The sequence below is a fragment of the Scyliorhinus torazame genome, chromosome 2 (assembly GCF_047496885.1).
Source record: "Scyliorhinus torazame isolate Kashiwa2021f chromosome 2, sScyTor2.1, whole genome shotgun sequence".
Lineage (NCBI taxonomy): Eukaryota > Metazoa > Chordata > Chondrichthyes > Carcharhiniformes > Scyliorhinidae > Scyliorhinus > Scyliorhinus torazame.
Window position 1 is genome coordinate 50,752,747 of NC_092708.1, and position 72,089 is coordinate 50,824,835.

Below are 72,089 nucleotides of genomic sequence, written 5' to 3' on the forward strand. Positions count from 1 at the left end.
TGAAACTGACTCACCAGCTGTTCTCACGCCGAAATCGACTGGCCTGCCCCTGCAAAGACAAGTGCTTTTAAAGGTTGACTTACCTCCCAGCAGCCACTTCCGCAATGCTCCCGCTTAAACTGACTCACCAGCTGTTCTCCCGCCGAAATCGATAGGTTTGGAAGATACTGCCTAAGGAACTTTGGTGAGTTACTGCATCTTGTTGATGGTGCATACGGCTGTCCCAGTTCGTAGGTGGTGAAGGGATTGAATGTTTGTGGAAGCAGGAGCAATCAAGCGGGTTGCTTTGTCCTGCATGGTGTTGAATTTCATGACTGTGTTTGGAATTGCACACCTCCAGGCACGTGGAGAGTATTCCATCACACTCTGGCTAGTGCACTGTAGATGGTGGACACGTTTTAGGGATTCAGGGGGTGAGTTACTCACCGCAGGATTTCTCGCCATTGACCTGCTCTGGTAGCCACAGTATTTATATGACCAGTCCAGTTCAGTTTCTGGTAAATGGAAACCCCCAGGATGTTGATGGTGGGGGATTCAGCGATGGTAGTTAAATGTCAAGGAGCGATGGCTAGATCATCTCTTGTAAGAGATGGTCATTGCCTGGCACTTGTGTGGTGTGAATATTACATGCCACTAATCAGCCTAAGCCTGGATATTGTCCAGGCTTGGCTGCATTTGGACATGAACATCTTTAGAATCTGAGGAGTTGTGAATGGTACTGAACATTGTCCAGTCATCTGCAAACATCTACACTCTGACCTTATGATGGAAGGAATGTCATGAATGAAGCAGCTGAAGATGGTTGGACCTAGGACACGACCCTGAGGAACCCCAGCAGTGATATCCTGGATTTTTCTCCGGATGCTCAAGTTTCTTTCCATGGTCTAAAGGTGTGCAGGTTAAGTGGATTGGCCATCCTATGTTTCCCCTTAGTATCCAGGGATGTACAGGTTAGGTTTCAGGGATAAGGCAGGAAAGTGGACCCAGGTAGGGTACTCTTTCAGTGGGTTAAGCAGACTTGATGGGTAGAATGGCCTCCTTCTACACTGGAGGAATTCTATGGTTCTATTCCATTGTTCCAGGAAAGCCATGCAGACACAGGGAGAATGTGCAAACGGAGTCATCCAAGGTCCAAATTGAACATGCGTCCCTGGTGTTGAGAGGCAGCAATGCTAAATAGTGTGCCATCATGTTCCCAATGTTAAATATGTTTTGCCTTGTTTACTTCAATTATCTTATTCATTTATAATTATCTCATAATTAAATGTCATGTTCTGATGTTTCATGAAGACATTTGTAGAAGTTTGTAAAGTTTAATGCAAAACATTTATCGACAAATCTAATTTTCTAAATACAAAACTTTGAAACCAGTTAACATTTAACTTAACTTTTAACTTTATCAGCTGAACAATGACATAAAATACCTCAACTTTTACAAATTTTGTGCAGTAAAATATATTTTCTCACTTGAACACAATGGTTCCGTCTATTTTTACATGGGGAGGGAAGAGGAAGGAAGGGGAGGGAGGGAAGAGGGGAGGGAGGGAAGGTGGGGAAGAAGGGAGGGAAGAGGGGGGAAGGGGAGGGAGAGAAGAGGGGAGGGAGGGATGGGGGAAGGGGAGGGTTTTGACATATCAATTGTTAATTGGCAAGCACAGCATCCAAAAGCAGCAGCTGCTGAAGCACAGTGACCTGGCACACATCTCTTCTGACATCATTTTGGGATGTCCTTTGGCAGTACACTCTTGGGAGTGAGTGATTGATTCGCTGCAATACCTGTCAGACAGATAGTTCACATGAGCTTACAGGAGGCTTGCATAAATCAACTAAAGCGTTAAACTTTGTTAAATCATTTGAAGTAATCACTGAGGCACATAAGGATGAACATTACATCAGGGAGACTTGTAAACAACTCAGCTTAAAATATTTTGCAAAATCCAAACGTACTTTAGCTCTGAATCAACTGGGAGGATAGGCGTCCTAACATTAGTGTCCTTGAAGGAGTCAATAGCATCAGTATCCAAAACCAACTCTTCTGAGCCACCCATACACTTAGGGTGTCAGAGTCCCGACTGCCAAAGCAAATCTTCTTCACCCAGCTCAAGGGAGGATCCTGAATAAGAGCAGGACAAAGGAAACTCTTCAAAGACACCTTGTAGGCTTACCTCAAAAAATGGAACATAGACGGCGATGCCTGGGAGACCTTTGCTCAGAAGAGACCTACTTGGAGGAACCTCGTGATTGAAGGGTCACAATTCTTCGAAGACACCCAACGGCAAGAGGAGGCCTGGAAAAGGAGCCTGAGAAAGGAATACCCACCACTTAGTGTCCAAAGACCAATCCCATCTTTTGGAAACTCCTGCCAAGTGACTGATTGATGATGCGGATCTAGGATCGGGCTCATCAGCCATGCAAGGACCCACAGAACCATGGCCAGTAACACTGAGTATTTTAGGTGGACAAGAATTCCCATTAGCGAGTGATAACTGCATTTTGTCCATTGTTAATCGTTTAATGGGATTAACATGCTTAGGTCAAACCAAAGTTTTAAGAAAATAATTATTTCACCTTCTGTGACTTCAAACTCACTCAGTACAGTAAAGTAACCTCATGACAAATCAAAGTTAAAAAAAAGTATATCTTCCTTTTATTTTATTTGCATTTTAAACATATTTATAAATGCTAGGCACTAATAATATAAAACATTAGCCTCCAAAATATGGTTCCCGATGTCTCCTGCCTCTGCTAGAATGAAAATTCTGTGTGTAAATAAAAACTCACCAAAACTCCAGGTAAGTCGGCCAGGTTAGCGTTGTAGCTGGATTTTTTATTCATCTGCTCCAGCACAGCGCAGGGCTTCAAGCTGTCCAAAAAAAACGGCTGTGAGTTTAAACAACGCGCGCTTCTGTCGAGAATGCCTGTACGCCCGCACTTCTGGATCATCATGACGTGCATGTGCAGTGCACCAGCGACTTAAGTCATGAATCATGCAGGAGGTTACGGGCCTATGCCTCATTCTTTGGTAGTGCCTTGCACCTAGAAAAGGGTGAAAACTGCCATTACCCGGGAGGCGGCAGAGACGGTAATGATCCTCACTGATTTCCTGACGGGAGAGGGACTGGGTGCAGACCTCAAGACCTACTTCTTCTGTGTCTCCTTGGATACAGGGGGGAAAGAAAATGAGGTGGGAGGGCCAGTCAGACTCATAGATAATAGAACTTACAGTGCATAAGGAGGCCATTCGGCCCATCATGTCTGCACCGGCCCTTGGAAAGAGCACCCTACTTAAGCCCACGCCTCCACCCTATCCCCATAACCCAGTAACCTCACCTCACCTTTTTGGACACTAAGGACAATTTAGCATGGCCAATCCACTTAACCTGCACATCTTTGGACTGTAGGAAGAAACCGGAGCACCCGGAGGAAACCCACGCAGACACGGGGAGAACATGCAGACTCCGCACAGACAGTGACCCAAGCTGGGAATCGAACCTGGGACCCTGGAGTGGTGAAGCAACTGTGCTAACCACTGTGCTACCGTGCCACCATACCGTGACTCCTTCCTTCTCATTAGCTTGATTCAAGCAACCACATGGCTCCTACCCACCTACCTCCCACCACCCTCCCTCTCCACCTGTCCTCCCCCATCCCATCATGGGAGATCATGGAAATAAGTGTGTAACATTAAGATCCGAGGCCTGGATGTTGAGGGCAGAGTTATGTCTAAAACAAAACATAGCTTTTATGGTGTGTTCTGGCAAAGATACGAAGACATATGAAGATACTGACTGAAAAAGATAATAAAATTATTTGTCCTGCTGAATATCGCACCTATGGCGTTCTTTCTGCGTCCCTGAGCAGCAGGGTTTTGACACTGCAGTTGTTTCCAACCATTAATGAACCTGATGGATCAAAAACTAAGCATCACACTTATGTTTGTAGCTGCTGGCAGTGCGGCAAGATTACATGGTTTCCAGAGATTTTGATGATGGTGCAGATTTACGACAGACACCATGTCAAACTCCTTAGATATTTTTCTTACTGTCATTATCTGTGCCTAGAGGTGACTTTCACCTTGGCCACGGGTGGAAATTTGATGGATGTGGACTGCCTGCCCTTTGTACGTCTGTAGTATTTTTCTTTTCCTTTGAAGTCTTTGCCCTATAATGAAAATTACTCCCATTCTTTAAAAAAACATTTTTCGAGAACCCAATTATTTTTTTCCAATTAAGGGGCAATTTAGCATGGCCAATCCACCTAACCAGCACATCTGTGGGTTGTGGGGGTGAAACCCACGCAGACACGGGGAGAATGTGCAAACTCCACACGGACAGTGACCCAGGGCCGGGATTCGAACCCGGGTCCTCAGCGCCGTGAGGCAGCAGTGCTAACCATTGTGCCACGTGCTGCCCCAATTACTCCCATTCTTGAGTGGAGCAGAGGGTCATGTTGTGATCCTTCTCTGCCAATGATTCGGGGAGCACTAACTCCATTCCCCAAGTGATCAAAACACAAGAATCCAGGATGGCACAATGGCACAGTGGTTAGCACTGCTGCGTCATGGCACCAAGGACCTGTGTTCGATCCCGGACCCGGGTTCAATACCAGCCCTGGGTCACTGTCCCTGAGGAATCTGCACATTCTCCCAGTGTCTCTCTGGGTCTCTCCCCCAGACCCAAAGATGTGCAGGGTAGGTGGATTGGTCATGCTAATTTGCCCCTTAGTTGGAATAATTTTTTTAAAGCCATAAGAATCTACAAGGAAAATTCAGGAAAAAGAAGTACTTAAGTTGAAGTTGGATAAGTACATGAGAGAGAAATGAATGGAAGGATATGTTGATAGGATTATAATAAGTAGATGTTGGAAGAGTTTTGTGGGAGTAGACACAGTTGGGGCAAATGATATTTTCTCTGTTTAATTTTCCACTTAATTTCATAGAATCATAGAGTTTACAGTGCAGGAGGCCATTTGGCCCATCGAGTCTGCACCGGCCCTTGGAAAGAGCACCCTACCCAAGTCCACAGCTCTACCCTATCCCTGTAACCCAGTAACCCCACCTCACCTTTTTGGACACTAAGGGCAATTTAGCATGGTCAATCCACCCAACCTACACATCTTTGGATTGTGGGGCCAAACCGGAGAAAACCCACGCAGACACGGGGAGAACGTACAGACTCCACACAGACAGTGACCCAAGCCGGGAATCGAACCTGCGATCCTGAAGCTGTGAAGCAACTGTGCTAACCACCGTGCCCCCCTAGGGCGAGAGCAGCATGGAGAGATTTAAATATCAGAATGAGAATATCAGATTTCATGTAATCTGCTGTGGTAGTCTGGCCCCTTTAAGGGGATGGGCTCCACAGACCATGTGACTGGATCTGGGCCAATCGTGTGGAACTATGAGAACCCTGGCAAATAGGGTGCACAGGGTTCTGCGATCAGGACCCTGGGCAATGTGGATCCCATAGCTGTAGTGTATGGATCTTTTATATTGTGTCTGTGCCTGTTACTTTACTGCCCTTCATCAATAAACCACTTTGATAATTACTGGAAGCCTTCAGTGGATGTCTCGAGCCACTACATCTACTTACCTCAGCCTCTAACATAATGTCTATTTTACAAGGGTGAGGACATGCGGTTACTGCAGCAAGATTGCGAAAACTTGGTACCATGTAGCTTTTGTTCACATTCTGAAGAACAGGGAATGACTGTAGGACTAGAAACTGTTCAGAAATAGGGAGAGAGCAGCAAGGAGAGATTTAAACATCGGAATGAGAATATTAGATTTGTGTCATTGTGGGGTCAGGAGCCATCACATGCTTGGCAGGAGAGATGTGGAACAAGATAAGACAGGCGGAGTTTTGTTGAACAGAAGTTTAAGAGGTTTAATGGTCAAAGGTTAATCATGAGTCAATGTAATAAAGCTATTTCTGACATTCTCCAAGAGAAATAAAAATCATCTTCAATATGGCTCATGGAATGAACGTGATGGGTCCTAATGGTGTTGCATTCCCTAATGGGGATGAGAAAATATCAGCCATGATTGAATGGCGGAGCAGACTCGATGGGCTGAGTGGCCTAATTCCGCTCCTATGTCATATGCTGCATTTTATAAATTATCCTGGTGCAGTTTGATGAATAATTGCACATTTTATTCACAATTTACAGTCGGAAAACACCTTTGAGTCTGTGAAAATTAGTACTCAAAGTTCACTGAAATTTTCATAGATCTGATATACCCAGGGTAATTAACAAAACAATTTTTTGTTTTCAGTCCTGATCATGCAACAAAACCTACCTAAAATTCAGGGCCAAGTGAAGCTACTCTCAAGATCATAGCAAGCCGAGACTAACTTGAAAGTTCAGTCGGTGAAGTATCTGGATTTTTCAGAAATGGGGCTGTGTCCCCACGCCAGCGTTTTTACGCTGGTGTTTCACTCTTGACTTTCCTTAAAAAAGTCAAGAGCGATTCTCTTACCTGCAGGGGGCTGGCAAGGCCCTGGAGTATTTCTCACAGCTCTGGCTGCGGATGCGGGTCGCCGCACTTCCAGTCGGGAGTCCGCGCATGCAGCGGCCGCGCCGTACACGATGGCGGACTCCGACCGCGGACCGACATCAAGAATGTAGGCTCCCACGAGATGGCACGCGCCCGTGGATCCGAGCCACCCAATCGCTGCCCTGGCCGCTCAGGAGGCCCCCCACCCCGGTGCTCGATCCACCCGCACCCCACCTGGCCGGCTGCGGTCTATCATTTTCTGGAACTGTCCTTTATTTTAAAAAAGGGACACTGACAAGACTGTTAAGATCGCTGCTGAGGGTTAGGTGACTTTTCCAATTTCTGCACAGACAAAGGATTAATTTATGCCTGAAAATGCCTCTGGAAATTGTCACATGCAAATGAGTTTGAAATGTGCAAAGGGGCTGCCATTGTCAGCTCCATGGAAGGGATCTAATAGACAATAATTGGCAATGTATCAGGCGTGAGAATGGAATATCAAAGAAAGAATTTCAGTGAGAATCGGGGCTGGTATGTTGATGGATTATATATCAGTCACCCTGGCTTCAACCCATTATGTGGTCAATGGAAGGCAGTGGAACTTGCCATCATGTGATCAAAACTAGCTTCTGATGTAAAATATCTTGTAATTCCATGAACCTGAGAGACCATAAGACCATAAGATGGAAGAGCAGAAGTAAGCCATTCTGCCCATCGAGTCTGCTTTACCATTGAATAAGATCATGACTGATCGGATATGATGATACTCAACTCCACTTTCCAGCCCACAATCCTTGATCCCTTTACTGATTAAAAATATATCTATCACGGCCTTGTTCTTACTTAATGGCCCATTTTCTACAGCTCTCTGTGGTAAAGAACTTTGCAGATTCACTACCCTCTGAGAGAAGAAATTCCTCCTCATTTCTATCTTCAATGGGTGACTCTGAGATTATATGTTTTCTGTTCCTAGACTCTCCCACAAGGTGAAACAATCTCTCAGCATCTAATAACAGAGGCAGGTGTTATTAACTGAATTTAAATTCCAACAGCTGCCAATGTGGAGCCATGTCTTCAGAACATTAGCCTGGCCTGCTGGATTACTAGTCCATTAACATTACCCCTTTGCCACCGTCTATCCCTAGAGAAACTAATCAGTCAGTCAACACAGTCCGCCACTGTGAGGTATCAGCAGCAGAAAAGGCAGTGGACCCATCCTTTTGCAACCTGGAGACAGACTGTTACATCTACAATGCTTCCCAGGTTGATTCTTATTCCAAGCCCACCTATAAAGAAACTTGGGGCAGGTTTCTCTTGTTCCCCAGCCGTGTGTTTCTCGGTGGCACGACGCTCGGTGGTGGCGGGATTCTATCTTCCTGCACTTATCAATGAGATTTCCCATTGACGCCACCGTGAAACCTGCGGGCGGGGCTGCCCTGCCGGAGGAAAAAGTGAATCGCAACTGCCGGAGGATCCCGGCTTTGATCTCCTGGTAAGAAGAAACTACAAGTAACTACCGTCATGACTTGCTGAACGTCCATACATTTGAGGGAATCCTACAATAATCCCTCTTATTTGACTAAAGTTATTCAAACCACCTAAACTTCCGTTTTGAAATGGAAATGCTGCCCTTCCCAGGCTTGCAATGACTGTTTTTCCTACAATGAGCCAAACACATGGGGCTGGATTCTCCATTCTGGAGAGTAAGTACTGACGCCAGCGTTGAATGTGTCGACTTTCACAACAGGAAATTCAACGCTGATCCCTCACCGATTCTGGTTCCAGTGAGGTGCTAGTACTGGCGCCAACTGAAACACCCGGCGCCCATGCCGTAAATGGCCGGATAATGGCTGGATCCCGGGCGGCACATGCGCCAGCTGACGACCTGCACCGGTCACGGCCCACAACATGGCACCGGCAGTTCAACATGGTAGTACAACATAACATGGCACCCCACAGTTCACGCCTTGGACACTCCATGGCCACCCATCACCAGTCCCCCAGTGCTGACAGATGCTCCCCCAGCTAGCGGCACGGATCCTGGGCGAATGTGGTGGCGCTGGACACCGTCCGCCGCCAGCACGCCAGACCAGACCACACGTGTCCCACGCCGTTGGGAACCCGACCCATCAGGGCAGAGCATTGCAAGTGGGCTGGCCGATGAGGCGCCAATGGCATTGCAACTGTGCATGGCGCGCGCCATGCTGGTTTGGAGGGGGCGGAGAAACGGAAACCAGCGTCAAACCTGCGCCAGCCCCGATTCCGGCATTGGCATCGATTCTCTTCCCGATTGCTGATTACAACTTCGGCGTTGGACAAAGGAGAATCACGCCCATGAACTATGAACTTTTTTTGTTTACAACTTACTAAAGTGCATTACTATCTTTAAAGGTATCTTTCTCATGGATGCGGGTGGATGGGTGAGTGATGTAGCATTTTGCCTTTCAGGATTAATGTGTGAATAAATAATCTTTTTTATGTTTAACCCATGATGCTGTTATTTACACTCATGGGGCTAGGAAACACACAAACCTCCTTTCACAAACCCACACTGAGTGCACACAGCAAGGGAGAGAGCACAAGGGTTTCATTTCCCTTTGAACCCTGTCCGTTACAGAATGAAAAACATCATCTGCCCTGGTACAGTTAAATGATTTGCAAATAATCATTTTAACTTTACCTGCCTTCTCCATCCACCTTAAAATTCTCAAACCTCAAAGCTTGAGGCCAGAGAGTCTCAAAATAATTATAGGAAGAGGTAATTGATTGCTCCCTACTCTTTCTCCTCCTGAGGTCATCTGAAGGCCTATTCAGTGTCAAACATGATTGACAGTTATGCTTCAGGCACTTGGCTGTGCTTCAGCTGAAATCAGCAATCAATATTAAAAATGTTCAAAATGATCTGCATAAACCAATCATTAGATTAAGGTTGGGCAACTGGGAATTCCTGCTACAATTGATTTACATGGTTGAAAATAATATATTTTGTACAGTGCACCCTTAAGTGTTGAATAATTCATGAGTGCGCCATTTTGCGATGATTTTGGTCTCTGAATGCAAATAGGTACCGACATAATGGATAAATTATTCTTAATGAGTGTGGTTCCAAAGGTGCTTTGGCTGGGGCGACATTGGAGCAGCCACCGGACAGTGCTGACGTTTTCACATTCAAAATGGCAGAGGTTAACTCTATGAGGTTAAGAACTTCATTATTTTGTTGATATTTTATTTCACATCGAACTGTGATGCCCCAGAATTACACTTGATATTTGCTCCCAAATTGCTTTAATATCCATTCTTGTGCCCAGGAAACATTGTGAGTTGGAATTCTCTTCTAATAATGGAATTGATGCTTTAGGCTGTGAAGTGTGAATGACTCAGAAATGTTGAATTTGTTTAAGCTGACTGCAGCGACCTTAGGTTAAAGGAGCGAAGACAAGTGATTTATTTTCGGACTGTCATTTGTAATGCATCAGTTCAATACAGGCAGATTATGTCATTTATAATAAATGCTGAATGCCAGGCCCGGGTTAAATGGTTTGAGGAAACCATATATTTACTGTGGAATAAGATGGCTTGTCAATAGAAGCGATTTCCGTGATTTCTTTTTCCTTCCCCGTCACTCAGTTCTTTAGAAGACAGCAGCTGGTGCAGGTAAATTGTTTCACAGCTGGCAATACTCATTTGGCACCCTGCTCAAATATCCAGTGTGACCCCGGAAAGAGGTGGTGAAGTGTTCACTCAGTGGGGCAACACCGGCCAATCTCGATCGTTCAGAATCTCTTGTACATTCATGGATAGCCATTATAGCCAAGGATTCATTCCCCGAAATGCTTTGAAAGAGTTACACTGACATCAAACAAAGAACAAAGAACAAAGAAATGTACAGCACAGGAACAGGCCCTTCGGCCCTCCAAGCCCGCGCCGACCATACTGCCCGACTAAACTACAATCTTCTACACTTCCTGGGTCCGTATCCTTCTATTCCCATCCTATTCATATATTTGTCAAGATGCCCCTTAAATGTCCCTATCGTCCCTGCTTCCACTACCTCCTCCGGTAGCGAGTTCCAGGCACCCACTACCCTCTGCGTAAAAAACTTGCCTCGTACATCTACTCTAAACCTTGCCCCTCTCACCTTAAACCTATGCCCCCTAGTAATTGACCCCTCTACCCTGGGGAAAAGCCTCTGACTATCCACTCTGTCTATGCCCCTCATAATTTTGTAGACCTCTATCAGGTCGCCCCTCAACCTCCTTCGTTCCAGTGAGAACAAACCGAGTTTATTCAATCGCTCCTCATAGCTTATGCCCTCCATACCAGGCAACATTCTGGTAAATCTCTTCTGCACCCTCTCTAAAGCCTCCACATCCTTCTGGTAGTGTGGCGACCAGAATTGAACACTATACTCCAAGTGTGGCCTAACTAAGGTTCTATACAGCTGCAACATGACTTGCCAATTCTTATACTCAATGCCCCGGCCAATGAAGGCAAGCATGCCGTATGCCTTCTTGACTACCTTCTCCACCTGTGTTGCCCCTTTCAATGACCTGTGGACCTGTACTCCTAGATCTCTTTGACTTTCAATACTCTTGAGGGTTCTACCATTCACTGTATATTCCCTACCTGCATTAGCCCTTCCAAAATGCATTACCTCACATTTGTCCGGATTAAACTCCATCTGCCATCTCTCCGCCCAAGTCTCCAGACAATCTAAATCCTGCTGTATCCTCAGACAGTCCTCATCGCTATCCGCAATTCCACCAACCTTTGTGTCGTCTGCAAACTTACTAATCAGACCAGTTACATTTTCCTCCAAATCATTTATATATACTACAAACAGCAAAGGTCCCAGCACTGATCCCTGTGGAACACCACTGGTCACAGCCCTCCAATTAGAAAAGCATCCCTCCATTGCTACCCTCTGCCTTCTATGGCCTAGCCAGTTCTGTATCCACCTTGCCAGTTCACCCCTGATCCCGTGTGACTTCACCTTTTGTACTAGTCTACCATGAGGGACCTTGTCAAAGGCCTTACTGAAGTCCATGTAGACAACATCCACTGCCCTACCTGCATCAATCATCTTAGTGACCTCCTCGAAAAACTCTATCAAGTTAGTGAGACACGACCTCCCCTTCACAAAACCGTGCTGCCTCTCACTAATACGTCCATTTGCTTCCAAATGGGAGTAGATCCTGTCTCGAAGAATTCTCTCCAGTAATTTCCCTACCACTGAAGTAAGGCTCACCGGCCTGTAGTTCCCGGGATTATCCTTGCTACCCTTCTTAAACAGAGGAACAACATTGGCTATTCTCCAGTCCTCCGGGACATCCCCTGAAGACAGCGAGGATCCAAAGATTTCAGTCAAGGCCTCAGCAATTTCCTCTCCAGCCTCCTTCAGTATTCTGGGGTAGATCCCATCAGGCCCTGGGGACTTATCTACCTTAATATTTTTTAAGACACCCAACACCTCGTCTTTTTGGATCACAATGTGACCCAGGCTATCTACACCCCCTTCTCCAGACTCAACATCTACCAATTCCTTCTCTTTGGTGAATACTGATGCAAAGTATTCATTTAGTACCTCGCCCATTTCCTCTGGCTCCACACATAGATTCCCTTGCCTATCCTTCAGTGGGCCAACCCTTTCCCTGGCTACCCTCTTGCTTTTTATGTACGTGTAAAAAGCCTTGGGATTTTCCTTAACCCTATTTGCCAATGACTTTTCATGACCCCTTCTAGCCCTCCTGACTCCTTGCTTAAGTTCCTTCCTACTTTCCTTATATGCCACACAGGCTTCGTCTGTTCCCAGCCTTTTAGCCCTGACAAATGCCTCCTTTTTCTTTTTGACGAGGCCTACAATATCACTCGTCATCCAAGGTTCCCGAAAATTGCCGTATTTATCTTTCTTCCTCACAGGAACATGCCTGTCCTGTATTCCCTTCAACTGACACTTGAAAGCCTCCCACATGTCAGATGTTGATTTGCCCTCAAACATCCGCCCCCAATCTATGTTCTTCAGTTCCCGCCTAATATTGTCATAATTAGCCTTCCCCCAATTTAGCACATTCATCCTCGGACCACTCTTATCCTTGTCCACCAGTACTTTAAAACTTACTGAATTGTGGTCACTGTTACAGAAATGCTCCCCTACTGAAACATCTACCACCTGGCCGGGCTCATTCCCCAATACCAGGTCCAGTACCGCCCCTTCCCTAGTTGGACTGTTTACATATTGTTTTAAGAAGCCCTCCTGGATGCTCCTTACAAACTCCGCCCCGTCTAAGCCCCTGGCACTAAGTGAGTCCCAGTCAATATTGGGGAAGTTGAAGTCTCCCATCACCACAACCCTGTTGTTTTTACTCTTTTCCAAAATCTGTCTACCTATCTGCTCCTCTATCTCCCGCTGGCTGTTGGGAGGCCTGTAGTATACCCCCAACATTGTGACTGCACCCTTCTTATTCCTGATCTCTACCCATATAGCCTCACTGCCCTCTGAGGTGTCCTCTCGCAGTATAGCTGTGATATTCTCCCGAACAAGTAGCGCAACTCCGCCTCCCCTTTTACATCCCCCTCTATCCCGCCTGAAACATCTAAATCCTGGAACGTTTAGCTGCCAATCCTGCCCTTCCCTCAACCAGGTCTCTGTAATGGCAATAACATCATAGTTCCAAGTAGTAATCCAAGCTCTAAGTTCATCTGCCTTACCCGTAATGCTCCTTGCATTAAAACATATGCACTTCAGGCCACCAGACCCGCTGTGTTCAGCAACTTTTCCCCGTCTGCTCTGCCTCAGAGCCACACTGTCCCTATTCCCTAGTTCTCCCTCAATGCTCTCACCTTCTGACCTATTGCTCCCGTACCCACCCCCCTGCCATCATAAGGGAAAGCAATCGGAAAAATATTATTGATATACCAAAGGACCAATTTGTAGCTAATCATTTTATAGAAGAATATAAGAGCTCATGGAGTGGAAAAAGGCTATTCGATTCATAAAACGTATTCCTTTCAGAGACTATGTACTGTCCACCCGTCATAAATATGGAATTTCCGACAATAATATTTTCTGCATTACAACAGCTGTCAGTCCCACAGTCCAAAGATGTGCAGGTTATGCTGAAATTGTCCCTTAGTGTCCAAAAGGGTAGGTAGGGTTACGGGGATAGGGTGGAGGCGTGGATTTAAGTAACGTGTTTTATGCCCGCTTTGAGCAAGAGGTCAGCGAGCCCTCAGAAGCTGCGGATGAACTTGTATCTGAGATCACCACTGCAGACGTCAGTGCAACCTTCTCGAAGGTCAACCCACAGAAAGCCACTGGCCCGGATGGGGTACCCGGACGAGCACTCAGGTCTTGCGCGGATCAGCTGGCGGGGGTATTCGCAGACATTTTCAACCTCTCTTTACAACAATCTGAGGTCCCTATCTGCTTCACGAAGACGACCATCATCCCTGTACCAAAGAAAAGTCAAGCAGCGTGCCTTAATGACTATCGTCCAGTGGCTCTGACATCCATCATCATGAAGTGCTTTGAAAGGTTAGTCATGGCACAAATCAACTGCAGCCTCCCGGACTGCCTTGGTCCACTACAGTTCGCCTACCGCTGCAACAGGTCCACAGCAGACGCCATCTCCATGGCCCTGCACTCTACCCTGGAACATCTAGATAACAAAGGCACCTATGTCAGACTCCTATTTATCGACTACAGCTCAGCCTTCAACACCATCATTCCTACGAAACTCATCTCCAAACTCCGTGGCCTTGGCCTCGGCTCCTCCCTGTGCGACTGGATCCTGAACATTCTAACCTACAGGCCACAATCAGTAAAGATAGGCAACAACACCTCCTCCATGATCATCCTCAACACCAGTGCCCCACAAGGCTGTATCCTCAGCCCCCTACTATACTCCTTGTACACCAATGACTGTGTGGCCAAATTCCTCTCCAACTCGATTTTCAAATTTGCTGATGACACCACCGTAGTGGGTCGGATTTCAAACAATGACGAGACAGAGTATAAGAATGAGATAGAGAATCTGGTGAACTAGTGCGACGACAATAATCTCTCCCTCAACAAAATGAAGGAGATTGTCATCAACTTCAGGAAACGTAGTGGAGAACATGCCCCTGTCTACATCAATGGGAACAAAGTAGAAAGGGTCGAGAGCTTCAAGTTTTCAGGTGTACAGATCACCAAATGCCTGTCCTGGTCCCCCCATGCCGACACTATAGTTAAGAAAGCCCACCAACGACTCTACTTTCTCAGAAGACTAAGGAAATTTGGCATGTCAGCTATGACCCTCACCAACTTCTACAGATGCACCATAGAAAGCATTCTTTCTGGTTGTATCACAGCTTTTGGTATGGAGACTGCTCTGCCCAAGTCCGCAGGAATGTACAAAAGGTTGTGAATGTAGCCCAGTCCATCATGCAAACCAGCCTCCCATCCATTGACTTTATCTATAATTCCCACTGCCTCAGAAAGGCAGCCAGCATAATTAAGGACCCCACGCATCCCGGACATACTCTCTTCCACCTTCTTCATCGGGAAAAAGATACCAAAGTTTGAGGTCACGTACCAACCGACTCAAGAACAGCTTCTTCCCTACTGCCATCAGACCTTTGAATGGACCTACCTGGTATTAAGTTAATCTTTTCTCTACACCTTGCTATAACTGTAACATTATATTCTGCAGTCTCTCCTTCCTTCCCTATGTACGGTATGCATTGTTTGTACAGCATGCAAGAAACAATACTTTTCACTGTATACCAATACATGTGACAATAATAAATCAAATCAAAAAAAAAAGTAGCTTGCTCTTTCCAAGGGCTGGTGCAGACTGGATGGGCCAAATGAACATAGAACATAGAAGAGTACAGCACAGTACAGGCCCTTCGGCCCACGATGTTGTGCCAAACATTTATCCTAATCTAAGATCAACCTAACCTACACCCCTTCAATTTACTGTTGTCCATGTGCCTGTCTGATGCACTAAGCATTTCCCTAACCCCTAAAGTATTATTAATGAGAAATCTATCATCTTAATGGTAAAAACTGGGCGGCATGGACTGGTTGGGCCGAAGGGCCTGTTTCCATGCTGTAAACCTCTATGATTCTATGATTCTATGATTCTATCAAGAACCACAAAGACATGTGAGACTTTAACCAAGGCTTTAATACACTACATAGGAAGCTTACCCGACACAGACGACCCCAGACAAAGGGGTCCGGTCTCAGAATCTGGGTCTTATACCTAACTCCCGGGGGAGTGGCCAAGGCGGAGCTCTCCGTGGCCAGGTCAGGTTACATACAGGTGACCGAACCTCTACAGAGCTACAGTACAATACACAGGATTACAGGGCCACGTTACACACAACTATTATATAACTATGTACAATGCTAGGGAAGTACAGTGGTGTATCACCACACTATCCAAGAGTCGCTTAAATGTCCCTAATGACTCTGACTCCACCACCTCCGTTGGCAGTGCATTCCACTCACCCACCACTCTCTGTGTAAAGAACCTACCTCTGACATCTCCCTCATACCTTCCACCAATCACTTAAAATCATGTCCCCTCTGTGGTGTTGGGTGTTCTAACACACAGAAGAGCCAACACAGTTGCATATGGTACAACACTTGTTTATTTAAACTCACTATTTACAACTTGGTCTTTGCACTCTGCACGTGGGGGGCTCCCTGCTTGTGGTGTTTCAACAGCTCTCTCATGCTTCCTTCTCCCCAGACCTACTGCCCTCCAGGTGTCGTGCTCGTGCTTTTTATGTGGTTGGTGTTCTTGTCTGTGATTGGTTGTGGTGTTGTGTACTCTGATTTGCCTGTTAGTGTGTCCATCATGATGTGTGTGTTTGAATATCATGACATCCCCCCTTTTTACAAAGATATGTGCCTACGTGGTAATAAATATGATCGTGACGTGAGTGCATCTAAGAGTGTGTGTGTGTCGTGTGCAGCATGTGTCTATGACGGAACTATGTACATGGGGCGATGTCGAGTGCGTCACATGAATCCAGTTGTACCATAACATAACAGAAATGCGAACGAGAGAAGAAGAAAAAAAATTTTGAACAGTTGTCCAGTCAGACGACATCTGGAACGATAAACAACAACAGGTTATCATGTAAAATTGTCCAACTTATTAAACATATGAACTGTATTATAAGTCCATTCTAATGGGTTTGCGACGAATTCGGGTTGACCGCCTTAAGGGTGGATCAAGAACCACCGGCTGCTGTGCAGGCATGGCCATGGGTGGCGATGGAAAGGGCGTGATGTGCGGCAGCTCCACAAAGTCATCCTCGGAAGCCTGTTGAGGATCTGGCGTGTTGTGTGGCTGTGAACGTGGAAGTCGGCGAAGGGCGCGCCGATTGCGGCGACGCACGGAACCATCCGGCATGCGAACCAGGAACGAGCGGGGAGCCACTTGTCGGAGGACTTCGGCCGGTGCTGACCAGCCACCATACGGTTGATGGACGCGTACTTTGTCTCCGGAGGACAGGGGGGGCAGGTCCGTCGCTCGTGTGTCGTACCGACCTTTCTGGCGATCACGCTGCAGTTGCATGTCCCGAAGAACCGCCTCATGGTCTGTTGTCGGTGCCAGGACGGAAGGTACCGTCGTCCTGAGGGAGCGACCCATTAGTAGCTGCGCTGGCGAGAGGCCCGTGGATAACGGGGCCGATCGATAGGCCAGCAAGGCAAGGTTAAAGTCCGATCCGGCATCAGCCGCCTTGCACAGGAGCCGCTTTGCGATGTGGACACCCTTTTCAGCCTTCCCGTTCGATTGTGGATGCAGAGGGCTGGATGTCACATGAGTGAAACCATATGCTGCGGCAAAGGACGACCATTCACGGCTGGCAAAACAAGGTCCATTGTCTGACATGACAGTCCTTGGAATGCCATGGCGAGCAAACGTTTCCTTGCAGGCCCCAATGACTGCGGACGACGTCAGATCATGGAGAGGCATGACTTCCGGGTAGTTTGAGAAGTAGTCTATAATAACAATGTAATCTCTGCCGAGCGCGTGAAATAGGTCAACACCCACCTTCGCCCAGGGGGACGTCACCATCTCGTGTGGTAGAAGTGTTTCCGGAGGTTGCGCCGGCTGAAACCTCTGACAGGTTGTGCAGTTGAGCACCATGTTGGCTATGTCTTCATTAATACCCGGCCAATATACCGCCGCCCGGGCCCTTCGTCTGCATTTTTCGACACCCAAGTGGCCTTCGTGTAGTTGACGAAGAATCATCTGGCGCACACTGTGTGGAATGACGATCCTATGCGATTTCATAAGGACCCCGTCTATATTGGTGAGATCATCTCGCACATTGTAAAACTGGGGGCACTGCCCTTTTAGCCACCCTTCCGTCATGTGGCGCATCACTCGCTGCAGCAGAGGGTCAGTCGCCGTCTCTGCGCGTATGTGGGCCAGACAAGGATCATCAGCTGGCATATTTGCTGCTGTCAGAGTCACGTGTGCCTCAATTTGACGCACGAACCCCTCCGCATCTGGTGGTGTGCTCACTGCTCGGGAAAGAGTGTCCGCCACTATGAGTTCCTTCCCCGGAGTGTAGATCAGTTCAAAATCGTACCTCCTGAGTTTGAGTAAGATGCGCTGGAGGCGAGGAGTCATGTCGTTCAGGTCTTTGTTAATGATGTTGACCAGGGGGCGGTGGTCAGTTTCGACCGTGAATCGTGGCAGGCCATACACATAGTCGTGGAACTTGTCCAGTCCAGTTAACAAGCCCAGGCATTCTTTTTCGATTTGCGCGTAGCGCTGTTCGGTAGGGGTCATGGCTCGTGAGGCATACGCAACCGGGGCCCATGATGACGTGCTGTCTTTTTGCAGGAGTACCGCTCCAATACCAGATTGGCTGGCGTCTGTTGAGATCTTTGTAGGGCGAGTCGCGTCAAAGAAGGCCAGCACTGGTGCCGTGACCAGTTTGTGCTTGAGCTCCTCCCATTCCTGCTGATGCGACTGGTGCCAGTTGAATTCCGTCGATTTTTTTACGAGATGGCGCATGTTTGTTGTATGAGAAGCCAGGTTGGGAATGAACTTCCCAAGGAAGTTGACCATGCCCAGGAATCTTAAGACAGCCTTCTTGTCAGCCGGTCGTGGCATGGCTGTGATGGCGCTAACCTTGTCTGCATCGGGACGGACCCCGGACCTTGAGATGTGGTCCCCGAGGAATTTCAGCTCCGTCTGGCCGAAAGCACACTTCGCACGGTTGAGACGCAGGCCATTTTGCCGTATGCGGGTGAAGACACGTCGAAGACGATGCATGTGTTCCTGCGGAGTGGTGGACCAAATGATGATATCGTCCACATATACACGTACCCCTTCGATGCCTTCCATCATCTGCTCCATAATGCGGTGGAATACTTCAGATGCCGAAATGATGCCGAATGGCATCCGGTTGTAGCAGAATCTGCCAAAAGGGGTGTTGAATGTGCATAGTCTTCGGCTGGCCGGGTCCAGTTGGATCTGCCAGAATCCTTTGGACGCATCCAATTTAGTGAATATGTTGGCTCGCGCCATCTCGCTGGTGAGGTCTTCTCGTTTTGGGATGGGATAGTGTTCCCGCATGATGTTGTTGTTCAGATCTTTTGGATCTATACATATACGGAGCTCGCCAGAGGGCTTCTTTACACAGACCATGGAGCTGACCCATGGCGTGGGCTCCGTGACCTTGGATAGGACCCCTTGGTCCTGAAGAATCTGCAGTTGTGCCTTGAGGCGGTCTTTGAGAGGCGCAGGAACCCTGCGAGGTGCGTGAACGACAGGGATGGCGTCCGGTCTGAGTCGAATCTTGTACGTGTGTGGCAATGTCCCCATGCCTTCAAAAACCTCCTGGTTGTGAGCGAGGAGGGAATGGAGATTCGCGTGGAACTCAGCATCCGGGAAGTCGGATATCTCATCTGGAGAGAGAGACATGATGCGCTGTACCAGGTGAAGGACCTTACACGCTTGTGCGCCCAGTAACGAGTCCTTTGATGAGCCCACAACTTCGAAGGGGAGTGTGGCCGTGTACCCCTTGTGAGTCACCTGTAGCTGGCAAGATCCTACGGACGGGATAACGTTCCCGTTATAGTCAACCATCTGAAGCCGGGATGGTGTGATGAGTGGTTTGACCTTCATGGCCTGGACTGCAGAGTAAGCAATCAGGTTGGCGGATGCGCCGGTGTCCAGACGGAAGGCGACGCGCGATCGGTTGACCGTCAGGGTGGCACACCACTCATCGTCTGGATTGATGGCATTGACCTTGTTGACATCAATGACGGCAACTCTGAAGTCATCCTGGTCATCTGCATCACTTAACTGGAAGTCTTGATGCGTGGGCTGGACGGTCCTGACTCGTGTGCGAGGTTGTCGAGGATGCGCCGGATCCATGGGTTGAGCCGCACGACAGCGGGCTGCGTAGTGGCCTATCATGGCACATCTGTTGCACTGTTGGTATTTTGCAGGACATTGCCCTTTTAAGTGTAGACCTCCACACTTGCTGCACGTCATGACGTCACGGCGTTCGTTGCGCCACTGCGCATGCGCAGTGCGATCTTGCGGTGGGCGCGCCTGCGCAGTGCGTCCCTCGTTGTGGCCGTTATTCTTGGCGCGCACCTGCGCGGGAGACCGCGAAAAGCGCGGGAAGCGGCCGCTGTCGTCCGGGCCGTGGGGCGGGAAGAAATCGACGGCCTGGATGCGTTCAACGTCGTGGGCGGCCTGGCTTGCCGATTCGACGGCTGGGGACCCCCTCCGTGCCAACTCGGACGCCTGAAATCGGGCAAAACGGCAGGTCGCATTTTCATGGAGGACACAGGCTTCCACAGCAGACGCTAAGGTAAGGCTCTTTATTTTAAGAAGCTGCTGGCGTAGGCCACTGGAGGCAACGCCAAAAACAATCTGGTCCCTGATCATGGACTCTGTGGTGGTGCCGTAACCGCAGGACTGCGCTAGAATCCGGAGGTGCGTCAAAAAGGGTTGAAAAAGCTCCTCCTTACCTTGCAGGCGTTGCTGAAAGATGTATCTTTCGAAAGTTTCGTTTACTTCAGTTTGAAAGTGCTGGTCCATTTTGAGGATGACCGTGTCATATTTGGCCTGGTTTTCGCCTTCCTCGAACACCAGTGAATTAAAGACATCATTTGGGTGGGGGCCTGCGTAGAAGAGGAGCATTGCAATCTTCGAATCATCCGAGACATTCTGTTTTTCGGTGGCACGGATGTACAGGTCAAATCGCTGCCTGTAGAGCTTCCAGTTGGTGCCTAGGTTCCCCGTGACTTGCATCGGCTGCGGTTTGCCGGTGTGGTCCATGTCCAGAATGGCAGGTTGGTAGGCAGGTATCGATCCACTCCTGTACCATGTGGTGTTGGGTGTTCTAACACACAGAAGAGCCAACACAGTTGCATATGGTACAACACTTGTTTATTTAAACTCACTATTTACAACTTGGTCTTTGCACTCTGCACGTGGGGGGCTCCCTGCTTGTGGTGTTTCAACAGCTCTCTCATGCTTCCTTCTCCCCAGACCTACTGCCCTCCAGGTGTCGTGCTCGTGCTTTTTATGTGGTTGGTGTTCTTGTCTGTGATTGGTTGTGGTGTTGTGTACTCTGATTTGCCTGTTAGTGTGTCCATCATGATGTGTGTGTTTGAATATCATGACACCCTCGTGGCAGCCATTTCTGCCCTGGGGAAAAGTCTCTGCTAACCACTCTATCCATGCCTCTCAACACCTTGTACACCTTTACCATGTCACCTCTCTTACTTCTTTGCTCCAGTGAGAAAAGCCTTAGCTCCCTTAACCTCCAGTCCTGGCAGTATCCTGGTAAATCTCTTCTGCACCCTCTCCAAAGCATCCACATCCTTCCTATAATGAGGCAACCAGAACTGGACACAATATTCCAAGTGAGGTCTAACCAGGGATTTATAAAGCTGCAGCAAAACCTCGCGGCTCTTAAACTCAATCCTCCTGTTAATGAAAGCCAACACACCATACACCTTCTTAACAACCCTATCAACCTGGGTGGCAACTTTGAGGGATCTATGTACGTGGACCCCAAGATCCCTCTGTTCCTACACACTTCCAAGAATTCTGCCTTTAACTCTCTATTCAGCATTCAAATTCAACCTTCCAAGATGAATCACTTTACATTTATCAGGGTTGAACTCCATCTGCCACTTCTCAGCCCAGCTCTGATTCCTGCCAATGTCCTGTTGTAACCTGCAACAACCCCCAACACAATCTACAACTCTCCCAATACTTACGGAATACTTTCCATCCACTCCCACTCGCTGTCTTCTTTCGGCCAGCCAATTCTGTATCCAGACTTGAATGGTCTCCTTCTGCACTGTAGGAATTCTATGATTCTATGAACAGGAACTACACTTCAAATTACTTGACCATTGGTTGTAAAGCGCTTTTGGATATCTTGAGGTCAAGAAAGACACTGTACAAATGCAACTCTTTTTTAATATAATGGACTGTACCTGACTAAATTAATCTCTTGAGAACAGATTCTATAAATATTTTCTCAGCTTCCTCTCACTAATATAAATCAAGTCAAGTTACAAGCACAGTCATCTAATAATGCATCTTACATTATACACCGAGAACAGATGTCTGGTTTGCTATTACATTTCCATGATAGCTCCCACAATATTGTTAAGTTTTCTACTCGAGAATTTATTTCAAAAATCCACAATTCTGTAAAAAATGTAATTCTTGCTAACTTAATTTTGCTTGAAGCTTGTTAATTATGTATTCATGTCTTCAGCACAATGGGCAATACCGTGTTGGACATAAATAAAATAATGAAAATACATTTTGCATAATACACCCGACTCTTGAATAATTCATGAACTTACCATCTTATAATTTTCCTGTCTCTGAATGCAAACGAGAAGTGACATAATGGGTAAAGCATACTTTTCAGTGAATGCTGTGCCACCAATTCTTTGGCTGGGGTGGCACTGTGGTTAGCACTGCTGCCTCACAGCTCCAGGGTCCCGGCTTCAATTCCGGCCCCGGGTAACTGTCTGTGTGGAGTTTTCACGTTCTCCCCGTGTCTGCGTGGGTTTCCTCCGGGTGCTCCGGTTTCCTCCCATAGTCCAAATATGTGCAGGTTATGTGGATTGGCCATGATAAATTGCCCCTTAGTGTCCAAAGATTAGGTCGGGTTATGGGGGTAAGGTGAAGGCATGGGCTTAAGTAGGGTGGTCTTTCAAAGGGCCGGTGCAGACTCGATGGGCCTTCTGCACCGTAAATTTTATGATTCAATGATTGTTAACTTTGCTGCACAGCAAAGCATGATGCCCTTATTTATATTCTGAGTTAAATACTCTTTCTAAATCCATGTAATCAATTCTCACCCTTTTAATAACTTGAATGTCGAACAATCAGTGTTGGTTGGCTATTTGAATTAAATAAATAGCAATTGAGCCCAATTGTAGCAGGGGCTGTTTAGCATAGGGCTAAATCACTGGCTTTGAAAGCAGGCTAGCAGCACGGTTCAATTCCCGTAACAGCCTCGACTGGGGCTTTTCACAGTAACTTCATTTGAAGCCTACTTGTGACAATAAGTGATTTTCATTTCATTTCAGAGATTGTGAATCGCTCTTTCGGACTGAGAAAGTATTTCATATCTCAGATTTGGTTTCCTGTGAGATGCTTTCAAAAAAATTCTTTTCACATTCGGGCGCTTACATGCTCTGAATTGACCATTGTTTCACGGTTTCGTCAACTTGGATTTATCCAATGTTAAAGTAATGGATAGATTATTATTTTTAATGAGTGTGGTTGCAAAGGTGCTTTGGCTGGGGTGACATTGGTCCAGCGGGATCGCTGATGTCCACGGGAATTTCCATGACGCACACCCTCTGCCACAGGGATCCCATCATGGTGTGTGTGGGGGGAGGGAGGGGGTTGTTGGCAGGAAGGACTGGAAAATTCCAGCCATCATTTTTGTACATATTGAATCTTATTCGTAACAGCGTTGTGTTCTTTGAAAGTCTCAGCTATAGAATCATAGAATCTCTATAGTGTAGCAAGAGGCCATTCCAAAAGAACACACTGCCTAAGTCCACTCACCCGTAACCCGGTAACCCCACCTAATCGTTGGACAAAGGGACAATTTAGCATGGTCAATCCACCTAACCTGCACATCTTTGGACTGTGGGAGGAACCTCCCGGAGCACCTGGAGGAAACCCACACAGACACGGGGAGAAAGTGCAAACTTTACACCCACAGGCACCCAAGGCCGGAACTGAACCTGGTTCCCAGGCGCTGTGAGGCAGCAGTGCTACCCACTGTGTCATCGTGCTGTCCCTCAGTTAATGGTTCATCAATCCATCTCTTTTTCTACTAATAGATAACCTATCGCCATGCACTTACTTTACGTTTCCCACTCTGGATGAAGGAGTATCCATCAACAAAGGAGGAAAGGGGAAAGAAAATCACCGGTGATAAGAAAAAAATGTGCAAATTTAGCTTACAGTATTTGCAATGTCACAGTGTTTCTAGTCCATCATAACGGACAAAATGAGTAAATGTTGGGCTCCACAGCCTCCTTCTGCAGCATAACAATTCTGTGATTCTGCTGTGAGAGGAAATTGGGGGAATAAATTTGATAATATCTCTGAATGGGTGCATGAATTATGATACGTGATTACCTTGAGGCTGGTTGAGTTTAGGCAGGCAACAAGCAAACTTTGTACTGACTGCTCATCAACATTGTTGCTCTGTACAGCCCAGTGTGCAACATGCTCATGACTCAGCTGGCTCAGATACATGCCGATGTAGCTTGCCTGCATCTCTTAAAAACAGCATATCCCTCTTAAAGGGGAGGTGTGTGCAGCTACCGCAGCTGGTGGAACAGCCTCAGAAAATCTCGGATGAAAAGAAGATGCAAGAGGTCAGAGAGATGTTCTCTGATAAGGCTGCAGTCCAGGATGAAATGGGCCATAAATCTGTAGCAGTGCTGAGGGCGAACAAAGCTCACAAGGAATGGAACCAGATGGGCAGGGAGGGGAATTCCTAGAGGCCTGAAGCCCAGGCTGCACTGATGGAAAAAGTTCAATGACTTCAAGGTCTGAGAACGCAATTTCCAAAGACATCTCTGACATACCACACTGCCAAGCTTTTATGCATCACAGTCACAGCACTAACCTATCAGCAATCAGGATTCTCGCCTAACCTTCAGTCACCTCACCACCACACCCATACTGATGTTGTCAGCCTCAACTCCACATCTCAGCATCCACATGCTCCCAGCTATTCAGCTTTAAAAATATATATATATATTTATTCAAATTTTTCAACAAATTTTCAACAAAACCACCCCCCCAACAAAAAGAAAGAAACAAGAACACAACAATCAAAAAGTATACATTGGATTTCCCCCATATACAATAACTCCCCATATAACATTTAAAAACACAAATAGGAACCCCCCCCCAACCTTCACCCAAACGCCACCCCAAAAGAAACCCCCCCTCCCTCCCCCCCGCTCTCCCCCCCCCCCCCCCCCCCCCCGCCCTTGGGCTGCTGCTGATGCTGACTTCCTCCTAACGCTCCGCAAGATAGTCTAGGAACGGTTGCCACGGCCTGAGGAACCCCTGCACAGACGCTCGCAAGGCAAACTTTATCCTCTCCAGCTTGATGAACCCTGCCATGCCATTGATCCAAGCTTCCACACCAGGGGGCTCCGCATCCTTCCATAGTAGCAAAATCCTCCGCCGGGCTGCCAGGGACTCAAAGGCCAGAATACCCCAAATAATGGAGGTCCGATACCCCAAATAATGCCAATCCCCAGCTCGGCTTGACCAGGGCGTTCACCACCTTGGACATAGTCCTCGCAAAACCCCTCCAAAACCCATCCAGCACCGGGCACGACCAGAACATATGGACGTGATTTGCCGGGCTCCCCGAGCACCTCCCACACCTGTCCTCCACCCCAAAAAACCTACTCATCCTCGCCCCTGTCAAATGCGCCCTATGGACAACTTTGAACTGTATTAGGCTGAGCCTGGCGCAAGAGGAGGAAGAATTAACCCTACTCAGGGTATCAGCCCACAGACCCTCATCTATCTCCTCCCCAAGCTCCTCCTCCCACTTGCCCTTTGTGGTAGTATGTATTGGGGGTCATGTGGGACTGGAAGCCCTAATGTCATTGGCTGACAGATCCCGGGTCCTGGTTGGCCGTTGACCTCATACTCCGCCCTGAAGGCGAAGTATAAGAAGCCGGTGCCTTCCCCCGCAGGCCAGTTTACTATCGGGCTGCTGGGGAACAGACACGCTTAATAAAGCCTCATCGACTTCACTCTTTTCGTCTCATGGAGTCTTTGTGCGCTACAATTTATTAAGCGTGACTAAAAAGGACTATGGAGCTCAGGATCATTCCAGAATGCCTGAGGATCAGCCCCCACGCAGCGAATGCGGCAGCAGCCTTCAAACACTGGCAGACTTGCTTCGAGGCCTACCTCAGACCGATCACTGGCCGGGTCTCAGACGAACAAAAACTGCAGGTCCTGCACTCGAGGGTGAGCACGGAGATTTTCACCCTCATTGAAGACACTGACGATTTCCAGACGGCGTTCGCAGCACTGAAAAGTCTCTATGTCCGCCCAGTTAACCAAATCTACGCTCGCTACCAGCTCGCGACGAGACGGCAAGCTCCCGAAGAATCGATGGACGAGTTCTACGCCGCGCTACCCGCGCCTACGGCCCCGACCGCGCGGCAGGCCATTGGGCCCCTTACGTACCCGTCGCGGCAAACCCCCCCCCCCGGACACCCCACAGGCTTGCGCGGCCCAAACGCCGAGTCGCACCGGGGGCGCCCGCTGTTATTTCTGCGGCCAGGCGAACCATCCCCGACAACGCTGTCCGGCCCGCGCAGCCATCTGCAAAAGCTGCGGGAAAAAGGGCCACTATGCGGTGGTGTGCCGATCCCGCGAGGTCGCCGCCGTCCCGGGGCCACAGGGAGCCCTACAAGCAGTCTATGCCTCCCAACCCCCCCAGCACGCCATGTGCGACCGGCAGGCGCAGCCGCTCTGGGTCCCGACCACCGCGGCCCCGGGAGAACTGGGAGCCCTGCACGCCGCCTACGCTCCCCAACCCCCCTCCCCGCAGTCCATGTACGACCCGCCGCCGGCGCTCCCGATTTGGGTGCCGGCCAACACTCTCCACGGAGAGAAATGGGTCTTTCACGTCCCGATCGCCACCCTCACCCCACCCCGAGCCCCACGCCTGACCCGCCGGCTCCGCCGACTTGGGCCCCGACCACCGCTGTCCCCGGCGAGGGAGCTCCGCGCGGTCCTAGCGCTCGCCGCCCCACGCCTGTCCTGCCGGCGCCGCCGACCTGGGCCCTCACCCCCGTCCCGCGCCCCACGCCTGACTCGCCGACCTGGGCCCTCACCCCCGTCCCGCGCCCCACGCCTGTCCCGCCGGCGCCGCCGACCTGGGACCTCACCCCACGCCCCACGCCTGTCCCGCCGGTGCCGCCGACCTGGGCCCTCACCCCCGTCCCGCGCCCCACGCCTGACCTGCCGGCGCAACTTACCTGGGCCCCGACCGCCGCTGTCCCCGGTGAGGGAGCTCCTCGCGCTCCTTGCGCTCCTTGCGCTCGCGGCCCCACGACTGACCCGCCGGCGCCGCCGACCTGGGCCCTCACCCCCGTCCCGCGCCCCACGCCTGACCCGCCGGCGCAACTTACCTGGGCCCCGACCACCGCTGTCCCCGGCGAGGGAGCTCCGCGCGGTCCTAGCGCCCGCGGCCCTGGCGCTCGCAGTGAGGGAGCTCCGGGCGGTCCTAGCGCCTGCGGCCCTGGCGCTCGCAGAGAGGGAGCTCCGCGAGGTCCTAGCGCCCGCGGCCCTGGCGCTCGCAGTGAAGGAACTCCGCGCGGTCCTAGCGCTCCCCAGACCCCCCAGCACACCATGTGCGACCCGCAGACGCCGCCATTTTGGGTCCCGACCACCACGAGGGGAGGAGGGGCGCCGCCATCTTGGACCGCCCCCGACCTGTACGACGCATGGGGGCGGCCATTTTGTCCACCCCCGACGCCGTCTTGTGACCCCTCAGCCAGGGAGCTCCTCGCGCTCCTTGCGCTCCTTGCGCTCGCGGCCCCACGACTGACCCGCCGGCGCCGCCGACCTGGGCCCTCACCCCCGTCCCGCGCCCCACGCCTGACCCGCCGGCGCAACTTACCTGGGCCCCGACCACCGCTGTCCCCGGCGAGGGAGCTCCGCGCGGTCCTAGCGCCCGCGGCCCTGGCGCTCGCAGTGAGGGAGCTCCGGGCGGTCCTAGCGCCTGCGGCCCTGGCGCTCGCAGAGAGGGAGCTCCGCGAGGTCCTAGCGCCCGCGGCCCTGGCGCTCGCAGTGAAGGAACTCCGCGCGGTCCTAGCGCTCCCCAGACCCCCCAGCACACCATGTGCGACCCGCAGACGCCGCCATTTTGGGTCCCGACCACCACGAGGGGAGGAGGGGCGCCGCCATCTTGGACCGCCCCCGACCTGTACGACGCATGGGGGCGGCCATTTTGTCCACCCCCGACGCCGTCTTGTGACCCCTCAGCCACGTACGATGTATGGGGGCAGCCATTTTGTCCATCCCCGACGCCATCTTGGACGGCAACAACGGACCACTCCCCACTACTACAACCACGGCTCGCTTCGGTTACGCTCGATCAGGCTCGGCCCCGGACTCTCCAGACGACGACGACAACGGTCCTAATTAACGGCCACGAGACGCCATGCCTAGTCGACTCCGGGAGCACGGAAAGTTTTATACACCCCGACACGGTAAGACGCTGTTCCTTAACTACCTACCCCAGCGCACAAAAGATTTGCCTAGCTGCAGGATCCCACTCCGTACAGATCCAGGGATTCTGCATAGTCACCCTAACGGTACAGGGGAGGGAATTCAAAAACTACAAACTTAACGTCCTTCCACAACTCTGTGCCCCCACCTTGCTGGGCTTAGACTTCCAATGTAACCTACAGAGCCTTACGTTTAAATTCGGCGGCCCCATACCCCCACTCACTATCTGCGGCCTCGCTACCCTCAAGGTGCAACCCCCGTCCTTGTTTGCGAACCTCACCCCGGATTGCAAACCCGTCGCCACTAGGAGCAGACGGTACAGCGCCCAGGACCGGACCTTCATTCGGTCCGAAGTCCAGCGGCTACTAAAGGAGGGCATAATCCAGGCCAGCAATAGTCCCTGGAGAGCGCAGGTGGTAGTAGTGAAGACAGGGGAGAAACAAAGGATGGTCATTGACTATAGCCAGACCATCAACAGGTACACACAACTAGACGCGTACCCTCTCCCCCGCATATCCGACATGGTCAATCGGATTGCCCAGTATAAAGTCTTCTCCACCGTGGACCTCAAGTCCGCCTACCATCAGCTCCCCATCCGCCCAAGTGACCGCAAGTACACAGCCTTCGAGGCAGACGGGCGATTATACCATTTCCTACGGGTCCCTTTTGGCGTCACAAACGGGGTCTCGGTCTTCCAACGGGAGATGGACCGAATGGTTGATCAACATGGGTTACGGGCCACGTTCCCGTACCTCGACAATGTAACCATCTGCGGCCACGATCAGCAGGACCACGACGCCAACCTCCAAAAATTCCTCCAGACCGCCAAAGCCTTGAACCTCACGTACAACGAGGACAAGTGCGTTTTTAGCACCGATCGGCTCGCCATTCTGGGCTACATAATGCGCAATGGGATAATAGGCCCCGACCCCGAACGTATGCGCGCACTCATGGAATTTCCCCTCCCGCACTGCCCAAAAGCCCTGAAACGCTGCCTGGGGTTCTTTTCGTACTACGTCCAGTGGGTCCCCCAGTACGCAGACAAGGCCCGCCCCCTAATACAGACCACGACCTTCCCTCTGTCGACAGAGGCTTGCCAGGCCTTCAGCCGCATCAAAACGGACATCGCAAAGGCCACGATGCGCGCCATCGACGAGTCCCTCCCCTTCCAGGTCGAGAGCGACGCCTCCGACGTAGCTCTAGCGGCTACCCTTAACCAAGCGGGCAGACCCGTGGCCTTTTTCTCCCGAACCCTCCACGCCTCAGAAATCCGCCACTCCTCAGTGGAAAAGGAAGCCCAAGCCATAGTGGAAGCTGTGCGACATTGGAGGCATTACCTGGCCGGCAGGAGATTCACTCTCCTCACTGACCAACGGTCGGTAGCCTTCATGTTCGATAATGCACAGCGGGGCAAGATTAAAAATGACAAGATCTTAAGGTGGAGGATCGAGCTCTCCACCTTTAACGATGAGATCTTGTACCGGCCCGGAAAGCTGAACGAGCCGTCCGATGCCCTATCCCGCGGCACATGTGCCAACGCACAAATTAACCGCCTCCAAACCCTCCACGAGGACCTCTGCCACCCGGGGGTCACTCGGTTTTACCACTTCATCAAGTCCCGCAATCTCCCATACTCTTTAGAAGAGGTCCGTACAGTCACAAGGGACTGCCACATCTGCGCGGAATGCAAGCCGCACTTTTTCAGGCCAGATGGAGCGCACCTGATTAAGGCTTCCCGCCCTTTTGAACGCCTCAGTCTCGATTTCAAAGGGCCCCTCCCCTCCACCGACCGCAACGCATATTTCCTTAATGTAGTGGACGAATACTAGCGCTTCCCTTTTGCCATTCCCTGCTCCGACATGACCGCGGCCACAGTCATTAAAGACCTGAACAGCATCTTCACGCTGTTCGGTTACCCCGCATACGTCCACAGCGACAGGGGGTCCTCTTTCATGAGTGACGAGCTGCGCCAGTTCCTGCTTAGCAAGGGCATAGCCTCAAGCAGGACGACCAGCTACAACCCCCGGGTGAACGGGCAAGTAGAAAGGGAGAACGGCACGGTCTGGAAGGCCGTCCTACTGGCCCTACGGTCCAGGGATCTCCCAGTTTCACGGTGGCAGGAGGTCGTCCCGGACGCTCTCCATTCCATCCGGTCGTTATTATGTACAAGCACTAATCAAACGCCGCACGAGCGTCTCCTTGTCTTCCCTAGGAGGTCCTCCTCTGGAACGTCGCTGCCAACCTGGCTGGCGGCCCCAGGACCCATCCTGCTCCGAAAGCATGTGCGGGCACATAAGGCGGACCGGTTGGTCGAAAGGGTTCACCTCCTCCACGCAAACCCCCAGTACGCCTACGTGGAGTACCCCGACGGCCGACAGGACACGGTCTCCCTGCGGGATCTGGCGCCCGCCGGCACCACGCACACCCCCCCCGACACCATCAACCCAACCGCCCCCCTTCCTGCCGCCGCCACACCCCGCGACCGCCCCCTTCCCAGGAGGATCAGTCCCCCTCCCCTTTGCACCGACAGCTGAAACCGTGCGGTTCCCGGAGGCGACAACGCTGGTACAAGCACCACCACCACCGCCGGGGCCGAGGCGATCGACACGGACGAGCAGACCGCCCGACCGACTCGTGGCGTCGATGTAAAACAAAGACGGACTGTTCAATGAACATTTTGTTTTTCCTATACCCTCTGTAAATAGTTGTAACAGGACGATACTGTCCAATACTGTACTACCATGTATCTGTTCTATCCTCCCAGGACCAGCCCTGTAAACCCTTACCACCATACGAAGCATCACCCCGCCGGGTTCATTTTTGACAAGGGGTGAATGTGGTAGTATGTATTGGGGGTCATGTGGGACTGGAAGCCCTAATGTCATTGGCTGACAGATCCCGGGTCCTGGTTGGCCGTTGACCTCATACTCCGCCCTGAAGGCGAAGTATAAGAAGCCGGTGCCTTCCCCCGCAGGCCAGTTTACTATCGGGCTGCTGGGGAACAGACACGCTTAATAAAGCCTCATCGACTTCACTCTTTTCGTCTCATGGAGTCTTTGTGCGCTACACCCTTTAACTCCTCCACCGAGACCTCCTCCTCTTCCTTCAGCTCCTGGTAAATCGCCGAAACCTTGTCTTCTCCAACCCATACACCCGAAATCCCCCTGTCCTGAATCCCACGTGCCGGAAGCAGCGGGAATTCCCTCACCTGCTGCCTCGCAAACGCCCTCACTTGCATGTACCTGAAAGCGTTTCCCGGGGGTAGCCCAAACTTCTCCTCCAGCGCCCCTAGGCTCGCAAACGTCCCATCGATGAACAGGTCCCCCATTCTTCTAATCCCTGCCCGATGCCAGCTCTGAAACCCCCCGTCCATCCTTCCCGGGATGAACCGATGATTCTCCTGATTCGGGGCCCAAACCGAGGCTCCCACCTCGCCCCTGTGCCGCCTCCACTGCCCCCAGATCTTCAGCGTTGCCGGCACCACCGGACTCGTGGTGTACCTTGTCGGTGAGAGCGGCAGCGGTGCCGTCACCAGCGCCCTCAGGCTCGTGCCCACACAGGCGCCATCTCTAACCTCTTCCACGCCGCCCCCTCTCCCTCCATTATCCACTTATGGATCATCGCCACATTGGCTGCCCAATAATAGCCACACAAATTCAGCAGCGCCAGCCCCCCCATGGCCTTGCTACACTCCAGAAACACCCTCTTCACCCTCGGGGTCTTATTCGCCCACACAAATCCCATGATGCGCCTGCTTACCCGTTTGAAAAAGGCCTTGGGGATCAGAATGGGAAGGCACTGGAACACAAAGAGAAACCTCGGGAGCACCGTCATTTTAACCGACTGCACCCTACCCGCTAGTGAGAGTGGCAGCATATCCCATCTTTTAAAATCCTCCTCCATCTGCTCCACCAACCGCGTCAAATTGAGCTTGTGCAGGGCCTCCCAACCCCAAATCCAGCTACTTGGATCCCTAGATACCGAAAGCTCCTTTCCGCCCTCTTCAGCGGTAGCTCGTCTATCCCCCTTCCCTGGTCCCCTAAATGCACCACAAAGAGCTCACTCCTCCCTAAGTTGAGTTTATACCCTGAAAAGTTTCCAAACTCCCTAAGGATCCGCATGACCTCCGCCATCCCCTCCACTGGATCCGCCACATACAACAACAGGTCGTCGGCATACAACGACACCCGGTGTTCCTCACCCCCCCAAACCAGTCCCCTCCATTTCCTGGACTCCCTCAGTGCCATGGCCAACAGCTCAATTGCCAGTGCAAACAACAAGGGGGATAAGGGGCACACCTGCCTCATCCCCCGGTACAGCCGAAAGTACTCTGACCTCCGCCGGTTCGTAGCCACACTCGCCACTGGGGCTCTATATAGCAGCCTGACCCAACTGATGAACCCCTCCCCGAACCCAAACCTCCGCAACACTTCCCAAAGATACTCCCACTCCACCCGATCAAAGGCCTTCTCCGCGTCCATAGCTGCCACTACCTCCGCTTCCCCCTCCACCGAGGGCATCATAATCACATTGAGGAGCCTCCGCACATTTGTGTTTAGCTGCCTACCCTTCACAAATCCCGTCTGGTCCTCATGAATCACCCCCGGGACACAGTCCTCAATTCTTGTAGCCAGCACCTTCGCCAGCAACTTAGCGTCAGCATTGAGGAGCGAGATCGGTCTGTACTACTCACATTGCAATGGATCCTTGTCCCGCTTCAAGATCAAAGAAATCAGCGCCCTGGACATTGTCGGGGGCAAGGTCCCCCCCTCCCTCACCTTATTAAATGTCCTCACTAGCAACGGGCACAGCAGGTCCACGTATTCCCTGTAGAATTCAACCGGGAACCCATCCGGCCCTGGGGCCTTCCCCGCCTGCATGCTCCCCAATCCTTTAACCAGCTCCTCCAGCCCAATCGGTGCCCCCAAACTAGCCACCTCCTCCTCCTCCACCCTTGGGAACCTCAGCTGATCTAGGAATCGTCGCATCCCCTCCTCCCCGCTGGGGGCTCAGACCTGTACAGATCCCCATAGAAGTCCCTAAATACCTCGTCTATTCTCACCGCACCCCGCACCGTATTCCCCCCTCTATCCTTAACTCCACCAATCTCCCTCGCTGCCGCCCTCTTACGAAGCTGATATGCCAGCATCCGACTCGCCTTCTCCCTATACTCATATGTCGCCCCCCTGCGCTTTCCTCCACTGTGCCTCTGCTTTCCCCGTGGTCAACAGGTCGAATTCCGTCTGGAGTTTCCGTCGCTTCCTAAGTAGCCCCTCCTCGGGGGCCTCTGCATACCTCCTGTCTATCCTTAGAATCTCCCCCACCAACCTCTCCCTCTCCCTCCCCTCTCTCTTCTCCCTGAGGGCCCTAGTGGATATTAGCTCTCCCCTGACCACCGCCTTCAACGCCTCCCAGACTAGCCCCACCTGCACCTCCCCGTTGTCGTTGGCCTCCAAATATCTTTCAATACACCCCCGCACCCGCCCGCACACCCCCTCATCCGCCAACAGTCCCACATCGAGGTGCCACAGTGGGCGCTGGTCTCTCTCCTCCCCCAACTCCAGCTCCACCCAATGCGGGGCGTGGTCCGAGATGGCTATGGCCAAATATTCCATTCCCTCCACTTTCGGGATTAGCGCCCTACTCAAAATGAAAAAATCTATCCGGGAGTAGGCTCTATGGACGTGGGAAAAGAAGGAAAATTCCCTGTCCAGCGGCCTGGCAAACCTCTACGGATCCACTCCCTCCATCTGGTCCATAAACCCCCTGAGCACCTTGGCCGCAGCCGGCCTCTTACCCGTCCTGGACCTAGAACGGTTCAGTGCTGTGTCCAGCACCATGTTGAAGTCCCCCCCCCCCCCCGTCCCGTCCCCCATTATCAAGCTTCCTACCTCCAGATCCGGAATCCAACCCAGCATGCGTTTCCTAAATCTGGCATCATCCCAATTCGGGGCATATACGTTCACCAGTACCACCCGCACCCCCTGCAACCTACCACTCACCATCACATAGCAACCTCCATTATCCACTACAATATCAAAGTTCAGTGCCTCGAACGACACCCGCTTCCCCACCAGTATTGCAACCCCTCTGTTCTTTGCATCCAGCCCTGAATGAAAGACCTGCCCTACCCATCCCTTTCTCAGCCTAACCTGATCTGCCACCTTCGGATGTGTCTCCTGGAGCATAACCACGTCTGCCTTCAGTCCCTTTAAGTGCGTGAACACCCGGGCCCTCTTGACCGGCCCGTTCAGGCCCCTCACATTCCAAGTTATCAGCCGGATCGGGGGGCTACTCCCACCCTCCCCCCCCCCCCCCCCCACCCACCCCCCCTCCCCCCCCCCCGCTGCCGACTAGCCATCTCCTTTTCGAGGCCAGCCACGTGCCCGCACCTCCCGCACCCTCCAGTCCCCCAGGCGGCGGACCCCCGCCCCGACTACCTCTTCTACTTCCAGCTCCCCTTTGGCCAAAGCAGCAGCAACCCAGTTCCCCCCCCCTCCCCCCGCTAGATCCTCATCTAGCCATTTTGCTCCCCCATGACACTCCCGTAAGTCAACTGACTCCTGCTGACTCCGGCCTCTCACGCCATTCCATCGACCCCCCAGTGTGAGAATCCCCCCACCCCTTGGCAGTCAGTGTGCACTCCTCGCCAGCACCGCCCTTCCCCCCCCCGGCCCCACCCCCATCCTTCCCTAACGCGGGAAAAAGCCCGCGCTTTCCTGAGCCGGCCCCGTACCCTCTGGCGCAGCTCCTTTTTGCGGCCTTACCACAACTCCCCATCCCCGGGGCTCCACCCCCCTTTCCTCTGTGGGTCCCTGCCGCTCCAACACCGACGCCCACACTCTCCCACAGCCCCCACATCAATTCCATTCACCCATCCCCACCCAGCACTCAAACAAAAAGAACATACCCCAAATGCGGTAAACACAGCAAACATCCCCCCCATGACAAACCCTCAATTTGAGTCCATCTTTTCAGTCTGTATAAAAGTCCATGCCTCATCAGGCATTTCAAAATAGTGGTGCCGATCTTGAGACGTGACCCACAATCGCGCTGGCTGCAGCATCCCTAACTTCACCCCCTTCTGATGGAGCCTTAGCCCGGTTGAAACCAGCCCTCTTCTTAGTCACCTCCGCACTCCAGTGCTGATAAATTCGGATCTCCGTGTTCTCCCACCTGCTGTTCCGTTCTTTTTTAGCCCATCTCAGGACACACACTCTGCGCACAAAGCGGTGGAACCTCACCACTACAGCCCTTGGTGGCTCGTTGGCTTTGGGACTCCTTGCCAGGACCCGATGAGCCCAGTCCAGCTCCAGGGGCCTCGGGAAAGCTCCTGCGCCCATCAGCGAATTGAGCATCATGCTCATATATGCCCCGGCAATGGGCCCCTCCACTCCTTCAGGGAGACCCAGAATCCGAAGATTCTTCCTCCTCGACCTATTCTCTAGGTCCTCAAATTTTTCCTGCCACCTCTTGTGCAGTGCCTCGTGCGCCTCCACCTTCACCGCCAGGCCCAAGATCTCGTCTTCGTTCTCCGAAGCTTTTTGCCGCACCTCCCGGATTGCCGCCCCTTGGGCCTTCTGGGTCTCCACAAGCTTCTCAATCGCCGCCTTCATTGGCGCCAGCATTTCTGTCTTCAGCTCCTCAAAGCAGCGTTTAAGAAACACCTGCTGCTCTTGCGACCACTGTGCCCACGCTGCTTGGTCTCCACCCGCCGCCATCTTGCTTTTCCTCCCTCTCACTTTTCGCTGCACCAGGATCACGTTTTTAGCCGCTCCACTCCTGGTCCAATCCATATAATGTCGGGGGGACCTTGCTGTCACCTTCCCACACTGGAAGCCGTTGAACAATTGCCATTGGGGCCCCTCTGAAGAGCCCAAAAGTCCGTTCCCGGCGGGAGCTGCCGAACGTGCGACCTACCTAGGCATAGCCACAACCGGAAGTGTCCCAGCTATTCGGCTTTAGCAGGCACATCACCCAAACACATTGTAGCACGCTGACTGACACTCTTCCCTTTCTGTAGCAGGACAAAGTCATACATAACAGAATGCAACAACAGAGAAGCAGCCGGAGATGGGCATGCCAGCAACTCCTAAATCCTTTGGAGGTGACAATGCTCTCCATTATGGGGTTGACTGTGACTGGAATTTGGCATCTCAGAGAACATTCCGGATTACTTCATGCTCCTACCTCAAATCCCACTTCCATCTTAGCCGTCTGTCTGGCATGAGATGCAAGCTGCAGATGTTGAACCAATCTTCCAGCCTCGTGAAAGTCGAATGTATAACTGACATGTGTGTCGAGACCCTGTGGATGTCCTGACAGGTTAGACCGATGGGGGAATTGCCTGGGAAGTTTAAACTTCCGATGGGTAATTTCCCTGCTCACTGGGACCCTCTGCAAATTTTTCTGAGTTTGAGTTGGAGATATCAGACAGTTCCATTGTATTTATCTGAATAGTTATGCAGGAAATGTAAGATAAATTAAAACCTAGTCTAACTCTTAGGTGACTATGACACAAATGGCACCCCCAATCACCCCTCCTGATCTCACGGCTACCCCCCGAACATGCAACTAACCCTCAGCCTGACTATCCTCCTTACGTGACCCGACTAACCTTCCCCCCATGACTACCCGATGCCCTGACTACCTTCCCAAGCCGCCTAGCCTCCTGACCTAACACAGCCCTCTCAAAGTGACCTGATAATTCCCTAATCTCCCGACTATCCCTTGATCTAGCTACCCTCCTGGCCTGACCCGATCTGACCTGTCTACCCTCCCGACTCAACCCTGACCCCCCCCAAACTACTGCTCTCCCACATAACCCAAATACCCTCTGACCTGGCTACCCTCTTGGCCACCTGACTGCCTCCTGACCCAACTTGACTAGGCCCCAACCTCAGTACCCTTCGACCTGACTTGCCTACCCTCCCAACCACCCAACCAACTTCCTGACCCAAAATAACCTGACTACCCTGCCGACCTGATCTGATTACCCCACAACTTGACTATTCGCTGGTCTGACCCAACCACCCTCCTGACCACCTGTCTAACCCCTGATCTGAAGGCCATTCATCCATTTGCCCTTCCCCCACCCTATCTCCTTACCCACTTACCCCCTCCCACCCTCCCGCTTTACTCATTTATCCATTCCACCCACTTACCCACCTCACCCAGCTATTCCCTAACTATTTAGCCACCTCATCCACCTATCCATTCACTCACTCATCCTCTCACACATTCATCTATCCACTAACGTTCATGCTGGTCATTTATACATACCATAGGGCAGCCTGTGCCAGAAAACAGGGTGGGTGTTCCATTTTCCCTCAACTCTTCACTTCGATGGCGTTTCTTCAGGGACTCTGCGCTCCACATTTTTGTGACAGCCCAGCTCGAATGGCATGGAGAGAGGATTAGTTAATGAATAGAAAGTAAAGAGTGGGGATTGATGGGTGTTTCTCTGGTTGGCAATCAGTAGCTAGTGGTGTCCCTCAGGGATCAGTGTTGTGCCCACAACTGTTCACAATTTACATAGATGATTTGGAGTTGGGGACCAAGGGCAATATGTCCAAGTTTGCAGACGACACTAAGATGAGTGGTAAAACAAAAAGTGCAGAGGATACCGGAAGTCTACAGAGGGATTTGGATAGGTTAAGTGAATGGACTAGGGTCTGGCAGATGGAATACAATGTTGACAAATGTGAGGTTATCCATTTTGGTAGGAATAACAGCAAAAGGGATTATTATTTAAATGATAAAATATTAAAACATGCTGCTGTGCAGAGAGACCTGGGTGTGCTCGTGCATGAGTCTCAAAAAGTTGTTTACAGGTGCAACAGGTGATTAAGAAGGCAAATGGAATTTTGTCCTTCATTGCTGGAGGGATGGAGTTTAAGACTAGGGAGGTTATGCTGAAATTGTATAAGATGTTAGTGAGGCCACACCTGGAGTATTGTGTTCAGTTTTGGTCTCCTTACCTGACAAAGGACGTACAGGTGCTGGAGGGTGTGCAGAGGAGATTCACTAGGTTAATCCCAGAGCTGAAGGGGTTGGATTAGGAGGAGAGGTTGAGTAGATTGGGACTGTACTCGTTGGAATTTAGAAGGATGAGGAGGGATCTTATAGAAACATATAAAATTATGAAGGGAATAGATAGGATAGATGCGGGCAGGTTGTTTCCACTGGCGGGTGAAAGCAGAACTAGGGGGCATAGCCTCAAAATAAGGGGAAGTAGATTTAGGACTGAGTTTAGGAGGAACTTCTTCTCCCAAAGGGTTGTGAATCTGTGGAATTCCTTGCCCAGTGAAGCAGTAGACGCTCCTTCATTAAATGTTTTCAAGCTAAAGATAGATAGTTTTTTGAAGAATAAAGGAATTAAGGGTTATGGTGTTCGGGCAGGAAAGTGGAGCTGAGTCCACAAAAGATCAGCCATGATCTCATTGAATGGTGGAGCAGGTTCGAGGGGCCATATGGCCTACTCCTGCTCCTGGTTCCTATGTTCTTATGAATGGTCCCAGAAAAATTTCACAGTGGCGTCCATCTGGGAGAATTGAGGGACGTATCAGTAATCCAATAATCATTGCTGCTGTTCAGAAGACCATGGACAACTTGTCTTCCAAAACACTGACCCTTCCATTACCTCACCCTCCTTTTTGCATTTTGTCTCTCAGATATGCAAGACGTGCTATCTTGCCAACTAGTGTGGCCTCATTGTGCTGAATGCGATCAAGAGCAGTCCTCTGATGAAGGAGCTGTTACTTGATCTGACATTCAGCTCAAATACTGGCATTGGATGTACTTTGGACGAGTGTATAGAGTCATGATTGCAGATTGTGATTCATTGGGCACGACTGGCAATAGGCTGCGGGTACAGGATAGGATGGCACGTGTACCATCTCACTGAAGCGCAAAATCGCAGATGTATTCAGCTGCAAAGAACTCAGATGAGGAATTTGATGAGGTGGCACACAGGGGAATGCAGGTACATGGAGACGCTTGGTGCATTGCCACAAAGCGTATTGTTTCTGTCAAAAGAGCATGGATGAGTCTGTCTCCAGCTTGGCACAGAGCTTCATTCAGAACTCGGAGCTTGGAATTGTGGCCAATTCCTGACAGCACAAGCAGACCCAGCAAAGGCAAAGGCAAAAACATCCAGTATCTGAGTGTGGCATTGGAAGCACAGTATGAAATTTGGAGACCTCTAGTTGTTGCCATGCAAGGCATTTGTTTCCTTGGCAGTTCAGCCTGCTGCCAACATGGCAGCAGATAACAGTGCTCACAGGCCTCTCACAGAAAATCCAGCAACCTGTGTACTAATCTGCTCCAGATTTTCGTAGCACCAACACCAATGGAGCGTCAGAGCTGAATTTTGCGGCCTATAATTCAGTCATATTGATACATAGAGTAGCTATGTCAATGTCTAGCTCGATACTACAGGATGCAAACTGGCAAAGAAGTAGTCAAAGGCTTACTTCATTAGAGAACCATTATCCTTTGCTAGGTGTTGATTTAATGGTAGAGACATGAAAGCTCTGCATGTGTTGTATGTCTGATGCATCCGCTTAACTGCTGTTGCATACCTTCCTGCATTTTGGTAGGAGATTGCTTTGTCTGCAGTTGGACACTCCAAAGTGAACTCTAAACCCTGATCTGCTAGGCGCCCCTCACCAAAAGATTCTCTTCTGCCATCACTTGCCAACCCTCCCATTTGAGATGGCCGTTTACCCTTGGTTAGCTGTTGCAGTGTGGACTAGGTGGCTCCTCCGTAGAGAATAGAATAACATTATTCACTTCAGAACTGAAGATGCTGGAGGGGCCTTAGAAAGAATAATGCCTTTTAAGTACAGTAGAATATTGCAAATTATTCATGTGTGTTGCTGGATTGACATTGTGATTCGGTTGATGAAGTGAGGTGTTACATAAAGAGTTTTTAATCTGTTTCTTATGGAGATTGTTTAAAAAACATTGGCCTTAGTTATTATTAATAAAAGTAACATTGCTGTTACTATATTATTATTAATATTTTTTTACTTTTTATTTTTAAAATTTGTTTTTGATAAATGTGGAGTACCCAATTATTTTCTTCCAATTAAACAGCAATTGTAGCCTGGCCAATCCACCTATCTTTGGGTTGTGGGGGTGAAATCCACGCAGACATGGGGAGATTGTGCAAACTCCACACGGACAGTGACCCAGGGCCGGGATCGAACCCGAGTCCTCAGCGCCATAGGCAGCAGTGCTAACCACATTATTATTAATTTTTAAAAATTGTATAAGTAGAATAGCAAATTCATTTTTTCCAATTAAGGGGAAATTTAGCGTGGCCAATCCACCTCGCCTGCACATTTTTGGGTTGTGAGGGCGGGACCCATGCAAACACGGGGAGAATGTGCAAGTTCCACCCGGACAGTGATCCAGAGCCGGGATCGAACCTGGGACCTCGGCGCCGTGAGGCAGCAGTTCTAACCAATTGCGCCACCGTGCTGCCCGCATTACTATTAATAATAACATGTAAAATATTTGTCTAAGTTCCTGCTATTGCATTGGTAGTGAATTATTATTCTGCGGTGTTAACAAAGCCGTAGTATTGTAATACTTTCCAGCCTGCTTGGTCTTGAGGAAAGAACTATCTCAATGCTGTTGGGTAGATCTCACTGGGGGTGGGGTATCTTGTGGCTTGTCCTGTCTGTCAGTCGTATTTCTGCACGCATCAACATAGCATTTATTTGCAGCTGGGAATGCAAGTCAGCAAGGTCATCTGGGGCTATCTCCTTAACCAATGAATTTTGAGGATGACAGAGAAACAAAGCAGCAGTGGAAAAGGTAAGAGGGTCAGAGTCCAATCTAATCAAATGAAAAAGGTAAAATAAAATCAGATTAAGAGAGAGAGAGAAAAGAGAGACAGAACAAAACTGGGAGAAAGAAGCTGACATTTTTAAAATTGCTAAATCCCCCAGTTTACAATGTAGGAGTTAAATTGAACGGTTCAAATTGTTCCCTTTCTATGCCAGAGAGCTTGACTGGCTTTGCAGTAACCATGATCACATTGTTACAAAGGTACTTACACTTTTACATTTCAGCCCTAACTTTCTATTTTACTGTGTCGTTAATGCATAAATCCTGCAAGTTCTTAAAAATAACAGGGAGGCTAAGGACAAGGTGCCTTTTGTAAATCAACCAGCAATGCCTGGAGATTTGCAACTCATGGCACGTCTCTGAATCCATTGGATTTGCAGACCAATTTGTGCATTACTGATGATGTTAACATGCTATTAATTTTCCCATGTTGTCGCTTGCTTGAGGAATATAATCATGCTGCTTGAATTCTGCGCACAATTCTGGAAATGCCATTTCCCTTTCGCCCTCCCTCTCACAGTCAAAGAACAGGCAATCACATGGAACAGGTTTGGTTATCCCAACTCATCCGTCTCCCTATATTGTCCATAGATTTCCTTTTCCATTTCCCTCCCCAAATTAGGATTGTCATTGACAGAATGTGTCCATGATCAAAGTGTTTTGTATGTGCAGTGTGTATATTCTTACCCTCAGAGTGATTAACCAAATTTAAATAATCGCAGCAACAAATTGTTTTGTGAGTTTTTAAATCAGTAAGGTTATTTATCATCCCCTACCTGCCCGGTGGTTTAAAAACATGAAGTCCTACAAACACGAACATTCAAAGAAAGATTAGATATAGAAGAAAAAAAAGAATTGTATTACAATTTGGGATTATTTCAGTCACTTTTGCAGCAGGCCTGTTGGTCCTTCAATGAATTGATGGTTTGGCTGGAGTGAAGGTCTTGAAAAGGAGGTGATTCGCAGTCTTCTTGTAGTTGAATTTCCAGGCCGCAGTTAGGTCGCAGGTGAAAATGAAGTTAGAACAGATTGGAGACAGTTCTCCTTTCACTTCCAAGGTATGGCTGTTACTTGCAACTACTCTGATGGATTTCTGCTGGTCTCTGTCTCTGAAGAGTTGATTCTTGCTGTTATAAAAGCAGGCAACAAACATGGATGCCTCAACATGTGACCTGTTACAAGTCCAAAGTCTTTTTCTAAATAGGTTGACTTTTTAGACCAATAAACAGCTTAGGTGGAATTTTCTGTCCTGCTGCACCAGTTTTCTGGTGCCCCCGCCGGAAAACGGGATTCTGCATCCCGCTAACCAGCCAATGGGATTTACCATTATGGGCAGCCCCACGCCAACAGGAAGTCCCCGGGCATGGGTGCGCTGCTGCGTAACAGAGAATCCCGACAGTGGAGAAGTTATTCATGTTTGGATGAGGGGCATCACAATGGAATAAAAGGTCGATGGTTCCTTTTCACATTCATCGATCACCCATTGAGTTTTAATTTCACTGAAACATGGAGACAAATTGTCTATATTTTTTTGTTTATCTTTTAACAATGAGATATGTGAATTTCACAAGTGGCTGTGAGATTATTTCACACATGTCCATACTTAAACAAGTAAAGATAAGGTAAAGTTGTCACAGTCCCAGTTGACCACTTTCCCCTTTGCAGGGGAGAGCTGACTGGTGGTGATTTTACCTGAGATTCATCACATCTCAAGTGAGGGGAAAGGTTGAGAAGGCAGGGTCTTCATGAATAACCTCAGCTGCTACGGGAATTGAACGCATGCTGCTGGCCTTGCTCTGCATCACAAACCAGCTGTCTAGCCAAGTGAACTAAACCGCCCCCCAGGGGTTACAATGTCTAAAGTTCAAATGCCTAAACGGTTGCATGTTTTCGTGTACTTGAGGAACTTGAAGGTGGATGTTGTGTTCTTGCAAGAGACGCACCTGAAGTTGAGGGATCAAACGAGGCTGAGGAAGGGAAGGATGGGGTAGGTATTCCACTTGGGGTTAGATATGAAGGACGAGTGGGGTGGCGGTGTTGGTTAGTAAGAGAGTGTTTTTTGAGGTGGCGAGCATTGTGGTCGATCCAGGGGATAGGTATACGATGGTTAGTGGGAAATTGGAGGGGATGCCGGTGTCCTGGTGAATCTGTATGCCCCGAATTGGGACTTTATGCGGCAGGTGTTAGGGAGGATCCCAGACCTGGACACGCATAGGCTGGTTATGGGGGACGATTTCAATACAGACTTAGATTTGAGGTTGGATCGGTCGAGTCCTAAATTGTTGAGTGTGTCGGCGATAGCTAGGGGGTTCATGGATGGCATTGAGGTTTGCAAGGTCGAGGGCGAAGGAGTTCTCATACTTCTCAAATGTGCGCCGGGTGTACTCCCGGATCGACTTTTTTGTGATGGATAGGTCGCTGCTGGTAAGGGTGGTTGACTCGGAATACTCGCCGATTTTAGTTTTCGACCACGTGCTGCACTGGGTGGATTTGTGGATGATTCAGAGGGATGCCCAATGGCCGCTGTGGAGGTTAGATGTGGGGCTCTTGGCAGATGAGGGTGTGTGTGAGTGGATGAGGGTCACCATTTGGGGCTGTGTGGAGCTGAATGACGGACGTGGTCATGGACGCCACGCTGTGGGAGGCACTTAAGGCGGTAGTTAGGGGTGAATTTATTTTGATCCTGGCGCACAGGAAATGAGAGGAGAAGACAAGGCTGGTGGAGGAGATTCTGAGGGTGGATCGGAGGTATTCGGTGAAGTCAGAGGACGGGTTGTTAAAGGAGAGACTGAGGCTCCAGATGGAGTTTGGGTTAGTGTCCACGAGGAAGGCATTAGAATGGTTGCAGAGGGTGAAAAGGGCAGTGTGTAAGTATGGGGAAAAGGCAAGTAGGATGTTGACCCATTAGCTGAGGAAGCAGGCAGCAGTGAGGGAGATTGGTAGGGTGAGGGATGAGGGGGATAGGGTGGTGACGGACCCAGAGAGGGTGAATGGGGTATTTGAGGCCTTCTACAGGAAGGGGTATGGGTTGGAGCCCCCACCTGGGGCAGTGTTGGGGATGAGATGTTATTATGATGCCCTCGGAGGGGCAGGAGGTGGTAGTAGTGGCAATGAATGCAGAGAAGGCCTTTGATTGGGTGGAGTGGACGTATTTATTGGAAGTATTGGATCAGTTCGGGTTTGGCCAGGGGTTCGTGACTGGTTTCGATTGTTGTCTAGGGCACCGTTGGCGAGCATTAGCATGAACAGGATGAGTTTGGAGTACTTCGGGCTGAATTGGGGTCAAGGCAGGGGTGCCCACTCTCCCCATTTATTTTTGCCTTGGCGATAGAGCTGTTGGCAATGGTGCTTCAGGCGTTGAGGGGTTGGAAAGGGATTGAGCAGGTGGGGCAGGGGTGTTGAGCACTGAGTTTTGCGATATGTGGATGATCTGTCGTCATACATCTAGGACCCGCTTGGCAGTATTGAAAGGATTATGGAGACCTTGAGGGAATTTGGTCGGTTGTTGGGGTATAAATTTAACATGGGGACGAGCGAGGTATTCCCGACTAATGCTAGAGGGCAGGAGAGGAGGTTAGGGGAGTTGCCGTTCCGGTGGTGGGGGAGAGTTTTCAGTGTCTGGGAATCTAGGTCGCGCGGAGTTGGACCCAGCTACACAAATTAAACTTGGCACGACAGGTGGAAGGTATGAAGATGGATTTCAAGAGGTGGGATGTGTCGTCACTGTCACTGGCTGGGCGTGTGCAGAGGGTTAAAATGTTGCTCAGGTTCTTGTTCATGTTCCAGAACCTTCCCGCCTTTGTTGCCAAGTCCTTTTTCAGAAAGGTGAACGAGGTAATTTCGGGGTTTGCGTGGGCGGGGAAGACCCCGTCCGTGAGGACGGTGTTCCTGGAGAAGGGGCGAGGAGGGGTTGACATTGCCGGGTTTGATGAATTATTATTGGGCGGCGAACATGCAACGGTGAGGAAATGGGCGGTGGAGGAGGGGTCGGTGTGGGGGCAGATGGAGGCGGCATCGTGTAGGAGGAAGAGTTTGAGGGCACTGCTGGTGGTGCCCCTTTAGCACATCATGCTTTCTCTCTGTCATCAAGATTGCCAAGCTTTTCCACCTTCTCTATCCATTCTAACAAATACAATAATTTATTGTATTTATTTCCCAATTCAAATCATTAAGTAGCCAAACTTCTGTTAGGGTTATCAAATCTATATCTTATTGTAACATTTTAATTGCTTCGAATTTCCTCTGCATTTTCATTAACATAACTTTCTGACACCACATATTTAGCCACATGCTGAGATCTTTAATCTTCCTGCCCTTTGCTATACTACATCATGGTTTGGTGAATAAGCTGGAGATTAATTTTTGCACCTGATTCTAAATGTATTCCTGAACCTCTTCAATATTTTTGCAGGATTTGAGACCTTGCCTATATTGTTGGTTTCCACATCAACCACAATAACTAGCTGTACTTCCCATTCTTCCCTAGTCTTTAGCAGTCTTTCCAAAGTGTCATTGACCTCAGTATTTGAGAGGCCACAAAAGATCTGGGACACTGTGTGGATGGCAAATGATAGTACCATACTACACACATCAATTCTTCTATTATTGCATTCAAAACTGAATTGTCAATCCCGAACCCCTGCCTCATATTGTGGTGCCAATGTCAAGAGCCCTGAGCTTCCCTACAGGAGGCCAATGGTTCAAATATGTTTGAGAATCACTCTTTACTCGGTGTTTCAGCTCTATCTTGCCACTTCTCACCTACCCTGACCTGTATATATTCACTGAACTGAGAGACAGGAGGTAATGGTGATAAAACAGGAAGGCAGACGGCAATAAAATTGGAGTAAAAAGCAGGCGCATAATGTTTTTAGGGAATAGGATGAATTTTGTGCTGTTCAGTAATTTTTCTTTATCATTTTCAGCTCCTTAACTCTCAGTCCGGTGAAGTTATTTTTCTAGAAACCTTGCCCACTCTCTCTGCTGTGTTGGAATGTCTTCAACTGCATTTTACATTTTGAGATCTTGGAACTCCAGTAATCTCAATTGGAAATGCAATCTGCAGGAATGACTGAACAAATGTTCAGCTGCTAGACAAAACTTTCATCTGTCCTAGGCCCAACCATCTCCAGCTGCTTCATCAATGACCTCCCTTCCATCATAAGGACAGAAGTGGAGATGTTTGCGGATGACTGCACAATGTTCAGCACCATTTGTGACTCCTCAGATAATGAAGCAGTCCATGTCCAAATGCAATAAGACCTGGACAATATCCAGGCTTGGGCTGACAAGTGGCAAATTGCATTTGCGCCACACAAGTGCCAGCCAATGACCATCTCTTAAAAGAGATAATCTAACCACCGCCCCATGACATTCAATGTAATTACCATCACCGAATCCCCACAATCAACATCTTGGGGGTTACCATTGATCAGAAACTGGACTGGACTAGCCACATTAATACTGAGCTACCAGGGCAGGTCAAAGGCTAGGAATCCAAGGCAAATAACTCATCTCCTGACCCCCATCTATAAAGCACAAGTCAGGAGTGTAATGGAATACTCTCCACTTGCCTGGATAAGTGCAGCTCCAACAACTCTCAAGAAGCTCGACACCATCCAGGATAAAGCAGCCCGCTTGATTGCTCCCCCTTCCAAAAACATTCAAACCCTCCACCACTGACAAACCTGTGGCAGCCGTGTGTACTATCTACAAGACGCACTGCAGTAACTCGCCAAGGCTCCATAGACCACACCTTCCAAATCTATGACGACTACCATCTAGAAGGACAAGAGCAGCAGATACCTGGGAACCCCACCACCTGGAGGTTCCTCTCCAATTACTCACCACCCTGACTTGGAAATATATCGCCGCACCTTCACTGTCACTGAGGCAACATCCTGGAACCCGCTCCCTAACAGCCTTTGTACCTATACCTCAAGGACTGCAGCATTCAAGAAGGCAACTCACTGCCACCTTCTGAAGAGCAACTGGGGATGGGCAATAAATGTTGGCTAACCAGCGATTCCACATCCCATAAATGAAGAAAAAGAAAATTGTACACCACTGCCTCTTGCTATTCTATCATTCTTGTTTTTAAAACGTGAGTTAGCTGCTATTCCCCTTCCCCAGTCTTACTGTGATGAACGGTTACTGCCTTATCATCATGTAAGGTGATGTCCCCTTTAAGACTGGGCTTGGAACCCTGGGGACTCCGCCTCTGGCTCCGCCCATCTGTGAGCCATATATAAAGGGCTGCCTCATGGGCTGTGCAGCAGTCAGCACATGTCTCAGCTCTAGCATAGTTCTTAGTCTAATAAAGCCTTCTTTACCATTTACACTCTAAGCGTCGTTATTGAGGGTATCTCAATTTATTAGGCTCAACTAGATTCAGGATGGACGCAGGCCGAAAACCAGAGAAGCTCAATCTGGAAGCACGGACACCGGAGGTGAAGGAAATTTTTAAATACTGGCTGCGGTGCTTCGAGGCCTACCTGGACTCCGCAGAGACTCCCATCCTGGGGCCACGCAAGCTGCGTCTACTCCACGCCTGGGTGAGTCACAGAATCTCCGCCACGCTCGAAAAGGCGTCGATTTATGAAGAGGCGGTCGAGTTACTCCGCAAGCGGTTTGTCAAACCCATCAACGAGGTACACACCAAGCATCTGCTCTCTACCTGCCGGCAGCGCTCAGGGCAATCGTTAGACAAATTCGTCGAGAAACTCACCGCGCTTGCCAGGGACTGTGACCATCAGGATGTGACAGGGGAAGTCCATATGAACCTGCACATCAGAGACGCTTTCGTGTCCGGCATCCGCTATACCTACATCCGGCAGCGGCTGCTCGAAAACGGGGCAAATGACCTCCAGGACACGCTAACACTCGCCTCCTCGCTGGAGGTGGCGTGACATAACTTGGGTACGTACCCCGCGGACTCTGCGAGCCCCCCCCCCCGGACTTCCTCAGACTCAGCCGTATTACAGGCCTGCGCCACGCGGCGACCCGCTCACCATGGAGGCCCACCATGCTACTTCTGCGGGCAGGGCCAGCACCCACACCCACGCTGCCCAGCCCGCTCCGCGATCTGCAGCAACTGCGGGAAGAAAGGGCATTTTGCGAGGGACTGCCTGGCCAGACCCAGGGGCCAGAAAAACAAAGAACAGCCGGCCCGAAAATCATGCTCTCAGGCACGCAGGCCTCGCAATGCTGCTGCGCACCGACCCAACACGCCCCTTCTGACGCGTCATCAGCCTCATGCGAATCATGGGAGCGGCCATCTTGTCGGCGGCCATCTTCTCGACCCGACACGTGCGACCGATGGTGGCGACCATTTTACGAGTCCGACTTGGCAGAGGACTCCGACTACCCGTGAGTGGGTGCGATCACCCTCGACCAAACTCGGCCAAATCACCTGCAGAACTCTATGATGCAGGTCCAGGTCAACATTGCATGCCTCTTCGACTCCGGGAGCACGGAGAGCTTTATCCACCCTGAAATGGTAAGGCGCTGCTCCCTACGCACCCATCCTGCATCCCAAACCATAGCCCTCGCATCCGGGTCCCACTCGGGACAAATCAAGGGGTATTGTATTGCGGATCTCTCGATCCAGGGCGCCAAATACACCCATTTTAAATTTTATATCCTCCCTCACCTCTGTGCCCCCCTGCTTCTCGGACTGGATTTCCAGTGCAGCCACCGAAGCCTGACACTGAAGTTCGGCGGACCCTTGCCCCCCTCACGGTGTGCTGCCTTGCGACACTGAAAGTCGCACCCCCCTCGCTATTCGCGAACCTCACTCCCGACTGTAAGCCCGTCGCCACAAGGAGCCGGCGCTACAGTGCCCAAGATATGGCTTTTATCAAGTCAGAGGTCCAGCGCTTACTGGGAGAGGGGGTCATCGAAGCTAGCAACAGCCCTTGGAGAGCGCAAGTGGTGGTAGTCCGATCCGGGGAGAAGAAACGGATGGTCGTGGATTATAGCCAGACCATAAACCGATTCATGCAGCTTGATGTGTACGCCCTTCCTCGCATCGCGGAAATGGTAAATCGCATCGCCCAATACCGAGTCTTTTCCACGGTCGACCTCAAATCCGCCTACCACCAGCTCCCCATCCGACCAAAAGACCGCCCCTATACTGCCTTCGAAGCAGCCGGCCGGCTCTTCCACTTCCTTAGGGTCCCCTTCGGTGTCACAAATGGGGTTTCCTTCTTTCAAAGGGCGATGGACCAAATGGTGGACCAGTATGGTTTGCGGGCTACATACCCGTACTTGGACAATGTCACCATCTGCGGCCATGACCAGCAGGACCATGACGCTAACCTCGAAAAGTTCCTCCAGACCGCCCGAGCCCTTAACCTGACCTAAAACGAGGACGACGGGGTCCTAGGTCCCGGTCCCGACCACATGCGCCCCCTTAAGGAACTCCCTCTCCCCTGCAGCCTCAAGGCCCTCAAACGGTGCTTGGGGCTTTTCTCTTATTACGCCCAGTGGGTCCCCACGCATGCGGTCAAAGCCCGCCCACTCATAAAGACCACCATTTTTCCCCTCTTGGCTGAGGCTCAATTGGCCTTCAACTGCATCAAGGCCGACATCATCAAGGCCACTATGCACGCGGTGGACGAAACCATCCCTTTCCAGGTAGAGAGCGATGCATCAGACATCGCCCTGGCTGCTACCCTCAATCAGGAAGGCAAACCAGTAGCGTCCTTCTCCCGAACCCTCACCGCCTCCGATGTTCGACACTCTGCAGTCGAAAAGGAGGCACAAGCCATTGTGGAGGCTGTGCGGCGCTGGAGACACTACCTCGCCGGTAGGAGGTTTACCCTCGTCACTGACCAACGGTCAGTCGCCTATATGTTCGATAACACGCAACGGGGCAAAATAAAAATCGATAAAATTTTGAGGTGGAGGATTGAACTCTCCACCTACACGTACGATATCAAGTATCATCCAGGGGAGCTCAACGAGCCCCCAGATGCCCTGTCCCGCAGCACATGCGCCAACGCGCAGGAGGACCGCCTGCACGCCATCCACAATGACCTCTGCCACCCGGGGGTTACCTGGCTCGTCCATTTTATCAAGTCCCGCAACCTACCTTACTCAACCAAGGAGGTCAAGGCCATGGTCAGGGCCTGCCAGGTCTGTGCGGAGTGCAAACCGCACTTCTACCGGCCAGACAAGGTTCGGCTCGTGAAGGCCTCGGGTCCCTTTGAGCGATTGAGCGTGGACTTCAAGGGGCCCCTCCCGTCCAGATATCGCTATGCCTATTTCCTCACCGTGATCGATGAGTTCTCCCGTTTCCCATTCGGCATTCCCTGCCCCGACATGACCTCAGCCACTGTGATTAAGGCACTGCACAGCATCTTCACCCTGTTCGGTTTCCCCGCTTATATCCACAGCGACCGGGGTACATCGTTCATGAGCGATGAACTGCGTCAGTATCTGCTCAGCAAAGGCATCACCTCGAGCAGAACGACCAGTTATAACCCGCGGGGAAACGGGCAGGTGGAGAGGGAGAACGCGACAGTGTGGAAGGCTGTCCTTCTGGCCCTGCGGTCGAGAAGTCTCCCAACCACCCGCTGGCAGGAGGTCCTACCCGATGCGCTACACTCCATTAGGTCAGTCCTCTGCACGGCCACGAATGAGACCCCTCACAACCGATTGTTTGTCTTCCCCAGGAAGTCTACCTCCGGGGTCTCGCTTCCACCTTGGCTGATGGCTCCGGGACCTGTTCTTCTCCGGAGGCACGTGAGGAGCCATAAAACGGACCTCCTGGTCGAAAAGGTCCGACTGCTCCACGCCAACCCCAGTTACGCCTACGTTGAGTACCCCGACGGCAGGCAAGATACGGTTTCCCTCCGGGATATGGCACCCGCTTGATGTCCCCTTTAAGACTGGGCTTGGAACCCTGGGGACTCCGCCTCTGGCTCCGCCCATCTGTGAGCCATATACAAAGGGCTGCCTCATAGGCTGTGCAGCAGTCAGCACATGTCTCAGCTCTAGCATAGTTCTTAGTCTAATAAAGCCTTCTTTACCGTTTACACTCTTAGCGTCGTTATTGAGGGTACCTCACTTACCATCTTCCATTGCTCTCGATTAAACAACAGGGGCGAAATTCTCCGTTATCGGCGGAAAGTCCGCCGATCGGCGCAAAAAACGGCGCAAATCCCACTTGCGTCACGTCAGAAAAATGGGTCGATAGTCTCCGGCCTGAAATGGGCTAGCAGCGACGTAACGGGATCCGCGCTTGCGCAGTGGTTCACGCCGTGCAGCGTCATACGCGCTGCACGGCGTGACAGCTCATAAGGCCGCGCTGCTCCCCCCCACCCGACCGGAACACCCGACTGCAACACCCGACTGGATGGCTGGCCGTCGCTCAGCCCCGAGGTTCGGGTCACGCGATGTGGAGGCGCTCCTGGACGCGGTGGAGCAGAGGAGGGACGCCCTGTATCCCGGGCACGGCCGCAGAGTTGCCCCACGCCACAGCCGGCGTCTGTGGAGGGAAGTGGCAGAGGCCGTCACCGCTGTGGCCCTGACACCACGGACAGGCACCCAGTGCCACAAGAAGGTGAACGACCTCGTCAGAGCAGGCAGGGTGAGCCTCCCCATATCCCACCCTCCCCTTTTCCACCATATCCCCCCTCCCCATATCCCCCCTCCCCCATATCCACCATATCCCCCCTCCCCCATATCCCCCCTCCCCCATATCCCCCATATCCCCCCTCCCCCATATCCCCCCTCCCCCATATCCCCCATATCCCCCCTCCCCCATATCCCCCCTCCCCCACATCCCCCATATCCCCCATATCTCCCCCTCCCCCATATCCCCCATATCCCTCCCTCCCCCATATCCCCCCCTCCCCCATATCCCCCATATCCCCAAGGGAATCCAGCCCTAAACTTAACCTCTGCAATGCACGCGCAACCGATGGCGTGCAATCATATACCTGCCTAACACTGTTGCCTTTTACCCCTGCCACCACCCCCCCCCCCCCCACAGGAGAAGCGCGCACACAACAATAGGGAGCATGTGAGGACTGGAGGAGGGCCCGCTGATGAGAGGCCACTGACCGTACACGAGGAAAGGGCCCTGGAACTGGCTGGCAGACCTGAGGACCGGGAGGTTGCTGATGCAGAGGTCGGGGGCCCACCAGCAAGTGAGCCACCGACAGCCCGTCCCCATATCCCCCCTCCCCTATATCCCCCTCCCCCGTATCACCTGATCACTGCCTGATGCCTAACCATGCATGCTTCATTGTGTATCGCAGGACCAAACGTCCAGGCACCCATCCCTGCAGATGCACACCGCCCGCAGGATGCCCCTCGGAGACCACAGGAGACGGAGAGACCCGCACCCTCCAGCATGCGACGCCCGCAGGATGCCCCTCGGAGACCACGGGAGACGGAGAGACCCGGACCCTCCAGCATGCGACGCCCGCAGGATGCCCCTCGGAGACCACGGGAGACGGAGAGACCCGGACCCTCCAGCATGCGACGCCCGCAGGATGCCCCTCGGAGACCGCGGGAGACGGAGAGACCCGGACCCTCCAGCATGCGACGCCCGCAGGATGCCCCTCACACACCACGGGAGACGGAGAGACCTGGAACAACAGGGAGACGACACCCCCGTCACGTGCGGGAGCGACCACCCAGCGATGAGGGGGGCAGCCACAGGCCCCCGTCACATCCGAGCCAGGACACCACTACCCAGGACACCACTACCCAGGACACCACTACCCAGGACACCACTACCCAGGACACCCCTACCCAGGACACCCCTACCCGGGACAGCACTACCCGGGACAGCACTACCCAGGAAGACGAAATACCGGACAGTGACTCAGAGTGGATGGGTGGAGACGAACCCCCACCCCAAAGTGCCATGGACTCAGAGTGGGACGAAGAGCACGACACAACGCCACTGCTGTCACCAACACCCTCCACCATCGCAGAAACACTCACCACGGTTGGGCACTTTAGTGATGAGGCGTCTGGTACACTCACTGGTGCGCACAACACAGCCGTCCCGGTACAGCAGGTGGAGGTAGGAGCAGCAGAGGGACCGGGCGGTCGGAGGGCAGCCCAGGCCACGCGAACATCTGCCGCCCAGATGGATCCCGGGTTCCTGCAGTTACCACACCCACACATAGATCCGATGCAACCACCGACCCGGAGACGAGCGAAGAGGGTGACGGGCGGCTTGCGGCGGCTGCGGTCGCAGGTGGAGGAGTCCACCCGCGTCCAGGAGCTGGGAGTGGTCCCGGTCATGCGTGCCACCCAGGCTGACACCGCACGGGTGGCGTCCGCGGTGGAGGCAATGGTTGCGACGGTGTCAGACATGGGGAACGGTTTGCGAGGCCTGGGGCCTTCCGTGCAGGCGGCGTCTGTGGCCCAGGAAATGGCTGCCCTCTCACAGGAGGCCATGAGCCAGTGCCAGCGCCAGATGGCAGAGGCGCTCAACGCCATAGCCCAGTCTCTGCAGGCCATTGCCCAGTCTCAGCAGGCCATGGCCCAGTCTCAGCAGGCCATGGCCCAGTCTCTGCAGGCCATGGCCCAGTCTCAGCAGGCCATCGCTGAGGGCATCGGCGCCAGTGGCCATGTGCGAGCCGGCGTCGCACTGTCACAGACAGGATTTGCCAACACCCTGGGCTCCATGGCTGCAAACCTGCAGACCCCTGTCGATACCAGCACGGGCCTCCAGGACTGGCAGCGCCAGATGTCGGGGGGGCGTCGGATGGCCAGTCCGTTCGCATCCCCCACCCATGTAGAGGCCTGGGGGCCATCGGGCACCCCGAGGGAGGAGGAGGTGGTGTGGTCCGTCCCGGCTCCCTCTGTAGGGGAGGTCCCGGTACACCGCGACACCTCGGACTCCCCCCCCTTCCGTCCCAGGTGCATCGGGTGGGCAATGGGCAGGACAGGCTGGCAGCTCGCCATCCCAGTCGCCCGAGCCGCAGCCTGGCCCATCTAGGCCAGGACGCCCCAGGAAACGGCCGCCAAAGGAATCCAGTGTCAGAGGGCAGGAATCACAGGAGTCCACCTCCAGTTCTGCTGTACCGTCTGGGGAACCACGTAGACGTAGTCAAAGGGCCCGTAAGGCCAAATAATTAGACACTGAGTAAGTTGGCACGGGTGCAGGGCTAGATGAGTTTTAGGGGCTAGGGCACGTGCATGAACTCCTTTGGTTATTAAAGTCAATGTTACACCTACCGAAGCTGCCTTTGTGCTCTGTCCAAAGTGTGCGGGCGTGTCATGTACGTTGAGCGCAAGTGTGTGTGTGAGGGGTGGTCTTACCTCAGCCCCAGGTGAGTCTGCCCCCTTCCCCCTGGGCCGCCATCAACATCCCCCGGGCAGAGGACGGGACCGTGCGCTGCAGTGTCACAGCCGCATGCAGGGATGGTCCGGGTGGAGGTGGTACTGTGGCCATGGGTCAGACATAGTCCAACGATGTAGAGCCAGGAGCTCATCACAGGGCGGGTTGTCATCATCCTCCATGGCCTGCGATAGACACGCGTCCACCCGCAACTGTGTGAGCCCGGCCCGTTGTGCCGCCGTTGGATCGGCAATGGGGGGGGTGGTGTGCATGCGGGTGGGGTGGGTGGGGTTGGGGAGGGGGGTGAGGGTGCTGGGTGGGTGGATGGGTGGGGGGTGTGGGTGGTCGGCTGTTGCCATGGTGTGCGGTCTGTGGCCATACTACCCGATTCCCACGCCCATCTAGTCAGTGAAGCGGGCGTCTATCAGTCTGTCCCGTGCCCGCTGGGCCAGCCGGTAACGGTGGACAGCCACCCGTCTGTGTCTACCCCGTCTGCCCTGACCATTGCCCCCATCCCCCTCATCTGGGGAGGACTGGGCCTCTTCCTGCTGCTCCTCCACTCCGCCCTCCTCTGCCTGCGGCACATCGCCCCTCTGCTGGGCTATGTTGTGCAGGACGCAGCACACCACAATGATGCGGCCGACCCTATCTGACCGATACTGGAGGGCGCCCCCAGAGAGGTCCAGGCACCTGAAACGCATCTTCAGCACGCCAAAGCACCTCTCGATCACTCCCCTTGTCGCTACATGGGCATCATTGTAGCGGTTCTCCGCCTCATTGCGTGGCCTCCGTATAGGCGTCATCAGCCACGATCACAATGGGTAGCCCCTGTCGCCCAGCAACCAGCCCCTCAGCCGGGGATGGCGTCCCTCGTACATGCCGGGGATGGATGACCGCGACAACACGAATGAGTCGTGTACACTGCCTGGGTGACGGGTGCAGACGTGCAGGATCATCATGCGGTGGTCGCAGACCACCTGTACGTTCATCGAATAGGTCCCCTTCCTATTAGTGAACACGGCCCTGTTATCTGCAGGTGGCCGCACGGCGACGTGCATCCCATCGATCGCGCCCTGGACCATGGGGAACCCGGCCACGGCAGAGAAGCCCACGGCCCGGGCATCTTGGCTGGCCCGTTGCACGGGGAAGCGGATGTAGCGGTGCGCCATGGCATAAAGGGCATCTGTTACTGCCCGGATGCACCGGTGCACCGATGTCTGCGATATGCCGGACAGGTCCCCACTCGGTGCCTGGAATGACCCCGTTGCATAAAAGTTCAGGGCCACCGTAACCTTGACGGACACGGGGAGAGGGTGTCCCCCGCCAGTGCCACGCGGTGACAGGTGTGCCAGCAGGTGGCAGATGTGTGCCACGGTTTCCCGGCTCATCCGGAGTCTCCTCCTGCATTCCCGGTCCGTGAGGTCCTGGTATGACTGCTGGGGCCGGTACACACGGGGCGCCCTCGGGTGCCTCCGTTGCCGTGGGGCCGCGACGTCCTCCTCCCCCTCCTCGTCCTGTCGGTCAGGTGTCCCTCCAGCCTGGGCGGCTGCCGCCTGCCCCTCTGCGGCAGCCTGCGCCGCCTCTCTGGCACGCTCCTCCTCCTCCTCCTCATCCAGGGCAACATAGACATGAGCGGCTGCCACCACGGCGGCCAACATCGCTGGATGATCTGAAAACATGATGGCCTGGTGGGGGGGAGGGGAACGACGACATGTCATCATTGCCCATATCCCCTCCTCCCCCCAGCCAGGTGGCATGGACCGCATGGGTCCAACTGTTGGAGGCTGGCACCTGGCCAGGTGGACCAACTCACTTGCCCTCCCATCACCCTCCTCGGCACGGACCCCCTCCCCCAACCTCCACCCCGGCACGGGCCCCCCCCCCCCAACCTCCACCCCAGCACGGACCCTCCCCAACCCCCAACCTCCACCCCAGCACGGACCCCCCCCAACCTCCACCCCGGCACGGACCCCCCCCAACCCCCAACCTCCACCCCAGCACGGACCCCCCCCAACCCCCAACCTCCACCCCGGCACGGAACCCCCCCAACCCCCAACCTCCACCCCAGCACGGACCCCCCCCAACCCCCAACCTCCACCCCAGCACGGACCCCCCCCAATCCCCAACCTCCACCCCGGCACGGAACCCCCCCAACCCCCAACCTCCACCCCGGCACGGACCCCCCCCCCCAACCTCCACCCCGGCACGGACCCCCTCCCGGCACTCCCCCGGAGCCCAGCCTACTCTAACCACCCCCCCCCCCCGCGCACACACACACACACAAGCTGAGACACACCTCTCCTCACGCAATCAGTCTGCGGCCACGCCATTTTTGCCCAGAGCCAACCCCCCAGGCCGTCACTCACCTCCACGCTGGTCGGCGTGAGCCTGGAGCACCGCGTCACGCCGATGAAAAGGAGGTTTGATTCACGTCGACGTGAACGGTCATCACGTCGACGGGACTTCGGCCCATCCGGAAGGGAGAATATCGGCAGGCCGAAAATCGGCTGCCTTGCGCAGACCCGTGACATTCTCCGCGGCAGCGGCGCCATTAACGCCCCGCCGACTTTTCTCCCTTCGGAGACTTCGGCGGGGGCGGGGGCGGGATTCACGGCGGCCAACGGGCATTCTCCGACCCTCTGGGGGGTCGGAGAATGACGCCCCAGTTCTTTTTGTCAGCCCATTCGCCAACTTACTGCGAAGTATTTCTTTTTGATCCATTCATTCCTTGTTATTTGAAGCTTTGTATCATTGTAAAGTGAGTGAGCCTTGTTTTAAATCTTCATTTCCAAATTATTTACATACAACATAAACAATCATGCTCCTAACACTTACCATGAGGCACTCTGCTAATCACATTCTTCCATTCTAATGCAGCCCCATGCACCTTGGATTCAGCCAAGTATCGATCCACTCTGCAGGCCGCCCACATCCCATCCATGACCAATCAACTGTGGATTGTGGCAGCTGGCATTCTGTCAAACCTTTGGTTAAAATTCAAAACAGACCCTGTTAGATTCTGTCAAATATATCGATTATTTGGCATGCACAGTGCCTCATTGAGATTTGAGTAATCCAGCAAAGTTCTGAGTTTGTGATATTTTCTAGAAGTTTGAGCATTCTGGCTTGAGTGGTGGATGCTCGTACTGTCAATTTTAAAATGTGTTCAATGTCCCAAGTAAACAAATGACACCTGAGCTACTGTGCCACTTGTCAAATGAGGGCTATTTAATTCAACTGCTTGCCAAAAGTGCCCTTTTATTCTCCGAGTTTCTCACAACATTTCTAAAGTGGTGTGAAGTATTCAATTCGAAAGAGAGCTTTGGTCGATAGTTTTGTGCTGGATGTTAAGCGACAAAGTTTTTTCTTGAGGAATTGCTCTCGTTTTGTTTTACTCATTGTAAACTCTGAGTGATCAATATTGTATCTGCGGCGGAATCTTCGTTTGGCGGCATTTCAGAGAAAGATTATAAAATACCTCTTTGGAATGAAGCAGTTGCACAGAAGCAATCAGTGCATCATAAAAAATGTAAAAAGGACGTTCCGTGATGGGGCTATCATTTAATCTGCCATGCACTAAATTGTCTTTCCTGTTTTTGGAATCCTTCATCCCTGTGTTAATGATGGGCCATTTCTCCCTCGTTTATCAAAAATCGGTTGAAATAAGTGCGCATTCTTCATTACAATTTGTGACCCACTGAACTCATGTGATTTTAAGACATGTGCTTCCTACATTACAAAAGTGACGCCACTTCAAAAGTGCTTCATTGGTTGTAAAGCACATTGATGACTGGTGATCGCGAAAAACGCTATGTAAATGCAAACCTTCCCTCCCTGAGAATGTGACTCGGAAGGTGGTATGAGAGAAATTGCCAGTCAATCATGACGCATCAATACTGCTGAATTATTGAAACAAAATTAGGATCTTAATGAACCACTTAATGGACATGGTTAATTAATGTGGCGATTATGAATTTGATATTTGTGCAAATCAACCCAAGAAAAATTGCAAAAATGTAAACTCGCAATTGAACAACCTGGCTGTAACTGCTGGGTTGCAGATTTGATTGTTGGAAATGGGTTTTGATTCTAAGGACGCAACACATGTATCAATTTGTCACTGATAAGGAATATATCGTGTCAGAGTTCTTCCTTTTGATTTCTCTTTGTTCCCAGTTATTTTATTTTATTGTTTTTGGTCCTTGGACCCATAATCGGAATGTGCCTTTAAACAGTGGACTTAAGCTGAGGATGCCTGCTCGTGAGGACAGTGTGTTCCAGATGTTTTCTGGAGAGGGGCAAACAGACTCGTCAGCACCGAGCAAATCTTAAGAACCAGCTTTGGAGGATGTTGGTTTGATTGGCTGACTGGCAACCTGTAAGTTGGCCAGGGACAGTTATCTAAAGTAAATAGTTTTGCTGGAGAAATCCATCTCAAGCCCAGAAGGCAGAATTATCAAAACAAAGGACTGAACTCCTGAAAGACTTTAACTGAAGGCCTTCCTCGTGCATCAGAGATCCTTTATCCTTTTATTTTATCATTATTTTCTTCCCTCTCCACCACCATTTCCCTTTATGTTGTCTGTGCGTGAGTATGTGTGTGTATGTGTGTATGTAGAGTGGGGTGAGTCAGAAGGGGGGGTTGGGAAAGGGGTATTAGGTAGTCAGTTACATTTTTGTCAGTTTAATTATGTTAATGTTAAATAATAAAAGGTTATTTGCATTAAATTTACCATACTGGTGACTGCAGTTTATTGGGCTTTGCCAAAGTCCTCAGTTATTTTAAAATAACATCTAATTTCACTTGTATTGCGACTCTGGGTCAAGTGGGGCTGGAATTGACCGCACACTAGCCCAGGGAGTCGTGACATCCTTCAAATATAAAGATGCCAAAGATATGGAAAACAGAGGCTTAGTTGAAGTTGATGACAAGGTGCCATATCAATTTAAAATTGTCACTAAAATCCTGAGTGAGAGGTTAGGATAGTTTTTGGGGCACAAAGTATTTTGCTACAAGGATTTGTTGAGACAAACATCATTGCACCTTTTAAGAAACAAGTTGACAAACACTTCAAGAAGAACATGTTCCACAGCAATTGAAAGAGCAAAGTAATTTGCTGTGTTTTGGGTTGTTCTGACAGGTATCGTTAAATGAATCCATGGCTCAATGAGTGTGTTCACCCCTCTAACGTTTGACGATTTTCTTACAATCAGAAGACAATTGTGATTTAAAAACTTTAAAAATAACACAGTGTGATTCTAATGGTTCTCAAAAGTAAAAGCTCTGAAAATAAGTCTATAAATATTTAAAAGATTTGCTTCACTTTCCCCTTTCTGCTATTTTAGTTGAAGCTTTGCCTGTATAATTCATTTACTTTATAAGATTAAGTATTTGGCTGACTGTTCAAATCGGGCATAGAACTTGTTCAGTTCATCGGGAAGGGATACTTCAGCCCCAGATATGGCCTGGGACTCTAGTTTGATGCGGTCTGGCCTTGCTTTGTAGACTGTGACCGCGTGTAAGCCCTGCCACAGATGTTATGGGTTTGTGTCGTTGGCCTGGGACTCTAGTTTGATGCAGTCTTTTGGCGTCCCTGATGGCTTTCCGTACGTCGTACTTGGATTTCTTATATAGGTCAGGGTCAACAGACTTGAACTCATGTAACTTGAATTTATATAAATGACGAATAATAGGGGACCAAGCACAGATCCCTGTGGTACATCACTGGACACTTCCCATCACTAAAGCAGCCGTCCGTCATCACCCTCTGTTTCCTGCAGCTCAGCCGGCTTTGAATCCACCTAAGCAAGTTCCCCTGTATCACAAGTGCATTTACCTTCTTTGTAAGTCTCCCATGTGGAACCTTGTCAAATGCTTTGCTGAAATCCATGTAAACCATGAAGGCCATGCTTGCCTATTTGGTGAGATGTCCATCAGTGCCCTTTATTTAGCGATGACTGCCAAACATGAAGTATGAAAATGTAATATGCCTTCCAAAGGAGGCAATCCCCACAAGTAGATGGAAAATGCACAACAGTGAAGTGAACAAAATATACTGGGCCATAACTTACAAACAGCTTTGGAAAGTCATGGCCCACTGTGTTTACGAGAGTTCAAAGTGCACTTACATGCTCTGGAAATCTTTGTTCAAACCTCCTCTGACTGGAGCAGCGAATGCCCGAACGCCACAGCGCAGTGCAACTCCAGCCAGCACAGGGAGGCCAAGTCCCCTATGTCACTGCACTGGCTGCTGGAAAGCAGGTAGTTTTAAAGAGCTCAGTGTAATTGACAGGCCAGAGAGAAGTTAAAGGGATGGGATTTGGCTGAGATTGGGGTTGTGTTGGTAGGGTGTAGGGGTGGGCAGATCAGGTGAAAAGGGGGTTCAGGGTTTGGGCTGAGAGAGGGGCAAGGGTTTTACAGTGGGCCTGCGGGTTGGAGGGAGGGTGGGGAGTCCCATATGGCTGGGGGTCAGGAGGTGGTGGGAAATTCCAGGGGGGGGGGTGTTCAGGCGAGTTGTTGGGATTACCCTGGGGTGGGGGCATTTCCCTTGTGAGCCCTTGCTCTGGGTGTTCAAATTAGTTAGAAGTACTTTTAATTCTTCTAATGTTTTCAGAGTAACAATTAGCATAACACAGACAGAACCATCCAAAGTTAGCGATTTGAATTGCTTTGTTGGATGGTTCGCAGCGCAATTGTCCAGGGGAGTGTAGAACCGCTGGACAATTTCCCACAAAAACTCTTACCTGAGATCTACCGAAAGGGATTCCCAAAATCCGACACTGAAGAGTCAAGAAGTTATGGGCCGTTATATCTACATCCATGTGTATTCCGCAACAGTGTTTCAGCATCTGAGACAACAACACCTCCTCCACAATAGTCCTCAACACCGGGACCACGCAAGGATGTGTGCTCAATCCTCTACTATACTCCCTATACACACATGACTTTGTGGCAAGATTTAACTCCAACTCAATCTACAAGTTTGCGGATGATATGACTGTGGTGGGTCGTATCTCAAACAACGACGAATCAGACTACAGAAGGGAGGTAGATCACTTGGTTGCATGGTATACCGAAAACAACCTCTCTCTAAATGTTGCAAAGACCAAGGAACTGATCATCGACTTCAGGAAGCGTAGCATGGCACACCCCCCACCTCTGCTCCGAAGTGGAGATGGTTGATAGCTTTACGTTCCTGGGGGTCACCATCACCAACAGTCTGTCCTGGTCCATTCATGTTGATGCAACAGTCAAGAAAGCCCAACAACGTCTCTACTTCCTACGGAAGCTAAAGAAATTCAGCATGTCTGCATTGACTCTCACAAACGTCTACAGATGTGCCATAGAGAGCATCCTATCTGGCTGCAACACAGCCTGGTATTGCAACTGCCCGGCCCAAGATCACAAGAAACTGCAGAGTAACTCAGCCCAATACATCACACAAGCTTGACACTCTCACATTGATTCTGTATACACCTCCCACTGCCTCAGGAAGGCAGACAGCATTATCAGAGATCCCTCCCCCACCTAGGTTTGCCTTCTTCCAGACCCTTCCACCAAGCAGAAAATACAGACGTCTGAAGACCCGCACATCCGGACATAGTAACAGCTTCTTCTCCACAGCTACTAGACTCCTCAACGACTCTCCCTCGGACTGATCTGTTCCCTGTAAGAACACTATTCACGATGCCCTATGCTGCTCTTGCTCATGTATTTGCTTTGTTTGGTCCCTTGTTCCGCAATGTAACCAATCGCTGTTTGTCGATGTACCGTGTGTCAATGTACCATGTCAATTATTCTTTTTTGTCTACTATGTATGTACTGTGTACGTTCCCTCGGCCGCTGAAAAATACTTTTCACTGTACTTCGGTACATGTGACAATAAATCAAATCAAATCAAATCAGAGTGCGCACAATACTTTGTATTTTTTCTTTGACGAAGGAAGGGCAAAACTTTATTTTCCAAATGTGCAAACCATGTTTTGGTGTAACTGAACTGTAGCCACCTGAGTTGGCCACTTCCCGACTTAAAATGGAGAACCGCAAAGGCTGAAGGGAAATTCAGCCAACACAGGCAAAAACTAGCAGGTGCAGGTTTACTGTGTATTAGACTCTGAAGAAACCCAGACAGCATCGCTACAAGCAGCCATCTGCATAGTAATGTAGCAGCCATCTACATAGTAATGAGCGATCCCCTGGGAACAATCGAAACATTTTGAGGTAAACAAGGCCAAGCCAGACTCCTCGGTGCCAGAGGTTAACGGACACTTAAAGACCGTCCAATGATCAGGGAACAGCTCCAGTATTGGAGAAATCGAACCAAGCGATTGGAGCGAAGTCCAATCACTTGAAACCAGGTACGGGGTCCGCCCTGAAGGGCAGGAAACCCCTGCGGACTATAAAGTACAGCCCCCAAGTTCAAATCGTCCTTCTTGACAGGGTCACTCAGCAACGCGAAGCAACCCCTGAGAGTGAACTGTCCAGCGGCTGCCAAGAAAGTAAGTCTCAAGTCAACGCTCACTATGAGATAGGCGCTCCAAGCTACAAGTCCATACCAGCTTTTGAATCCCGTAGACTCAGGACCCGAACGAAAGGCCATTTGTTCCCCTGACCTGGTGGGCCAATTCCAAAGCTAAGTATAAGCCTGTTAGTGATATAAATAGCTTAGAAAGTAGAGTTTATGCATGAGTAGCAATTTACTGTGTACAATAAATGTGTATTGATTTGAATCTTACTAATTGGTGTGTTGAGTTATTGATCATTACTTGAACTTGAATCTCGTGGCGGTATCATAAAGATACCTGGCGACTCTAGAGCAAAGGTTATAAAACCAAGCCAATTGAACCAACCAAAAGTTAGCAACAGAACCATCAAGTTTATTGGATTTTTATACTGCAAACTTTGTTTTGAAACCAAGAGCTAAAGTACAGGCAGTAACTCATTTATAATGCATAACTCCAATTGGAATTCACCTGTCCAGGGGAGAGCTGAAAACATCTCTCCCCACTGTCGAATTGGAAATGTTTCAAGGATGTGGGCTGGATGCGCTCGCACACTTCTTGCATTTAAATCACCTTCAGTAAGTTTAAAAAGCACTCAGGCGATTCAATGGAGTTATTCTCCAGGCAATGGGTGGAAATATATGGACCGTCTAATGGCAGGAAAATAAACGGTTGTGCTGGTAAATTAGGGCATCATGCCATTGGTGGCATGCCCGTTGCTGGGCCACCTAACCCCACACTGCCATGGTTTTACAAGTGGTGGAAGGGGTGGGTGGCTCGCCCGCCTGTGTCCATTTCAGACCCTTAAATAGGCTGTTATTGCCCAATTAAGGGCCTCATCCCACTGCTGCTCCAGTTTACTGGGTGATGGGAGAGGGCTGAACCCAACATCTCTTTCCTCGGGCGAAATTCTCCAGAAACGGCGCGATGTCCGCCGACTGGCGCCCAAAACGGCGCAAATCAGTCGGGCATCGCGCCGCCTCAAAGGTGCGGAATGCTCCGCATCTTGGGGGGCCGAGCCCCAACCTTAAGGGGCTAGGCCGGCGCCGGACGAATTTCCGCCCCGCCAGCTGGAGGAAAAGGCCTTTGGTGCCCCGTCAGCTGGCGCGGAAATGACATCTCCGGGCGGCGCATGCACGGGAGCGTCAGCGGCTGTCTCGCTGTCTTCAGGGGATGTCCCGGAGGACTGGAGGATAGCCAATGTTGTTCCTCTGTTTAAGAAGGGTGGCAGGGATAATCCCGGGAACTACAGGCCGGTGAGCCTTACTTCAGTGGTAGGGAAATTACTGGAGAGAATTCTTCGAGACAGGATCTACTCCCATTTGGAAGCAAATGGACGTATTAGTGAGAGGCAGCACGGTTTTGTGAAGGGGAGGTCGTGTCTCACTAACTTGATAGAGTTTTTCGAGGAGGTCACTAAGATGATTGATGCAGGTAGGGCAGTAGATGTTGTCTATATGGACTTCAGTAAGGCCTTTGACAAGGTCCCTCATGGTAGACTAGTACAAAAGGTGAAGTCACACGGGATCAGGGGTGAACTGGCAAGGTGGATACAGAACTGGCTAGGCCATAGAAGGCAGAGGGTAGCAATGGAGGGATGCTTTTCTAATTGGAGGGCTGTGACCAGTGGTGTTCCACAGGGATCAGTGCTGGGACCTTTGCTCTTTGAGTATATATAAATGATTTGGAGGAAAATGTAACTGGTCTGATTAGTAAGTTTGCAGACGACACAAAGGTTGGTGGAATTGCGGATAGCGATGAGGACTGTCTGAGGATACAGCAGGATTTAGATTGTCTGGAGACTTGGGCGGAGAGATGGCAGATGGAGTTTAACCTGGACAAATGTGAGGTAATGCATTTTGGAAGGGCTAATGCAGGTAGGGAATATACAGTGAATGGTAGAACCCTCAAGAGTATTGAAAGTCAAAGAGATCTAGGAGTACAGGTCCACAGATCACTGAAAGGGGCTACACAGGTGGAGAAGGTAGTCAAGAAGGCATACGGCATGCTTGCCTTCATTGGCCGGGGCATTGAGTATAAGAATTGGCAAGTCATGTTGCAGCTGTATAGAACCTTAGTTAGGCCACACTTGGAGTATAGTGTTCAATTCTGGTCGCCACACTACCAGAAGGATGTGGAGGCTTTAGAGAGGGTGCAGAAGAGATTTACCAGAATGTTGCCTGGTATGGAGGGCATAAGCTATGAGGAGCGATTGAATAAACTCGGTTTGTTCTCACTGGAACGAAGGAGGTTGAGGGGCGACCTGATAGAGGTATACAAAATTATGAGGGGCATAGACAGAGTGGATAGTCAGAGGCTTTTCCCCAGGGTAGAGGGGTCAATTACTAGGGGGCATAGGTTTAAGGTGAGAGGGGCAAAGTTTAGAGTAGATGTACGAGGCAAGTTTTTTACGCAGAGGGTAGTGGGTGCCTGGAACTCACTACCGGAGGAGGTAGTGGAGGCAGGGACGATAGGGACATTTAAGGGGCATCTTGACAAATATATGAATAGGATGGGAATAGAACGATACGGACCCAGGAAGTGTAGAAGATTGTAGTTTAGTCGGGCAGTATGGTCGGCACGGGCTTGGAGGGCCGAAGGGCCTGTTCCTGTGCTGTACATTTCTTTGTTCTTTGTTCTTTGTTCTTTGACAGCATTCACGCTCATGCGCAGTGGGGGGAGTCTCTTCCGCCTCCGTCATGGTGGAGACCGTGGCGAAGGCGGAAGGGAAAGAGTGCCCCCACGGCACGGGCCGCCCGCGGATCGGTGGGCCCCGATCGCAGGCCAGGCCACCGTGGGGGCACCCCCCGGGCCAAATCACCCCGCGCCCCCCCCCCCAGGACCCCGGAGCCCGCCCGCGCCGCCTTGTCCCGTGGTTTAATCTACGCCGGCGGGACAGGCATTTTAGCGGCGGGACTTCGGCCCATCCGGGCCGGAGAATCGCGGGGGAGGGCCCGCCAACCGGCGCGGCGCGATTCCCGCCCCCGCCAAATATCCGGTGGTGGAGAATTCGGCAACCGGCGGGGGCGGGATTCACGCCAGCCCCCGGAGATTCTCCGACCCAGCGGGGGGTCGGAGAATCTCGCCCGATGTCAGTTTGACCCTCTCAAACTGTTTCAATGTGCCTGATACGATCTGATACGTAGGTAGTCTGTTTTTAACATTTATTAATCTGTTAATAAGCTATTAAAATTATTAAAGGCAAGATGCTAAAATGAGTAATTTGGGATATGATACTTGGTGAGTGGTGTGGGGCAAACTAACCACCAGAACCAGGGTCGGATATGGAGCATGTGTCAGGTAAAGAAAGGTGAGGAATGGGTAACTATGGTTCCCAAAGTTCTCCCCCTTTCCTCATGCCAGGCCTGGGTTTGTTGTCGGCTAATTGTTAGAGATTTACTGCTAGGATTAATTCACAGCCCCATTATCATGGGACAACATGACTAATTTAATATGGATAAGCGACAGGCCATGGGCTGGATTCTCTGCAGCCCCGCGACAAAATCGCGTTTGGTGCGGGGGGGGGGGAGAATAGATTTTCGCACCGAAATGGTGCCCGGTGCCACTCCGGCGATTTTCCAGGACCCGAGAATCTGTGATTCCGCGATTTACTCCGCGCGGCTGGGGGGCGATTGCCAGAGGCTCGCCCAACGATTCTCTTCTCCCAGCCGGCCAAGTTCTCGACTGCATGGTTCTAATGATCTATTGCCGTTCGGGAGTCACGTGTGGCAGCTACGGACTCAGTCAGCGGCTGCACTGGTGGGGGACAGGAGGATCGGGCACCGGGGTGGGGGGGGCGGCGTCCTGGGCACTGCACGCCGAGCCGTGCGCATGCGCGGACTGGAAGCCGGAAGTGCGGGGGCCCGTATCCGCAGCTAAAATTGCGTGACTTACTCCGGGTCCCTGCTAGCCTCCTGAAGATAAGTGAATCGACTGATTTTAAAAAAATTTAGAGGACCCAATTATAATTTTTTAATTAAGGGGCAATTTAGCGTGACCAATCCACCTAACCTGCACATCTTTTGGGTTTTGGGGAGAAACCCACGCAAAAACGGGGAGAATGTGCAAACTCCACATGGACAGTGACCCAGGGCCGGGATCGAACCTGGAACCTCGGCGCCGTGAGTCAGCAGTGCTAACCACTGCTCCACCGTGCTGCCCTTCAACTGATCTTTTATTGAAGAAGCTCCGGAGTGCAACACCAGCATTTTTACGCCGACGTGGGGTCATAGCCCCATTTTGGAAGAATCCAGCCCCATATATTTTAAAAGGAAACACACTGATCGGATTTTCCGGCCCTGGTGCAGCAGGTTCCACTGTGGTGATTGTAGCAAGGCAGCAGAAAACCCGTCGATGTCAGAATCTGCCTTGGTGGTCAATCCGATGAGCCCTTCATGCATAACCTCTGAGCGACTGACCAAATCACTCTAACCCACAGCAACAACGATACCTTTGTTTGTTCTTTAAATTGTTTCTGGCTCTGGCTTTGTACCACAGAAGGTAATGGCTGTCTTTTTAGCCGATTGACTTGTTTTGCAATCACATCGCTGTCACTTCCTAATGCAAGCCAGTGGGTTCACGGGTTCTCCATCATTCTGTTTAGCCCCCTTTGAAGCACACACTTGAGATACCATAGCCAGCTTTACTCTGCTTTGTTATCTCTAACACTGGGAGAAGGAGGCGCGCTTATAGTCCCTTGCTTGAGCAAAACTGTCTTTCTCATGGACTGAGGCAAACGCAGTTTTTGATCTGTTTTGTATAACTTGTTGAATCGAGTAATATTCTGCCTTGGCTGAATTAGCTCATATTAATGTTAGTATATAATGGAGGAACAACACAACAGCTTGTCCTTTACCTTCAACAAGTTTATTCTGCTCACAGCTCGGTCGAGATGCAAAATCTTTATGGTTTCCCCACAGCAACTTTTCCAGTTTGGTCCAACCTCTTTCGGAGGTTGAGCCAATAACCATTCTTTCATAAGGAAATTAGCTTAACAATATAAATGCCAAAGTGTGCACTTGGCAGACTTAGAACACAGAACATAGAACATATAGTGCAGAAGGAGGACATTCGGCCCACCGATTCTGCACCAACCCACTTAAGCCCTCACCTCCACCTATCCCTCAACCCAATAATGCCTCCTAACCTTTGTTTGGACACTAAGGGCAATTTATCATGGCCAATCCACCTAACCTGCACATCTTTGGACTGTGGGAGGAAACCGGAGCACCCGGAGGAAACCCACGCAGACACGGGGAGGATGTGCAGACTCCGCACAGACAGTGACCCAGCAGGGAATCGAACCTGGGACCCTGGCGCTGTGAAGCCACAGTGCTAACCACTATGCTACCGTACTGCCGTCTCTTTCTCCTAACGGTAAGCCTTAGAGGAAGAAAGAAATTCAAGAACACATTTTTCAATCCAAACAAATAAAAACAAAGTTATGTGTTGTAACATTATGGGTGGGATTCTCCCATTCCGGCGCAATGGCCCGTCGCCGGCGTAAAACACGGCACGAACCACTCCGGCATCGGGCCGACTGGAAGTAGCGGGATTCTCCGCTCTTCCGGGGGCTAGGCCGGCGGTGGAGGGGTTGGCGTTACGCCAGCCGGTGCCAAAGGGACTGCGTGAGTTCATGCATGCGCAGAACCGCCGGCAGATCCTGGCGCATGGGCAGGGAGGGTGTCTTCTCCGCGCCAGCCATGGCGGAGCCCTACAGGGGCCGGCGCGGAAAGAAGGAATGCCCCCACGGCACAGGCCCGCCCGCAGATCAGTGGGCCCCGATCGCGGGCCAGGCCACCGTGGGGCCCCCCCCCCCCCCGCAAGGTCAGATTCTCCAGCGCCCTCCCGAGGAGCGCCCCAGCCAACTTACCTGCCAGGTCCTGCCGTGTGGGACCATGTCTAATCCACACCGGTGGGACTGACCAGAAACCGACGACCACTCGGCCCATCGGGGCCCGGAGAATTGCCAGGGGGGGGGGGGGACGTTGCCAACGGCTCCTGACCGGCGTGGCGTGATCCCCTCCCCCGTCCGAAAACGACCCGGCGGGGGGTCGGAGCCAAGGTGCTCGGCCAACTCCATGAGGGTCACCTGGGGGTCGAGAAATGTCGACGCAAAGCTCGAGAGGCAGCCTATTGGCCGGGCATCAGCCAGGACGTTGCCAACACGGTCCTCAACTGCCCCACATGTCAGAAATTTCAGCCAGCCCAACCCAAATAAACTCTGCAGCAACATGAGATAGTGACCTCCCCATGGTCCAATGTCGGTGTCGACCTTTTCCACGCCAAGGGGCATGCCTATGTTCTCCTGGTCGACTACTTCTCCAATTACCCAGAAGTGGTGAAACTGTCCGACCTCACGTCGAAGGCGGTGATTAAAGCATGCAAAGAAACGTTTGCCAGGCATGGGATACCGCTCACGGTGATGAGTGACAATAGTCCCTGTTTTTACAGCCAGGAATGGTCTGATTTTGCCCACCTATACAACTTTCGTCACGTAACCTCCAGCCCCCACTACCCGCAGTCAAACCGGAATGGCCGAAAAAGGGCTCAATATCTTCAAGAGGTTACTATGCAAGGCTGCAGACTCAGGCTCCGACTTCAACTTGGCGCTGCTGGCGTACAGAGCATCCCCGCTGTCCACTGGGTTGTCCCCCGCGCAGATGCTCATGAATCGCACTCTGCGAACCATGGTTCCAGCCATCCATGTTCTAGACCTGCCTCAGTCTTGGGCCCAACAGAAATCAGCATACGATGCTCATGCCACAGATCTGGTCCGCACTGATCGTGTTCGTGTGCACTTGCCTGACGGCGGCTGGTCTGCCACAGCTGTGGTGGTCAAGCAAGTGGCCCCGAGATCGTTCCTCGTCCGCATGACTGATGGATCCTTCCTACGACACAACGGACGGGAGCTGCGCAGAGTTCCACGCCCGCCATCTAACCATGATGTCCCGCCTCACACAATGCTTCCACCGGACGTGCCCTACCACGAGGCCACTGATCTACCAGCAATCCTGCCGACCTCTGCGACCACCGCATTGGTGGCGGTCCCACCTATCCAAGTGCAGGCGGCCCCTGATCCACCCTTGAGGCGGTCAACCAGAATTCGTCACCCGCTGCAGAGACTAAAGTTATAGACTGAACTTTTGCACAACTGTGTTACCTTATCGTTTTGACCTCTGTAAATATCGTTTCTTACCATTTCATCTGCCCTATATCTGCACTAGCGACACCTTCCTGTGTACATAAGGTCATTTTAGCACATTCTGTATATAGTCACGCACATATACACATCCACACGCACATGCACCTTACTATTTATTATCTCAACACACACAATACTAAAAAAAAGGGGGGGAGATGTCATAATGGAGTGCAGACAGGCAGTGATTGACACACAGGATGACCAGTTAGCACACAGAACAGAGCAGCCAATCACCAGACAGGACACAACCACTATTAAGCCAGAGGGCATCAGTTTTCTCGGGACCCAGCCTCTGAGACAGTCAGAGTTAGTAAGCTGGCCAGTGCAAATACCATGTGGTAGCTAGTAAGTCTGGTTAGGCTAGTATCAGGTCTCCAGTCAAGTCAGCATAGTGTCAACCCACAGTTGAACATGTATAATAGTTTAGATGTTAAATAAAATCGTGTTGCATCTTATCAAGTGTTGGAGGTCTGTCTCTCGCTGCACTGCACCAAGTGCAGTCCACATTGACCCAGCCTACCCAACACATCATACTCCAGCCATTTGACATACTGCACCCAATACTCAGTAGTCGGGTTGAAGGTTTCCAGCAGAGAGTCATGTTTGTTCTCTCTTCCTCAGTCCTTGAATGTTTTGATTCACTTTGCAATTTTTTAGCAAGTCTCTCGTTAAATGCCTCGCTGCAAACAAAGTTACTCTGATTTACCTCACCAATGTAATGAAGGAAGAATAGATGACCACCTGTCAGTATGTGTAACAAATTGCAACTATCTATTTACAAATGATAGTTACACAGAATCTTTCATGATGTTATCACTACTAGCTTTAGGATGTACTGTGGTTGTAAAAGCCTGCACTCTGCACCAAGATCCCTGCGCTCGACTACCACTGGGTGATGGGGTCACATGGTCCTCCCAATGTATACCCCTTAAAGGGACCAGCTCCTACACCTATGAACCATGCCCATAAGTGGCTTCTTATGATTACTGTTTCCCACCTCTACACATACTGATTCCACATCTTGGTCTCCAGAAATAAGGTCATCTATTGTACCAATGTCATCCTTAAGTAACCGAACTACCCCTCCACCTTTTCCAGCTTCCTATCCTTCCTAAATGTCATGTACCTTGAATATTCAGGAGCCAGTCTTTGTTATCCAACAGACATTTCTCTGTAATAGCTGTCAGAACTTGCATATATATTTCTATTTGCGCTGTTATCTCATCTCATTCCCGTACCAGCCTCCCCGAACAGGCGCCGGAATGTGGCGACTAGGGGCTTTTCACAGTAACTTCATTGAAGCCTACTCGTGACAATAAGCGATTTTCATTTCATTTCATTTCATCTGTTTTGTTACGAATATTACATGCATTCAGATATAAAACCTTTAGCTTTGACAAAGAGTGATTCAGATACAAAACATTAGCTCCCTTCTCTCTCTACAGATGCTGTCAGACCTTCTGAGATTGTCCAGTATTTCCTGTTTTTGTTTTTGTTTCCAGCATCCGCAGTAATTTCTTTTTTTTAATCCTTTAGTTCTGTCTTCTTAGTATTTTTGTAACCTGTAGCCTTATATGTTGTCATTTTAATACTTTTGTGATCTCTGACCTGCCTGCTGGTGCATTCTTAGATTTTACACTGCCCCTTGTAGGCAGTACACACGGTTCCTCTGTGCATTGGTAGTGGAGGGAATGACTGTTTAAGGCAGTGGATGGTCTGCGATCAAGCAGATTGCTTTGTCCTAGATGCTGTCAAACTTCTTGAATGCTGTTGGGGCTGTTCTCATTCAGGCATGTGGGAAGTTTCCATCACATTCCTGATGTGTGCACTATAGAAAGGCTGTGAAGAGTCAGGAGGTGAGTTACTCCTGCAGAATTACCCAGCCTCTGACCTGCTCTTGCAGCAACA

At 51.1% G+C, this 72,089-nt stretch overlaps 1 long non-coding RNA gene across 1 annotated transcript; it reads right to left on the bottom strand.

The window, feature by feature from the left end:
- Nucleotides 1-1,590: 1,590 nt before the first annotated feature.
- LOC140407771 (uncharacterized) lies at nucleotides 1,591-57,436 on the bottom strand. Its single transcript, XR_011939791.1, has 3 exons — nucleotides 57,311-57,436; nucleotides 2,166-2,300; nucleotides 1,591-1,776 (listed from the first exon to the last, which is right to left on the bottom strand). It is a non-coding gene; the product is annotated as an uncharacterized lncRNA (long non-coding RNA).
- Between the last annotated feature and the right edge of the window lie 14,653 nt (nucleotides 57,437-72,089).